At 42.1% G+C, this 72089-nt stretch overlaps 5 protein-coding genes across 6 annotated transcripts in view; 2 read left to right on the plus strand and 3 right to left on the minus strand.

Moving 5' to 3' along the window:
• Positions 1 to 10350: 10350 nt before the first annotated feature.
• mpzl2b (myelin protein zero-like 2b) lies at positions 10351 to 22168 on the minus strand. 2 transcript variants are annotated; one of them, XM_083783090.1, is made up of 5 exons: positions 21942 to 22168; positions 14259 to 14428; positions 13915 to 14125; positions 13235 to 13406; positions 10351 to 10688 (listed from the first exon to the last, which is right to left on the minus strand). In XM_083783090.1, the coding sequence occupies exons 1-5, from the start codon at positions 22000 to 22002 to the stop codon at positions 10574 to 10576; spliced, it is 729 nt and encodes a 242-aa protein (XP_083639216.1). In that variant the 5' UTR covers positions 22003 to 22168; the 3' UTR covers positions 10351 to 10573. The 2 variants fall into 2 exon arrangements, with proteins under 2 accessions (XP_083639216.1, XP_083639217.1); XM_083783091.1 differs by having other exon boundaries at positions 10607 to 10688; positions 13197 to 13406.
• Positions 22169 to 22987: 819 nt separating this feature from the next.
• On the plus strand, positions 22988 to 30814 carry pafah1b2 (platelet-activating factor acetylhydrolase 1b, catalytic subunit 2). Its single transcript, XM_083783124.1, has 6 exons — positions 22988 to 23351; positions 23890 to 23971; positions 24769 to 24858; positions 26095 to 26211; positions 28052 to 28174; positions 29300 to 30814. Exons 2-6 carry the CDS (start codon positions 23891 to 23893, stop codon positions 29579 to 29581), a joined length of 693 nt encoding a protein of 230 aa, XP_083639250.1. The 5' UTR covers positions 22988 to 23351; position 23890; the 3' UTR covers positions 29582 to 30814.
• Positions 30815 to 36761: 5947 nt separating this feature from the next.
• Positions 36762 to 37782, plus strand: apoa1a (apolipoprotein A-Ia; the record flags this gene model as incomplete). Its single annotated transcript, XM_083760379.1, has 3 exons — positions 36762 to 36804; positions 36915 to 37059; positions 37194 to 37782. 3 exons carry the CDS (start codon positions 36762 to 36764, stop codon positions 37780 to 37782), a joined length of 777 nt encoding a protein of 258 aa, XP_083616505.1.
• Positions 37783 to 43107: 5325 nt separating this feature from the next.
• On the minus strand, positions 43108 to 50826 carry LOC310871571 (transgelin-like). Its single transcript, XM_083783168.1, has 5 exons — positions 50572 to 50826; positions 44326 to 44513; positions 44017 to 44188; positions 43708 to 43810; positions 43108 to 43579 (listed from the first exon to the last, which is right to left on the minus strand). The coding sequence occupies exons 2-5, from the start codon at positions 44503 to 44505 to the stop codon at positions 43426 to 43428; spliced, it is 609 nt and encodes a 202-aa protein (XP_083639294.1). The 5' UTR covers positions 44506 to 44513; positions 50572 to 50826; the 3' UTR covers positions 43108 to 43425.
• Positions 50827 to 67496: 16670 nt separating this feature from the next.
• LOC310871515 (gap junction delta-2 protein-like) overlaps positions 67497 to 72089 on the minus strand; it is a gene marked incomplete at both ends in the record, with an annotated part of 25274 nt that continues 20681 nt past the window's right edge. The window contains one exon of the mRNA XM_083783077.1: positions 67497 to 68343. Within this exon, the coding sequence (XP_083639203.1) occupies positions 67497 to 68343 (847 nt within the window). The remainder of the gene's footprint in view (positions 68344 to 72089) is intronic.

A 72089-nucleotide genomic window follows, 5' to 3' on the forward strand; every position in this document is an offset into this window, starting at 1 on the left:
CTCTGCATTTCTCTCCCTCTCTCTCCCTCTCTCTCTCTCTCTCTCTCTCTCTCTCTCTCTCTCTCTCTCTCTCTCTCTCTCTCTCTCTCATCCTCTCCCCTCTCCCCTCAGTTTTTACATTGCTATGGTAGACACAGGCAGACAAAGATTCTATCCCTGGCTTTTCCCTGAAAGGTGAGCTCTAGCCAGAGTCATATTCTCCTAGCTAAGGGAAAAAACAGCCACAAGCCATAGGCAATCTGTATGCGTGTTTGTGTGTCTAGGTATGTGCAATGCTGTAACATGTGAGACATTTGAGACAGAGGAAGGTCAAACCTCTTAGTATGGAATCAAATGTGATTTACTCCCTTGTGATAAGCGGCACAGCTCACCTTCCGGTCGTGTTATATCAAAGCATTAATCAACAAATGCTGACTGTTGCTATCTGTATTGTTTATTGAACACAAACAACAAAGGAATTGCTTAGCTCAGTGTTCCTGGAATTTAGGAAACTTTAAAGGAACACTTCACCTCAGTTCAACCTTATCTCCATTCATCAGCCTCGCTCCTCCTCACTAATGGTCAGGATGGTACCATACTATGTCAATTAGGGCAATGGGTCGAAGTGTCCCTGAGCAAGCAGACAAGCAACCAGAGAAGCCTAGAACCGATGCCTCCGCCTCAGGATTCAGAGAGTTCTGTGCGTCCACCTCAGGACTGTTTATAAAATGTTTGACTGTCGGAGTCCGTAATCATTATAGATCGACAATCATCATCATCATCATCATCATCATTTTTCGACCGCGGTCGAGATCATGGATTCCACAATGCTACGCCAGACTTCCCGGTCCTTCATTGCCACCCCCAGTTCCTGCCTGTACTGAAGCTTTCATTTTCGTCGGCGCAAAAAAAGAAAGCCTGGAGGAACGCATTGGCCGCTCTGGGCTAGAAGTGGGAGGAGTCAACCCTTCCGGGTGGGCGTCGCTCCAAATTATGTGATGTAGCACTGCACTGGGGGGGAGACCAGAAACCTAACACATTAGCTCAGGCTAGGTCCCCTATGACTTGCAACTTTAAGAAGCTGAGCCACCGGTTTAAGCTGACACTATAGCTGACACTAATAGTATAGGAGCCAGCTGCCAGCGCCAGCCAGATAAGCATATATTTCACTTCCTATGCAACTACAGTGCTTTTTGTTCAGTGATCTATTATTCATAATCATGTGGCAAGTTATTTCCTGCCTCTCGTGCAGGACCCTATGAGCTGGAAGCTGATACAATGGTTTTCTAATTTGGAGTACATAGTGTTTGTTAATAAGCACTGCATTAACCACTTTCAGCCTGGCGTCCAAAAAAGATGCCACAAACGAGAACCGATGACATAAGTGATGTCATTGGGACTGGGATACCGATGGCATGTAGTTGATTGATTTATTGGCCTGCATTGTCATTGCTGAAATTATAAATAGAAATGTGACAGAGAACCCAGAATTGGGCATTAAGTAGAATGTAAAAATCACACCTGTGTTAACTGAGTGGTGCAATTCCCCCCCCCCCTCTCTCTCTCTCTCATTAGCAGGCAGCAGGCACATCACTATCTCTCTCTCTGTTTCTGGCGCCCCCTACTGGTACTAATAAGTCACATACTCGTGCGCATGACGGCCACTGATACATAGATACATACTGTAGATACGCACAGACATTGCTGGTTGTAGGAGTGGTTGCACCACTCAAAAATCACACCTGTGTGAAGTGAGGGGAGCTAATATATTAAAGATGGAGTGCCACCATTTTTTTCCACCCTAAAACATGATCATCAGGTATTATTACAATATAAGGGGGAAGAAGTTTTTCCAAAAAGTGTACAGTATTTGTTAAAATCATGCTTTTATGTGGACACGCCCACCAGTTCATTAAGTATGCCTGGTTTGCCTGGTGGGTGGTGATGGGTGGTGATCCACCTGAACTGAAGCCGCACCCACAGCTGTAGTTGTATGATAAAGGGGGAGGGGGTAGGGGAGGGGCTGATGGTGTGGTGTCACTATATTACTGTTTACTTCATTGGCCCGTTTGACTGTCAAGGGTTCAGCCTCCAGGAAGAAACCCTAAATACAAAGTCAATACACAATTGCACATAAAAACAACTCCAGTCTGTCTAATTAAGTACTGTCACCTCATAGACACATGAAATAACTCTATATGCTAACCACTGACCCTGCCAAAGCAAGTTCCGCTGGGAAAAAAAGGGCCTCTGATTGGCCTACCGAACTTCCCCTTCTGTGATGTAGCTTGGCAAGCATGGCAACTTGGCAAGCTTCCGCTCACGCTGCCGCTACGCTTCGCAAGGAATCTGGGGAAAGCTTGCCTCCATGTTGTCTTCAAGAGAGACACACGCCCCAGAGCCGAAGGAGGCCTTTTTATGTCTATGCTTGGGCTCAAGGCTGGACTGGGACAAAAATTCGACCCGGTCATTTTCGCATGAATTTGGCCCAGACCAGCCCACCACAACCAGCGCACAGATAGCAGAAACTCTACCGCCCGCTCCGTCGAGGCACACACAAACAAACAAGCCCTAATACCACCACTTTTACAGAACAACATAAATGATACAAACCAACAGACAACTACACAACCCTTTGTAGAGGGTTTATTTGTCACTGAAATTATCATGATGGCACTGGCAGAATGGCAGCACGCCCGGACCTTTTTTTTGTTTTAATCATGGAGTAATAAATGGAGTAAGGGAGGTCAACAGCAACAGATGATTAATTTGAGACAGTTGCCGAACATGCACATTAATATTTACAATGGCGTGTTCAATAGAAATCAACTGGAAATAAAACTTCTCTTATACAGTATGTACGTATTTCCGTCCGTCTGTGGTGTGGTTCATGTATCTCGAGAACCGTCCAACCAACCGACTTCAGAACAGACATGTGCGTCGCCGACGATCCAAGGAATGACGGGCCCAGCGTTGAGTCATTCAGATTGGCGGTGATCCGGAAACACTGATCTGACCGATATCCACATATATGGGAATGCCCATGTGAGGCCTGTCTATTTGGAGGCAGTCCAACATTTTAAACATGTTGCACAAAATCATAACTTGCATTTTTGGGCCATTATACAGGTATATTGAATTATTTATCAAAAAAGCTCAAAAGCTCATGCTCAAAAAAACCTTTTATTTTTTTATACATCTAAAATGTCTCTGTCTGTGTGTGTATTCTGTTGTAATCCACTTAACCCGACACACACGTTCCACCCCACCACAGCGAGTGCAGTGCCCGGTGTTGAGTCAGTCGGACGCACGGTTGTCCAGAAGCGCCCCAAAAAAGGCCTCTGCTCTGGACAGGGCCCCTGCCCAGTGTCCATATAAGGAGCTGGCCTGTTCTGACATCATTCTGACGTCTGCATAGACTCCATATTTGGGTATGCCTGAACTCCATATATGGGCATAAAAGGGACACAGACATAATATCTGGGTGCGGCATGCATTACCAACTTGCATCGTATCAACTAGGCCATTGCCCAACGGGCACCGCTGTAGAGGCTCCAACGGGCAGTTTTTCAAATGTTAAAAAAGCTTATGTTAGAAGTATGAAGGGGGTTCTACAGAAAAACTACTGCGGTATACAGGCTACATATGGTGCGTGGTGGCTGCTGGTGACAGCAGGATGAGTAATTCAAAGTCGTACGACGAAGTATAAATCAGGCTTACGGAGGTAGAGGGTGTGCATGTGGAGCTCTAAGTCAGAGATAATGTGTGGAGCCTGCCAGCACTTGAGTAAAAGTATTAATGCCGCAATGAAGAATACACTACACCTATACATAAAGTACCAAAAGTAAAAGTACTCATTACACAGAATGTCCCATTTCACAAGTTTCTCAAAGAATGTATATAGAAATCTTTTGTTTTAGCAATAATAATCAAAGTAACTAGTAACTAAAAGTAACTATTAAAAGTAACTTTTAAAAGTACAGATTTGGATCTGAGATGTAGTGTAGTATTGGGAGTATACTGCTGAAGCAGACACTCCGCAGCACTCCCAGGGTAGAGGAGCAATGCTTCTGGGTGCAAGGCTCCATGATGACATGATAAAATGAAGAAATGCCCAGCACTCAATTATGTCCTTTTTTCCACATGATTTATTTACCTCTTATACCTCTGACTAGGTCAGAGGTAAATAAATCATGTGAAAAGGACATAATATTGAGTACTGGGCATTTCTTCATTTTATCAACTAAAAGTATTGACAATTGGTAATACGTTGCATTATGTAATGCTTTAGCTATTGAAAAATAGCAGATCTACAAGCTCATAGCGCGCGCTACGAGCTTGTAGGGTCTGCTATTTTTGAAGAATCGTGAAAAGTGACATGAAAGTGTTTGAGAACGACTTGACATAGAAAAACATAGCTTTTTCAAGAAAGGTCAAAATGGGTTAAAGTCAAAGAAAATAGCTCACAATTGTACAGTAGACAGTACATGAGTACATTATGCACACAGTTACTTACTGTACACCAGTGGAGGCTGCAGGCAGGCAGGCTCACTGCTCTGCTGTCCATGCCCCTCCACTGGAGTCTCATTGCAGCAGTGAGTGGTGGGAAGTGGGAACTCTTCCAGAACTGCAGGAGAGGGAAAAAAAAGAAAGTGTTTTGCTGCAGAAAGCGGGGGTGCTGCCTGCAGACCTCTGCAATATTGGAACCACAGGAGGAAAGCAAGCTGCCCATGGATCATCATTACGCCACATTCACATGCAGACACTATGGCCATTACACATGTAGTCCTATGTTTTTGTTGATGTTGTCGTTGTTCACAGACGCCATTTAGCCACACCTTCAGTTTTTATAATATGCACACGCGCGCACACGCACACGCACACGCACACGCGCACACACACACACACACACACACACACACACACACACACACACACACACACACACACACACACACACACACACACACATGCACGTTTGTATTACTATACTTGTGAGGACATCAACATTTTAGGAAAGGGATTTTACGAATGCCAGTTATTTTACATTGCAATGTTTAACACTAACATAAATAGCTCTAGATCTGATATTTTCGGTGCACAAAGTACAAGTCAGGCATAACGTTAACCCCAATTAACCCCTAAATCCTATAGTCTGAATCTTTTCTTAATAATTGCAAGCATTTTTTTAACCATAGTACATCCATTTCTCTTGTGAGGACCAGGAACATTGTCCTCACGATGTCTAGTGACTCTAGTTCTGAAATTCAACTATAACTATATATACTCATGGGGACATTTTGTCCTCACAAGTATGGTAACACAAGTCCACATGCACACACAGAGGTGTCATCTACTATTACTGCAGCAAAACATCTACTGCTGGGGGGGGGGGCATAGACAGCACATGATTTAATCCAGCATAAATTCAAAATCTCTCTCTCACACACACACACACACACACACACACACACATTCACACACACACACACACACACACACACACACACACACACACACACACACACACACACACACACACACACACACACACACACACACACACACACACACACACACACATTCACACACACCAGCCCATAACATCTAAAATTGAAATGTGGCTTTTTGTGGAAAATCTATATAATATTGTTTACCAGGTGGCCTATTCACTCAAATGTCAGCAGCATGCACAGTAAACATGCACAGTGAACGCACGCATGCACGCGCACACACACACACACACACACACACACACACACACACACACACACACACACACACACACACACACACACACACACACACACACACACACACACACACACACACACACACACACACACACACACCCTTGAACTCTGGCACAAATCCCACTCAAGTGACTCAGTTATATCAAACAAGATAAAACAAGGCAGGGACATGCATTAACAGTAGGCTAACTAGACTGAACAAACCTGAATAAATACAACAAATACATTGCCGGGGGCACGGTGGCACAGTTGGTAGTGCTGTCGCCTCACAGCTAGAAGGTCCTGGGTTCGATTCCCGCTCGGGGCGCTGTGGGTGCTGGCGGCGTGTTTCCTCCTCCGCGTCATCAGTGCCCATACCCGAAGGCGGGGTTGGCGAAAGGCCCTTTCTGTGTGGAGTTTGCATGTTCTCCCCGTGTCCCCTAGGGTAGGTACCCTCACAAAAACATGCAGTAATCCTGGTCTCTAAACTGCCTCCCCCTGGCCAGCCGGGACGCCTGATGGAGGGGAAAGGAACTGGTTGGAATAACGTGCTCCTTCCACGCGCTACGTCCAACCAGGGAAACTCCCCCCTGTCAGGTGTAAAGGAGCAACTTGGACACTCAAGCATGAAGGAAGCATGAGTTAAGTCCGTTGCTCTCCCTAGGTTGGCGGAGGGTGTGTAGAGCCCAGGATGATTGACACAGGGGTGAAAAATGGGTTACAAAATCGTGGGACAAAAAAAATAAAATAATACATTGCCTATATTATTAAAAGACCCATTATTTACTTATCATGCTCTATTTGGCTATTTACTTTTAGAGGTGTGCGCTCTGCTCTGTGCACAATGTAGTCCCAGGAACCGACACCGATAGGTCCGATATACCGATCTTGTGAAATGAATTTTAATATTTCCAAAATTATTATATGTTAAAACCCATGTCAAAACTGTTCCTGTGTGTGGGGAGGAAGGGGAGAATGTTTAGGCCTGTCACAAAAATGATACTGTATATCTGATTGACATTTATACCACTTAAATGGTGTAAAAGATCAGTTTCTCCAGACAGGGTCAATTGCCGATCACAGATAGGGTAAATGCTGATTACCGATCAGAGTGAATACCGATATGGCCGATCACCGATCGCTGGCCGATTATCGGAGCCTCTCTACTAGGTATGCCCCCTTCTGGACTGCAGTTATACACAGAGCCTATTCAGACCAGTGGTGGAAAAAGTACTCAATTGTTTTACTTAAGTAAAAGTACCAATACTGCAATTTAGAACTACTTTGTTACAAGTAAAAGTACGGAAATTGAAAATGTACTTGAGTAAAAGTACAAAAGTATCGGCATCAAAATGTACTTAAAGTACTAAAAGTAAAAGTACTCATTGTGCAGAATGTTCAAAATGTGTACAAAATCTATTGAAAATGGCAGATCTACAAGTGATCGGCTATTTTCAAATGGCCGAAATGTATAGGGTTTTAAAGTATTAATGTTTTCTAAAATCGTAGAAGTAAAAGTACTGGAAATTGGAAATACTCAAGCAAAGTACAAATACCTCAAAATTGAACTTAAGTACAGTACTTAAGTAAAAGTACTTAGTTACTTTCCACCACTGCTATTCAGACTGCGTATAATCTGTGCTGAAATCTGTTACAAAACCCATCTATAAAGAAGAGACAATACCTATAATGCATTCCATGCCACTGTAATACAGAAATACATATTTTTACTTGTAATGGTTACAGATGCTAGTCTAGTCCATTTTGGGCGGGAACCCCTTTTGGTGTTAGCATTATGTTGTGCTTTAGCTATTGAAAAAGTAGCAGACCTACAAGCTCGTAGCGCGCCACTCGTTGTAGGTCTGCTATTTTAGAAAAATCGAAGAACGACTGACGTAGAAACATAGCTTTTTCAGAAAACTGTCAGGATGAAGAAGACATTTTTTAGAATCTGATCTCAGGTCAGAATGAGCTATAGAGATGCTTTTTATTACACGAAAGGATCATCTTTGTGTCCCTGAATGATTCTAGACAGAGAGTTAATAGAAGGCAGTCAAGGCACTAGCTAGCAGCTTGTGTTTCACCTGGACAAAGTCCTGTTGTGCCTGGCCTGCAGGCAGGCCTCCACACGTCACAGGGCAGGACGCCTCATGTCACACAGAGCACAGGCGTCATCACTTCTCCACGGTGGGTGCTACAGCAAGCACGTACTGCTTCAATATGTGGCTTATTTAAAAAGAGGGCGGCAGTGTCAAACACGTACAGTACATATAAATAGGAACTGTTATAGGCATTAGGCAATGTGTGAAATTGAAGGCAGGTTGTTATAGGGATAGACAGTGACACTTAAGGGACACTTATATATATACAGTATTAAATATATTAAAATATATATGGTAATGACGTTTAGAAGATTTAGAACACTTTCCTGTGGGTCTTTATGTGTGTAATATGTGTGGTTTTAGATATTTTAGAATTTAGCAGTGAGCCCAGAGTGACGTAGAGGGTGCGCTGTGACTGGCCAGTTGCTGTGATTGACAGCCTACACCTAAACCTAACCCTAACCTTAACCTCAGTAAAACTATACCTAAACCTAACCCTAACCTTAACCTCAGTAAAACTATACCTAAACCTAACCTTAACCTCAGTAAAACTATACCTAAACCTAACCCTAACCTCAGTAAAACTATACCTAAACCTAACCTTAACCTCAGTAAAACTATACCTAAACCTAACCCTAACCTTAACCTCAGTAAAACTATACCTAAACCTAACCCTAACCTCAGTAAAACTATACCTAAACCTAACCCTAACCTTAACCTCAGTAAAACTATACCTAAACCTAACCCTAACCTTAACCTCAGTAAAACTATACCTAAACGTAACCCTAACCTTAACCTCAGTAAAACTATACCTAAACCTAACCCTAACCTTAACCTCAGTAAAACTATACCTAAACCTAACCCTAACCCTAACCTTAACCTCAGTAAAACTATACCTAAACCTAACCTCAGTAATGTTGTAGTTTCTGAGGTACTTTTCTGTTTTAGCTCTTCAGCAATATCTTTGCAGAAAATAGCCGATCCACACATTTCTGCAATATTTCTCCCAGAATACGGATGCTGGGGTTTAAGTGGTTAACCCCTAACCACACCCCTGAGGCGCTGACCCTGTAGCTCCCACTGCTCCTGATAATTAGGATTGGTTTTTAAATGCAAATACCACATTTCACTCTGTTGAGTCAAAACTCAGGAATGGACCAAAATCTGGTCAGCATGACATCTCAGACCTCAGAAACTACATCTCCCAGAATGCAGCAGCAAGATGGCTGCTCGTTACCTGATTAGGAGCACCTTAAAAGTAATAGAGCTTCAGTCATTCTCTCAAACAAACACCAGATGCAAACAGCAAAGACTACTCTTGGGCTCTACCTCCAAAGACGCCAATGGTTTTCAACTGTAAAGTTCAACTCTGTTCCACTCCAAAGGCTAACATGATTAACGAACCAACCCGTTCAAAAGAAACAAAGTTGGAAAATAAAAAGTTGAATAAGTTGTAAATCTTGTTGTTTCCTCAATGTCCTTTGGAGTGGAACAGAGTTGAACTTAACACTTCTCACTCTATAAGCAAACATAGTAACAAATACAGCAACTATAAGGGCGGACCAAATATTATTATAGCATATCATATAATGTGGTTAATCTGTTTATTAAAACAATGTCATGAATACTGTTGCCATAGAATTACAACCAGACAATTCCACTGATTATCCGCATGTTATGTTCAGGCCTTATGCCCATCACATATAGACTGTGGTGGTCACTCACAGTAGCTTAGGCCAACATTTCCACATCTGTTCATTCATTAACAGGGTTAACAGACTTTCTAATGCATAATTGGGCACGACGCAGTCACTCTCTCACAGAGATACCGATAGAGTCCAACGTTGTTGCCACAACTTTCCCATCAAATAAAGTATTTTGACGCACGCCGTTCGCAGACAGTGTGAAATGACCTTGAGAGTGTACAGATGTATCCAACTGTTCCATCCATTTGTACACTCCCGAGTTACAATGGGATACATTAACAGGAAAGGATTTGTATTGTCTAGGAGTGGCTTATAACATGTATATTTCACAACACTGGACAAAAACATATTAAACGAAATTTAAGACAATTTATTAAAAAAATGCAAAAAAATCTAAGAATAAAATGTATTTTATAATACACAATGTATTAGTTTTCTGGTTAATACTACACTGGTGGACCATTGATGACAGTGGATATACTGTAGGTTCATGGAGGGCATTAGGCAATAACATTTAAAGGGCTGCAATACATTCAATTTCTAACAAGCCCCCGCCACATGTGTGTATGTGTGTGTAGTGCAAGTTGTATAATGTGGAAAAATGGGAATGTGCATTAAAATCTAACAGTATTTCCCACTGTGAGCAACTGTTTGAAATTATCTGAATGCAATGTTATACATACAAAAATATATATAAAATAAACTGTGTTCCACCAGCCCAGAATGTACTGGGAAATTCACATTTCCAAGTTTGGATCTGTTGCTTAATGCTGCTATAGGCCGGTGCGTCACAGGAGCAGAAGAAGGGATAGATAGATAGACATGGGATCAGCTCGGACACTTTAAGCCTTTTTTATTCAGGTTCTAGTACAAGAAATGACTGACGATTCCACCTTGCAATCTTCATGTCTCTGGCTTAAACTGTCCGAGCTGATCCAGTGTCGATCCCTTCTCCTTCGGCATTTTATAGTTATAATGAATAGTGATATGACAGGAAAGGTTTTACCCCATCAAGAGTGAACCTGAAATCAATCAATCAATCGCAACTAATGAATCAGCCATCGTCGTCGTCATCCTCCTTTTCTCCACCGTCTCCCTCCTCTTCATCATCTCCACTGCTTGCTTCTGACTTCTCCACTGTTTTCAGATGAATTGCCTCCTCGAGGTTACTGATAAACCCCACAAACACATAACATGCATGAACCCCCACACGTAGAGATGTTGACGGCTATTAGGGCTTCTCCTCACAATTATTCTATAGATTCATTTTTCAATTAATAGAATAATCGAGATGCATATTTATAAAAAATAATTACAAAACAAATCGATGAACAACTTAAGCATTATTTGTCGCACAATGGGATCGTGCAAAATTAAGTTAAAATAGCTAAAAACATTGGCTACACTTTTTTTCTTTTTAACTATTCGCCTATAACATGCCCAAATAGGGATACTAATGGATTATTTAATTAAATTATTGATTATCGCTTGTATGTCTTACAATTGGTTGAAAGGATTAGTTCGATTAACTCTTGTATCCCTAGATGCAAAAAACCTCTGCTTCCCATCATGCACCTGTAACCCAGTGTCAATGTGCGTGTCACGTGATCGGCCGTAGCCAATCGGAAGAAGGAAACACAGGAGAGTCCAGTTCATGTTTCTGGGCGGTTTTAAAAGGGATGACCTTTTTCGCAGAGCCTGGGAGTCGATGGTCGCTGAGGGGGCACTTGTTTTACAGGTTATGGTTAGGTTTAGGCATAGTTTTACTGAGGTTAGGGTTAGGTTTAGGCATAGTTTTTGTGAGGTTATATAACACCGCCCTACTAGTAGTATCCGGCGCTGTAAAACAAGGGTCCCATCAGTGCCAATCGAAACCGAGGCTCTGCGTAAAAGGTAGTCCCATTTAAAAGGCTGTTTTCTCTGAATCTAGTCTAGGCAGCATCTGCGGTGATTGAACAGAAACAGCCTTTTAAAACAGCCCTGCAGAAAAACACCAACTGACCCCTGTGTTTCCTTCTTGCACCCCTAGATGGATATTCCATCCAAGATCTAATAAATGAACAAGGCTGTGTTAGTTTACCTCACCAAACGTCCAAAAGCAGAACAGAAAGAGAGAAGAGTAGAAACCACGGAGAATCCAATATCCAGACTTCTTGACTTGGAATGAACCCAGACATAGTATCTTACCTCCAGACCACCACAAAGAACTGATGCAAGGGGTCAATCAGTGACAGACACATGATTACTATATTAGTTAATTTATCATCATCATAAAAAAGATAGTCAATCATAAAGTAAAAAACCTTTAATACCAGGCTACTTCATAATAGAGTATTCTGAGAGTGTCTTGGGCTCATCTTCTTTTTGAGTATGGATGTTGTTCCACTTTGTTGAACCAACAAGACCATTCTAACAATGCCCTGGTATAGCTCTCCTGTTTTTCTATTTTATCATCAAAAACATCATAGTCACTGGCCTTGAGGCACTAATTTCTTCTTATACTGTATAGTATGTTCACAGTTGAAGGTAGGTAGGTTGTCTGTTATGTTGAAAGAAATCTTATTTTGGCTGTATTTGTGTTTTGTTTTTGTAAGGAAAACCTTCATCTGCACCTGCTTTTGTCCTCTGCACTTAAACCCACAGACACAGGCACATAAGGCAGACACAATTAAGCACAGGGTAAAAATAACTGACCATCCTCAATTCACAGAAGTTAGACTAAGAGAGTATTTGCAGTCAAATTTGCACCAATTACATACTGTACTGTAGATAGATACTATGTCATCCCATGAATGTGAGTAGATTTGCAAACAGATGACAAATTGTGTGGTTAAACATATTGCTTTAATAATAACCCTTTGTAGCATTCTTTATTTGTTGAAATTGTTGCTACGAGACTAATTCAGTCATTTATAATAAAGGGCTGTCTAAAGCAGTGGTTTCCAAACCTTTTAGCTCAAGACCCAAAAGAATGACATGAAGATATGTCTCCTGGGACCCAAAGTAGTGAAAATCGCAAGAACTGTGCTTGTAGAACAGCTATTTTCACTGTTTCTTAAACATTTGTTTTCCAATTAATGGGTTTTCTTGATTCTGATAATTTTTTACTTGTATTTATCAGATGATGATGTTTTTTTTTAATGAGTTTTGTGCATTTTTTAAATGATAATACAAAATAATGGCAGTCACTTTAAACGCGTTCGCGATCCACAAATGTTCCCCACCCAGTGTTTGGGAACCAGTCTAAGAGCCTCTTTAGTACTTGTAGCTCTACTGCTGTGAATTGAGGTCAGTAGCTTCAAGAACGGCACTTTTGTTAGAAAACTCCTCCCACCATATCCATGTCTGTACACTGTGACTTAAAAACAAATTATAAAAACCATGAAAATCAGTAGTAAGAAGAACAGTAACTCTGTCTACAATCATTAAAAGGTTAAAAAAAAGTCCAGTGTGCTTAAAAGACCTGCCGTGTGATTAAAGTAAACAGTAAGAGTAAGAGCACATACTGGTGTAAACTACAAGACTTCTGGCAGGTTCACAATAGGGCGGGGGGGGGGGGGTGCATAGAAAAAAGGCCATTCCAAACACCCAACCAGTCTTTCCACAAAGTCAACCCCTTGCAGACTCCGCACAACCCACCGGTAGAAGGAGGGAGGAAGAGGAGCAGGGTCTCTCACCGGTAGAAGGAGGGAGGAAGAGGAGCAGGGTCTCTCACCACACTGTGGGTTCTTTCCAGTCCTGCTCCCGTGCATGCAGCTCCACATCCGTGTCGGAGGACTGTCTCTTCCGGTAGTACTTCACCCACACAAATATGCCCAAAAGGATTAGGATTAACCCACAGGCTCCTCCCACCGCTGCGGCCAGGATTCCCAAATCAGAAAGGGCCACTGCAAAGAAGCATACATACAGGCATGACATCATCATCATCATACCCTGAAGATACGCAGGAACGCCTACTGAGTGACGAAAGAAAAAACTACTTTCTGGCTTGACAGCCCATCCATCCAAACAGAAAAGTCCTATCTGATTGTGATTGCATTAAACAACGTTAAATGACGTTAAACTCACTTTTCCACTCCCTTTGCCAGTGAATTGCCATTCACTTTATGCATGCGCATACCCTCTATTATGGCTGGGCAAATGTTTGCCTTGGTTATACGATTAATGATTATTTATTTTTTTAAACATAGTGAGGTAGCAAATCTATAAGCTCACAGTGTGTTGGGATATGACACGTGAGCTTGTAGATCGGTTATTTTTCGCCCTTTTTTTCCCTCCATGCCAACATTGTACAATAGAATGAAGTATAAAACAGGCCATAAATTATGATATTTGCCTACAGTTGGGTAAAGTAAAGATACAATTGTTGTCCATCAGCCGGACTTGCGAACTGACCTTTGCTGACGACCTTAAGCACGATCTCTCCATTTTTCCCGTGCACGTCTGGCTTGTTCTGCACTTGGCAGATGTAGGTGCCATTGAAGGTAGGCGCAACGTGATGCAGCGTGATGGAGGCGTCTCGCTTCGCAATGTCCCCCGACCACACGGCATGGTCTTTAAAACGCCCGCCTGTGGGAGGATATGATGTCTCCTGATAGTAGTACACCTAGCACACGCACACGCACACACACACACACACACACACACACATTAACAACGTGCAGATGCGACACAGGCAAAATAGTGTGGAATATTAAAATGTGTGCGTGGATTTCATAAAGATCACTCTTGTCACACACAGACTCCTCCGGTCCTGGGGTCAGGGGATGAAAGGTCCAGGATACAGTCACAGTGTTGGATGAAATCGGGAGTTTGGACTTGAAGGTGCATTTCAGTCTGACATTGGTCCCGTTCACTGCTTCCACCTCACTTGAAGTGAAGATCTCTATCCCGTTGACCTGCAGCAGCCCTGTGCAACAAGCCAGTGAGAGAGAACTTAACGGAACAGAAATGTACAAAAAAGCAGATATGCACTCCTGCAAAGCTCTCTCGCTCTCACACACACACACACACACGTTAGTGTGCAGCAAACAAAGCTACTATAAATGCGCCACGTCTCTGTCAGCGTGCGTGCGTGCATGTGTGTGTGTACAGTTGTAATGCACATAACTCGAGAACCGTTTGCCCCACCGACTTCATATTCGACCCACGCGTTCCACACCCCCGCAAGGAGTGCAGTGTCCGTTATCGAGTTCGGTCGGACGCACGGTTCTCCAGAACCACCACAGAAGGCACTGGTCAGGCTCTGCCAGTGGGCCTAATGAGCCAAAGTCCCCTCACCTGTGCCTTTGCCTCAGCCAATTGATTGCCATGGCAACCCCACACTTGCAAAATTATTACTTAACCACTCCACTTTACACAGTCAGTTTGCACTCTTCAGACACAGAGATCTCCATGTGGGACACAGACAGACAGATAGTTAAAACAGGTGCTATGACAAGTTGACAACGGGTATTGAGGTTCCCAAGTTGCATCGTTTTCAAGTAGGCCGATGGGCATGTACAGGTCTAGTTATAAAAATATGCGCGTGCACACACACACACACACACACACACACACACACACACACACACGTCACACACACACACACACACACTTTGCTAAATGAAACGCATTTTTATTCCAGATCACATACATTCATATTGTGTGCATTTCTGCTTAAAGGAAGCCCAGTATAAATGTCAGGGAAAGAACAGGATAGAGCTTGAAGCGTGAGGTTGCCCACACCCACGTGCCCAGCTGACTCCTACCTACATTGAGCACAGCAACCCCCTTGCTGTCGCAGCCTGAGGCCATCTAATCCAAAAGCAGTGGTTCTCAACCTTTTCAGGCTGTGCCCGTGACCCTCCAAATTAATCATATTTGAACTGGGGACCCACACCCTTAAGCACTTGGAATGCAGGAGTTGAGGCATTACATTTAGTTTGACTCGGTTCCACAGGTAAATATTGTATATCAGCAATTTAACACACACACACACACACACACACACACACACACACACACTCTCTATCAGGAGAACATGACCTTAATGTAAATTCTCACTCAAAACAACAGCTCACTCCTTCCTCTGTTTACTTAGCTAGTGAAGGCAAAAAGCCCACAAAAGTCCTTGACCGTTGGGGGAACTGCATTGCGATAACTTCCAGATAGCTATCCAGCCTTCACACTTCGTGACACACTGATGAAGGCTGGATAGCCGAAACGTCTGTCATTCCATCATGCAAAAATAAAAACAAGGTCTTGGTGTGTGCAACCCATTACCTTCATTTCTACAATGGGAGCTGCATTGCCTCATATCTCTGGTGTTCACTGACTTGTATTTCTAAAATATGTTGCCGACAGTAAAATGGTGCCTAAAACCTCTTGTGTTCATGACATTCATGAAGCTCTTTTTGCATCCAGTGATTGCAGTCCCCCTGAAAAAAATTAAGTGATGGCTCATGAAAACTTAATTGCTTTTAATGTACTATTACTTTACACCAGGACAATGCAATCAAATGGCAGAGGATAGATACAGTGATGCCTGTGCTGTGTTCATGGGGATATTGGTACTGTATGTATGCCATTGCACACAGCTTAATCATTAATGACAGTACTGAGCCCAGAGGGTGAAATGGGAGACTGCAGGAATGGAAATAGTTGTAATAGTTGTCCAAACAAAACTTCTTGTAATTTGTAGATTGACTACATTCAGTCAGAAGATCGTATGCCCTCTTTCTAAACAGAAAAGAAACATTTATCCTAATTCGTGTGTGTGGTTTATACAATAATAGATGGTTCGATATCGTTTATGGGTTCGTGAGACCATGGTGCTGGCAATTAATGGGTGTTGCGCCACTGGTCACACTCACTGACCCATTGTGAGACCCACGACACTCCTTTTATGAGACTGCAGCTCCTGAGGGGATTGGAAGACTGAAAAGACTGCAGTGAAGTCACATAAATGTATTTATATCATCTGCAGCTTGAGAGGCCAACCACTCTTAACAAGGTGAAATTAGATGAATCATAGCCGCAATTTGCAACTCTAGATTTTTTTTACAATGGGTTGAATCTAGCCCTCCAAGCAGAACCCAATGGTACTGAAGTTTCTGACATTTTGTTCGACCCAGTCCATGGGGTCCTGTTGCACCACTACCATGCCACCTGGTACACAGCCATTCTTAAACATAAACAACATGTTTAGCGCCTGGCCGCGCTCTGTGACGATATTTTTCCGTGTGAGCGTTTCTGAATATGTTTAGTATAAGTACCCATACATGCCGCTGCGAATATCTCCTGTGGCGCGGAAGCCGTTAAGTATTTTTAATATATGTTTGCCCGAATTGGAAGCTTGGATTCTTCTCTTCCTTCCTTGTTTATTGACACCTCATTGTACCGCCTATCTGGCTAGCTAGTGGCGCTATAGCTATGACAGAGCAGATCAGAGGCAGGGACGTAGCCGCACAAGCCAACCGCACACCGGGAGGCGGTACAATAAACGGTAAACAAACAAGAAGAAATAAAGCGACCAAATCGGTCAAACAAAGATTAAAAATACTTAACGGCTTCCGCGCCACAGGAGATATTCGCAACGGGATGTATAGGTACTTTGATTGATTGATTGAAATATTTATTAACAGTTTGCAGAATTTACAGTACATTTCAAGCACAAACTCAATACAAAGACTGTTAACTGTGAGTGGACGACCCAATTAAGCATTACACTTGTTTACAACAGGGTCCACATTGTTCAATTCATCAAAACATTTAGAGACATACAAATAGACATTTCTATGTAGCTAAAGAACAGAACAGGAATTCATCATATAGGAAGCAAAAAGGGAAAAGATACATATGGGTCAGTGACGTGACACCCCAAAAAAAGTGTTTTTTTAAAACCTTTAAATAACAGGAATAAAAATGATTTACTTTTGTTCTACTCACTCTCATCTTTATGGAAACATATTTTGTTTTTAGATATTTTATTGGAATCAGAATTTATTCAGCATTTTGTTGTACTTGTGCCTAAAATCGTCATATGGTGTGACATGACAATAATTGTTTATAAAATGAAAATGGAGTACAACTTTCTTAAGTTGCTCACTTTATCAAAGTCCTTTATCATAACTAACCTGTGATCCACTATAGTTTTGTGAAAATGTATTAAATCTGTATATTATTTTCGTAATCAACACTCAATGTGAGGCCCATGTTATCGGTCTTTCAATATATTTTGCATTTATTGTGACAAAACTTTCTCTAAAATTACACAAATATTTGTGACTCTTCCTTAGACTATTTGCTATGTAATCCATAAACATTAATGGTTTCATCATTAATAAAGGTATGATTTTTTCACTATTTGGAACGTCACACCAAATTATTTAGTGTCACACCGTATGATCATATCTTCATTTTTCAAAGCAAACTGTGTTTTAACCTACTTATTAGTGAGTACTGAACTTTACAGATGGATTAAACAATTACTCAGGAAAAACAGCAACAGGAAATTTGCTTTAACATTGAATAACATGGCAATGACTGAATAAAACGAAATTAAACACAATTTATTGTGGATAGTTGCAGATTTTAGGTGAAAATGTTTAAAACAAATGTTTAAATGGACAAAAGAAACATGGGACTTTGTTATTTATTGCTATATCTGTAGGAAATTACAGGTTGTATCATATGGTGTGACAAAAAAGTCATATGGCGTGACAGAAAAACAGTCACACCATTATGATAGTGTCACACGATATTACGTTTTCTGCACTTAACATAACCTTGAGGCTACTAGCTACACATTAGCATGCTAACAACATGCTAGCTATAACAAAGCAACAGAGATTTACATGTAATTATGACCAAAAAATCTAATACCTTAAGCTTTTTTAATGAAAAAGGTGTCACACCCACAGACACTTGGAAGAGTCGCATTTGTCAGCGTTCCAACAAGATCGTATTTTATGAAAATGTTAAAATGATAATTCACCACAGACACCTGTCATGCTATTGTAATGCACGTGCTGAACAGCCTTACTGAAGAAGTACCTCTCTATCCCAATGGGTGTGTAAACAATTGCCTGTTGAAATTTCCCAAAATGGTGTCACACAATATGATTTTGGTTTGGGGGACAAAATATTTTTGATCAGAAATGACTGAAAACATTATGCTTGGACTTTGAAAAGATTAGGCTCACAAATAGACATCTATATTATATTTATGGATTTTTTAAAATAATTTTAGCATTTTTGTCCTTAGTTTTATTTAAGTTCCTACTTTGAGAAACAAGGCCAGGACAGTCGCACCATATGAGTTTTGCTGTGTTTGGTTGACAATTCTGAAGAAATGAGGAATGAAATGTTTTAATCTTGAGTATGTTCACATGGACCATAATGTCCTGCACAATATTCAGAAGGTTTTTGACAAATATATTTCTTATTTATACATGAGTGACACTAAGGACAGCCAGGGACACCATGTCACGTCACCCACCCATATACAGTGAGGGGAAAAGGGGGGGGGGTGGGGTGGGGGGGATTCAGATCTTACAGAGGCCAGTTTCGAATTGCAGCCATCCGTAGGTGCCCTTTGAGAGCGGTTTTGAAGGAGTCAAGGGATTCACATGTCTTAATGACTGTTGGTAGGGCGTTCCACATTTTGGTGGCATAGGAGCGAAAAGAATTTAGTCCCTTGTTTGTGCCGAATCTGGGTTGTACATGGTTTGTTGCACTCCCTCTGGTGTTGTGGGTGTGGACTTCGTTTACATTAAGGAAGTATTTAGACAGGTACATGGGTATCTTGGTGGTGTAACGAATCTTGTGGACCAGACCCATTGCAAGATGCTGTACTCTGTCGTTGACCCTAAGCCATCCCAGCCTGTCAAAGTGGGCAGGGGTGAGGTGGGTTCGGGGGGTGAGGCCAAGTAGGAGCCTGACCAGTTTGTTTTGGGAGGTCTGGAGCCTTGTTTTAAGGGCCTTTGAGGTGCTGTGGTACCAAGAGGTGGATGCATAGTCAAAGAAACCTTGTACGAGGGCTCCTGTTAAGGTCTTCAAGGTGTTTTTGCTGACCAGTGAGGAGATCCTGTAAAGGAATCTTGTTCTTTGATTGACTTTTTTGATTACGTTGGTGGCCATTTTATCACCGGAAAGATTGGCCTCCAGGATGGAACCTAGGTAGGTAATTTGATCTTTTCGTGTGATAACATTGTCACCCACTCTAACCAAGAAGCCATCTGCCTTGCTGAGATTACTATTTGATCCGAAGAGAATGGATTCAGTTTTTCCCAGGTGTAAGGATAGTTTGTTATCAGCGAGCCAGGTGCATATTCTACCGAGTTCAGAGCTGAGGGTCTTTTCAACCTGCAGTTTGTTCCTGTCCGAGACCAGCAGTGCTGAGTCATCTGCGAACAGGAACAAGTTGCAGTCACAAGCTGAAGTCATGTCATTAACATATATTAGGAACAGTAAAGTCCCTAGTATGCTTCCTTGTGGGACGCCACAGCTCACTGGGAGGGGAGGGGACAGTGTTCCGTTCACCTCCACCATCTGTTCTCCATCTGTTCTCTCCCCTCCAGGTAGGATTGCATCCAGCTCACTGATGTGCTTAAAGTTCCCAAATTCAGAATAACTCAAGCAAAAAAAGACCGTCACACGGCGCAGATTCAATCTTAGAGAGAATTTCTACTTCCGCGTTCTGGAATTCCCATACGAAAATATAGTTCTGACCAGGGACCCAACATAAAACTCATCAAAATTTCAGAAAAGCTTTATGTAGGGTCCCGAAAGGGGCTAGGTTGAATCTAGAGTTGCAACAAGCTCCATCCACTTCCTATTCATCATTTTTGGTTTGTGATCTGCTTGTCTTAAACGACGTTAAACTCACCAACATTGCAGCTGCAGTCCAAGCTTGAATTATCCTCTTTCAATCTGCGGAGCTTGTTTTTCATAAAAATCCCCCGTAGAGATGTTATGAGCTACTTTCTGTCAAGACATCCTCTGCAAGTGATTATTTTTCTAAGTGCTGGAGTTTGGAAGCACTCGTCGTACGTCACTGAACGGCCCTGCGTTCAACCTGTTTCGAATTTGCACATAATACAGGAGGCAGCAGCGCGACCCGTTAACAGAAACGAGTGCTTCCAAACTGCAACACTTAAAAAAATAATCATTTGCAGAGGATGTCTTGACAGAAAGTAGCTCATAACATCTCTACGGTGGATTTTTATGGAAAACAAGCTCGGCAGATTGAAAGAGGATAATTCAAGCTTGGACTGCAGCTGCAATGTTGGTGAGTTTAACGTAATTTAAGACAAGCAGATCACAAACCAAAAATGATGAATAGGAAGTGGATGGAGCTTGTTGCAACTCTAGATTCAACCCATTGTAAAAAAATCTAGAGTTGCAAATTGCGGCTAGATGAATCATAGAGGGTCCCGAAAGGGGCTATGAATCAATGCTATAGCCTAGTCAGTTGCTTCTCATAAACTCAATAGTGCATACTGCATACACACATGGCATGTTCATATCAACTAAAATATCTGCAATGAAAACAAATTGTTAACCATTCCCAGTCCATCTTATATCTGACAACATCATGGCAACGAAGGCCTATTCATTTTGAACACTGTCTTCAACCAGAAAATCAAGACTCAAGACTCACAGTCCACACCCAGCCCACTGGAATTTGATTCAACAGTATCAAATAGTATGCATATAGAAACAGCTCCACTGAATAAGGCACATGCAGCAGTGTAGAAGTGTATATGTGTGTACAGTACGTCTCTATATGTTCTGATTAATTGAAAAAGGTGGACCCTGTTGTAAAACTGAACAAGTGTAATGAATAATGATTGATTGATTGAAGTATTTATTAACAATTTGCAGAATTACAGTACATTTCAAGCACAACGCAATGCAAAAACTGTTAACTGTGAGTGGACGACCCAATAAGCCTTACACTTGTTTACAAGAGGGCCCAACTTTGTTCAATTCATCATAACATTTAGAGACACTTCTATATAGCAAAAAAAAAGGAAATCATCATCATCATAAAGGAGGTAAAAAGGGAAAAGAAAACATATACAGTGAGGGGGGAAAGGGGTGTGTCGTCCACAGTAACAGTCTTTGTGCTGTCATGTGAAATGTACCGATTCTGCAAACTGTTAATAAATACTTCAATCAATCAAGAATCAATCAGCCTGATCTGATCAGATCAGTAGTCTCTTGAAGACTACTCAAGCAGAAGCGATCACAACTACGTAGCAATGGCAACATAGCAGGACAAGAAAACATCAGTGTAGTCTATAACGTCTAAATACGAATCGCACGTATTGAAAATCATTGGTGTCAAATAACATTATGTTTGCTAAACACTTGTTAAACATAAGCAAATCCCACTAGAAGCACAAACAAGCACAAGGAAGTTCCTCAGCTCTCACCTGGCAGCACCACGTATCCTCCCCCCAAAAGAACACACATCTGAATCCATATCCGATACATATAGGCCTGTTTATTTATTCTGCCCTTCTTACACCAGGCAGGTAAACCTTCTATTCAAGTCCCGGGCATGTAAATAAGTTTAGCGACTCGACAATCATGAACGTGTTTCCGTGCAGAATGGCGAACAATCGGAACTGACGGAAGTGTGTACTGTGTGTAGTGACTGTAGCAGATTACGCATTTGGAGAAACAGTCACCCACACACACCTTTCAGTCCTGCCTTCTGGGCGGACGTTTATGGCACCTGCATTCTGTAGAACCTGTTTCTGCAGCAGAGCCACTGCCACACCACGTTTGGTTTCATATTTTCTACACGTTGGCGACACCGTTTGGAATAATAGTAGTAATCCAGTAATCAACGATTGGGGGAAATTGCTGCTGTATTATTATTTCCCCATAATAAGACCAGATAAAGTGTAGCCTACAGTAAATAATTATGTCAAGCAATTTCTACCTATACTATTTGCTGCCATCTCGTGGCCACACTGCCGCATTACAAGAATAGCGGATTCTGATTTTAGAGTATATTCTGATCTAATGTTGAATCTAAATTAGTATATGCTGCAGACTAGCAGCAGAGCCTAGAGGCCCTCAGATTCTCTGAGATACCCAGTTAGAACAAAACGAAACCATGTTTTTCCCTTATCTTCGGGATCCTAACGGGGTCTCCCCCTTTATAACTCTATTGTTGCGATGGTTGTGGTAACTGATAACTTGTGACAATTGTCACCGTTTACGAAGAGAGAATAAAATATGAGACCCTTTGTTGTCACCGTCTAGTCTACACATAGCTGTCAAGCGTGGCAAATTAATATTCCCCGCAAAATGTACTACTGCATATTCTGTTCGTTTCTAGTATGAATTAAATAGAAGGTGGTAGCCTAGTAGGTGGTGGTAGTGATTTATTATGAACAACAAAGACTCTCCCGCGGGTCCCGCCCATGATCCAGTTCGCGCGAGTTGTGTCATGTCAGTTTCAGGGGGGGCGGCGTAGGACTGTAGGACAGGACTGGACATCTTTTCCCTTTGGGGCCGACGGCTCTTTCCTCTTTGATGTGTTAGCTCTGCATGCTCCTGACCGAGTCCTGGCCCTCTTTTTGTTGTCTCGTGTGCAGTGCACGACACACGGATCGGCTATCTGTCCACTGTGTGTGTCCTCGCTGTAGCGACCACCACCAGCAGCTAACATTAACGGTAAAGCATCACCGTTACATCATCATCATCATAGCAGCAGCACCGCTGGGACATCGACCGAGGCGAGGCGAGGACAGAAGTGCTGCTTTAGCTCCTCCTTGGGCGTAGTGTGTTTGTTCTGAAGCTGCAGAGGGACGACAACTATCAGCCTGCAGGTATCTAGACAACTTGAACCATGGAACTAACTAACTACTAGTTACACCGATGGTAGTTCGTGGTCAGCAGAATTGCACCATTTCTCTCTCTCTCTCTGGTCTGCAGTGATTAGCTATAGCATAGCAAGCTAAAAGTGTACATGGTACTGTTACTGCACAGTGTGCGACGCCACTGTCTATGGTCTGGTCCATAGCCCTAATGCCTTAATTCTACCTTGCATTAGGCAGAATTAAGCATTAGAGCTATGCTATGGATCAGAGCTACTTAAACACGTGCCATGTTGGAATTGGTGTATTAAACTGTCTGCATTTATGTAACGGTAATAACAACATGCTGCATTGTAAGTTATACCATGTCGTTTCCTGGTGCAACGTTCTGCAGTCGGTGCAAAATATGTGTAATTTGAACGTAACCCTACTAGAATTCCCTCATTCAGTAATGGTCAGCATCACCGTTATGCCATTGCACTGCAGTGTGTGTTGATGGGTGAGAAATAACAATACGGATATATAATATGTGATGTCCATATCCTTATAGGATGAGTGACCATGACATGAATCCAGCTGCAGTAGCCCAGGCAGTGGAGGACGTGCTAGGAGATGGACGCTGGATGTCACTGGTGGGTAGCTAGCTAAATAGTCTGTCAATATATAATCCGCTCACACAACAGCAATTCCCTGTTTCATAAAAAAAAGGTAAAAACAGGATTGATTTATTAACAGTTTGCAGAATTACAGTACATTTCAAGTACAACTCAATACAAAAACTGTTAACTGTGTGAGTGGACGACGCCATAAAGCATTACACTTGTTTACAATAGGGCCCACCATTTTCAATTCATCAAAACATTTAGAGATGTACGAATATACACTTCTATATAGAACAGGAAATCATCATAGAGGAGGTAAAAAGGGAAAAGAAACGTATACAGTGAGGGGGATATTAACAGGATATTAATTCACAAATAAATGAGCAGACACATCTTTAACTGGTTGGCAAAAACTGTGTCACCTCAGCTGCTTGAAAATTTATTTTCTGTTTATTAAAGAACTGGAGAGACAGGTCGAACCCTGTTACTGAACATACATACACTTAGTCTATAGCAATGATTACTATCAGACTATAGTGCTTTTACCTTTTAATTAAAAAATACATTTAGTTTTAACCAAAAATATCACTTATCCTACCTTTTTTATTTTACATTAGTAAATAAATATAAGTAATTACAGAGTGATAAAACATGTTGGGCTGTTTTTGCTAATATTTGCAAATATGAAATACAGTTAACATGGGATTTTGACTTTCCCTATGGTGTTTCTTGAGCCGAATGGGCACATATTGTTTGTAAACCTGCTGCATTAAAAACATAATTCCAAGTCCAACCCTGTTGTCGTGACCAAGTTGTCTCTTTTGCAGCATACACGATTTGTACAAGAGTGTAAAGATGCTGAACCAGATGTGCTTTTTGTCGGAGACTCTATGGTTCAGCTTATGCAGCAGTATGAGGTGAGAGAAGATGGGTCCATTTGTTTAGATTTGTACAAATGGATGAATTACCACTGATGTTTTTATTACTTGCCTTTGTATAACACATCATTGGTGTGTGTGTGTGTGTGTGTGTGTGTGTGTGTGTGTGTGTGTGTGTGTGTGTGTGTGTGTGTGTGTGTGTGTGTGTGTGTGTGTGTGTGTGTGTGTGTGTGTGTGTGTGTGTGTGTGTGTGTGTGTGTGTGTGTGTGTGTGTGTGTGTGTGTGTGTGTGTGTGTGTGTGAGAGAGAGAGAGAGAATCTGTCTGACTGCTTGTGTATTTTTGTGAGTGATTGCTTGTGTATTGTGTGAAATATTCAGGAAGACCAAATCGGTACCAAAATGAGGGAACTCTTATGAAATTCTCACTTGTCCAATGTCCAGTATCTCTCAAATAGATATGACTTACATTTGTGATTTCACAATGTACGGACATGAACATTATATTATTTAACTAAACCGAGGACATTATAGACAATCATATTGGAAGTTTGCTATTAATTATGTTCTGGCATTGGTTTTGAGCCATATCGGTGTGAATTGCTTCTCATTTCCACCTATGCATTTTAACGATTATTACCCAAAATGAAGATCATAGTGAGTGAATGTCTAAGCATTCCAGCATTGTGTGATAGTCTCATGTGGTCAGATGACCCACTGGAATCACAAGTCAGCATGTCTGGGTTTTGCCAGAGGAAAAAAAAAGCCTGCATGGGAAGCTTCTGATTGGCTTACAGGGCTCTCTAGAAGCCAAGGGACAGATGTATTTCCCTGAGGTTTGTTTTGACTCTGGGAAGTGGCCGCACAGTCCAGGGGTTCCATACATGGTGTAGAAGTCTAGAGTATAAGGTTATTAATAAGAAGTACTACAGTTAAGTAACGTTTCAACAAGTTATTTTTGCCTATTATTTTTTGCCTATTAAATCCTGCACTCCAGACAGAATAAAAATGTAAAAGTTACAAGATTGACACTGACATCGCTTAGTGGGTTCGAGTCCAGTTCCTGAATCCTGAAAAACTTTGCTGCATATTTCTCTCCCTGTTTCCTGTGTGTCTCTACTGTGCAACTATTCTTTTTTGTTTTGTTTTTAAAGCCCCAAAAAAAAGAAATATCGGGGAGGTTCAGCTAATATAATTTTAGAATCATGCAACAATATGGTATGTGTTGGTCTTAATAAAGCAGGCATTCCAATGCAACATGTTCTGCTGTCCATATAGGTCTGGAGAGAGTTATTCTCTCCTCTCCATGCTCTAAACTTTGGCATCGGGGGAGACACCACCTGTAATGTGCTGTGGAGGCTGCAGAATGGAGAGCTGGAGAACATTAGGCCCAAGGTGAGAAAGAACACACTGTTCAGAGCCAGAAGGGACAAACTTGTACCAAGGAGAGGTAGAAACTGAATTAATTCTTAATATTAATAGCCCATTGACTAACATCCATGCATGGTACAATGTACTCCGGTGACGTTCAGAACTAGGCCAGATCACAGCCCATACGGGGATGATCTTTACGTAATTTCCAGGACGCCTTCACCAGTTAAAATAGCTTATTCTGGGCCAGATCTGATCAGATCTTATGATATGACATAAGTTGATCTGGCCTCGATCGGACTCTCTCTGGACATCCGTCTTAGTGGGCCAGAATTTATGTTGGTTGAAATTGAGTGATGTTCTGGGCCAGATCTGACTAGTGTTGATTTGTTTTCTAATTTATGGAATTTCTTAGATTTATTTAATGAAAATAATAATAAAAAATAAAGAAATCATGAAATGTTTAGCTTTTTACATATATACTTTTTAAATAATAATTAAAAACTAAATATAGGAAACCAAAAATAAAGGGACCCATAAAAATGTGTCCACGACCCACAAATGTGTGCCGTGCATGTGACGTGAGGAAATATATATTTCCTTGGAAATATAGTAGACTGAAGACGGCACTTCATGCTGACCTGGTACGGTATGGCATACAATTTTATGAATCGCCACCATTCATAGCAATGTCATTTGGGTAACCAATTTTGTTATTTATATGTCAAGCACTGAGGTCTGAGCTGAGGTACAAGATACCAAGTAGATAGCCTTTGCACCGTCTATTGCTGCATGCCAGATTTTCATATCAAAAGTAGAATAAAGTTGTGACTGACATGACTGGTTTGGTTATTCATGCACGTTTGCTCTTGAAACTGCTGTCGTCAGCCCTGCATAAGGTGACGGCCCCCTTCACTCAACACATCCATTATTCAGTGCATTGCAGCCTAATTTATAGTATGTTGCCCACCAAAAAGAACGGACACATCACATCGAAGCCCTTTTTTAGCTTGTTATTTCTGTACTTTTTGGCAAGGGACACCCTTGTGCAATGGAGTATAAATTAAGCTTAACAGTCAACTTTTGAATGTAATATTTGAGACCATAGGTTGCATTTAATATGAAAACCTGCATCTCCCGTCCGTCCGTCCGTTAGTTAGTCCCACTGGTACCGTACACCCGGTAAAGAAATTACAGCTTGTGACTGTAACATAAGCTTTCGCTATCTTTGTGTATAAATATGGTCAGGTCTCATCCATCTGTCTCAGCAGTGAAGTGCTCGACCTCAGACCTGTATGCTTGATGTACTTCTCCCTTGATATCATGCAATACACGTATAACTTAGTATGTCAAATGTCTCTGACTACTTCAGCCTCAGCATCCTGATTGATCCAGAATTCCTCGACAGTAACGTTAATGTAACATTTGTTTGCATTTCAAATGCGTGTGAAAGGTCTAGACACAAAAGTTCCCTGCAAAAAGGAAGGAGTGATTTTCAAATTACATTCAAACGTCCATGACTAACTCCACAGTGATTTGTTACGCTCTGAAAAATAAAGCCACTAACGGAAAATGGTCTGTTTATGTAGGATGATTTATGGCCAAAGCTGTGACGGTGACATGGATTGATACCAATATGTTCAGTTTTAAACTGCATTCAGCAGGAATAAACTCTGAAGCCTACCTCAGCAGCCATTGGCTATACAAATAAACCTGAGTTTATTAGTTCTATCCTAAATAACAGTAAAGGGTCTTGGGACTGACTAAGAATAATTTCATGGCGAAGGCTGACCAGCCTGGTTGCTATCTATACCCTGGTGACCAGTGACCAACTGAATCTGTCTCCGTTTGTCATCCGGTGCAGGCCGTGGTGCTGTGGGTAGGAACCAACAATCATGAACACACAGCGGAGCAAGTTGCAGGGGGTGTTCTTTCCATTGCAGAGCTGCTCACCTCTCGCTTTCCCAAGGCAAAAGTAGTTGTACTGGTAAGTTGTTATTTACTTGATGTCATACATTTACATCTCTGTAGAGTTAAAGGGAACGCTTGACTGGGAAATTATATACAGTGGCTATAAAAGGGGAAAAAAGCATTCACACCAATGACTACTACTCACATTTTAATGTGCTACAAAGTCAATTGTAGGCACACCTGCATTTCAACAAATTTTGAGGCAAGACAAGGCAAGTGTATTTATATAGCACCTGTCAACACGGCAAATCAAAACGGTTTACAAGTGGGTGGATGTGTGTGTGCTTTGTTTTTTTCCGTTCCTAAAACATTAAGACATAGAAGATTAAGAGTGCAAAGGAAACGTATAAAAGGATATTTGAAAGTGGAAAAATAAAAATAAAACTACAATGCAGAAGAAAATATCAAAATATTATAAGGCAGTGGCAAACAGAAAGGTCTACATTACAAACTCACAAGCTTATACAGTATGCTATTTTTCTACTTGAAAATAAGTTAAATGTTTTATTTTAGGGATACCAGGGTTAACATTATCAGAGATCCGGTCTAGGTGTGTTTTAGACTGGATGATAATAAAAAGAAAACCCTCTTATTCCCGGCGTCGCTTTGTTTTGGTCCCCCCTGTTTGTTTTTCGTCTCGCCAATCGCTACGAGTTGGAATAAAAGATGGATATACCAAACAAACTATTCCAAGAAGTACTTGAAGAAACTTGTCGGATTCATCCGCCACATCAAGGCTTTTATTGGGTAGGCCATACAGGGAACAAAGTCTTATGCACACCTGATATGCTCTGAGACGGGTGCGTAGGCAGGGCTCAATGAATTCAGAAAACATGCACAAGTGCATAAAGACCCGCACACCGTCTGCACTTGCAATACAAACACTTTATTTAGGCAACGTTTCGGTCAAAGACCTTCAGGCATCTGAGTAGGCCATAAAATTATGATGACCTTGATCGCTCTGAATTATTTTGGGCAATTCTGATTCCGGTTTGGGGGTTCCGGCCTGATGACTACAAAACATGACGAAAGTTATCATCCGCTCCCAACCGGATCATGAACCCCAAATGGTATGCACCCCAGGCTTCATAAACCCCAAATGGTGTGCCTCCCAGGCTAAGTAATCCATAATTAATTTCAGGGTTTGCTGCCACGCGGGGAGCTGCCCAACCCACTGCGAGAAAAGAACGCTGCTGTGAACGGGTTTCTCCGTTCCTGGCTGCCACGGCTGCACCAGGCTCAGTTCTTGGACGTGGGAGCGTGGTTTGTGCACTCCGACGGAGCCATCACAACCCGGGACATGTTTGACTTCCTGCACCTGACGCAGGCGGGCTACCGCACCATATCCAAGCCTATCTGTGACCTTCTGCTGCAGATACTGGAGGAGACGCCAGAGGAGAGAAGGCCTTCGCTTGTTGTTTGAGGGACTGTAGCCGAGGAAGACACTCGGCCAGAGGCATGCCTCACCTACTGCTGTAGAGGAAGGTGCAGGGAGGCATGCCCCTGGCTTCTTGAGGGGGAAAGGGCTTACTCATAAGAGGGGGCCGTGATGAAGTTGGAGAGAAGAGAGGATAGGCCCCCTTGTATGGGTGAGCCCATACAAAGGAGAGTGGGAACAAATGCATGAATACAGAGTCGGAGTATGCCGTGAAGAGCTGCACAAAAGAAAGAGACTTACTGATTTCGAACCTGTGACTGCAGTAGTAGCACTATTGCAAGAGGACAGTCTGAAACACTGTCAAATATGCTGAGACAATGGAAGACGACAATGACACACATGCATATTATAAATAATACACAGTCCTTGGGACATAGGGTGAGCTATTCATAGACCCTATGTAGATGACGTACTTCTCATTTTCTTCACAAATGACAGGGGGCTATACACCTGAAGTTCTTTTCTCATGTACAGCATTGGCACAATGTAGCAAAAGAAAAGGCAAAAGGCCATCAACAAACATTTATTAAATGTGTGGACACATGACATGACCAGTGAAGGGAGTGCACTAAAGAAAATATGTGTGCAGAAAAACAGTGGGTATAGAGACTTGTGTACAATGTGGTTACAACAATGCATTACAAATGCACAATCATGCATTATAGTAATTGTAATTGTTAGGGAAAACTACATGAACAACTTTACCGTAATCACTGTATTTGTTTAGGTAGGCAGTCCAATACTGGCCACTCAAACCATTTTTTTTAACGTTTAAGGCTACTGTTTCAGAAGACAGGGTCACCTAGCTTTCATCTAGAAATGGATTTTGTGCTACAGATGTCTTGCATATTAGCCAAATCCTCATAATGAAAGAGTTGCATATATATTTTCTTTAGGTGTATACAGGATCAGTCGGAACAACCAGGTTTAATTAATTAATTAATTTGTTAACGGTAGTTAACATGGTAGTTAACGTAGTGGCCCTATTAGTGTACCAAAACTCTCTATCCACCATGTTTTTGTGAACCCTAAACACAAGAGCAACAGGGTATATCCTACATCAGGTAGCTAAAGATGATACCAGCTTTACAAGTTCTTCTCTTCCAACGTATCTGTTGACCGTGACTTCACACAATAATCAAAGACTCCCATTGTATATTGCTGCCTCCCATCATCAAGTTGGGTTCAGCTTCAGCACTGCACCAGTTTTGTTTCAACAACTAAAATACAAATGATAGACGAAGATATGATTTATTGTTGTCTGATAGCCAGTGACATATAATCCCCCGATACAATACATAATTGTGTGAAGGATGAATCAAAATGCATTCCATCCATCAGTTACTAATATGTCACAATATAGTATAAAAGAAAGAGAAAGCAGCTTAAGGAATTTCCATACAGGCAATTCCCCACTCCTTCATACATACAGTAGATATTTTAATACTATACTATTTATTGCATACCTAAGTATCAGCTCTTCCTGTCTCTTTCACATTTAATGACTCTCTGAGATACGTCATGCGTAATAGTTGATTCCCATGCAGCCCTGTCATCAAAGCACTTGCGTTTTGAGTACATAACGTTGGTGTATATATTTTAACGTGGAAGTAGCACAATGCTTCGCTACATACAGAGATATACCGTATATTGTCTATATCACAGTAAATGTTACCACAGGTCATAGTGAAAAAAATGTGTTTGTGAGCTTATACTCGTTTCATTTATGTTTTTCATTCCCCCCCCCCCCCCTATGGCAGTCTTACTTTGTGTTGAATAGCTGTTACAGTGTACAGTGTGTGTGTGTGTGTGTGTGTGCCTTAAGTGTTTCTGAAAAAGCTGTGTGTGTGCCACTTTTAAGGAAGTGACCATTTGTATAATACATGTGGAATAGATGACTGTGGGTTCTGAGTGATAGTATTTGTGTGGAAGTTCAGATAGTGGGAGTCTATGTGGTGCAATATTTGCACTATTTTTGTTCTTAAGTGCAAATATGGTAAAGCATTCCAATAAAACATGTAGTAATTTATTGGGGGCTAAAACCTTATTTTATTAATTTCACAGATGAAACTAGAAAAGTGCGATCCTCGGAGCCAGTAGCCAAATGGACAGACAGGCAAACAGACAGACTCACAAGAGTGAGGCCTTTTGGCCTTGTGCTGGGGATAATTCATCTCTAGGGGGGATTAAAAAATAGAATGTCAAAAAAGAAAGAAATTATTGAGCAGTGCATAATCTCTCACCATGAGAGGGAGCCATTTCATCATGAAAACTTAGCACCAATAAAGGCTCCCACCAGTTCCTTCTCCACATGGAGATGGCCACATTGGCCAGTAAAATGTATGCCATTTGTTAGTAGCATATTTTACCATTCCGAATGTAAGGGTAATGCTAACTCGCAAGAACAATTTAGCAATTTCTATATTTGTGCTGTTTATTTAGATTATTTAAGTCCTAAACTCAATATGCTGATCTTCTCCAATTATTGTTAACTATTATATAGTTTACTATGAAAACCTGCAAAATCTGTCAGTGACGCCTAACCTGTCAGTCTGTCCGTCCGTCAGTCACGCCTCGTGACATGCTCCATATATGGCCAATACAGAATTCATTCCATATGTTGAACTGACCTCATCAAATCCTGTACACTTAAGACAATGCCCTGCTGCCACCCTTAGATCTCCATATATGGAGCTGACCTGTTATGACATTCCATATGTTGATCTCACCTCATATCTGACCTCAAACCCTTGTACACTAGACACGCTCCATATATGGCAAGTGCAGAATTCATTCCATATGTCGATCGGACCCCCCCCCCCATGCCAAAGCGCCAGTGCTCGCCCAGCAGTTTGCTGTCACCCAGACGGATGCGTGCACGCAACCTCGAGGTCGCTTCTCTCCCTCAGGGCGTCTTACTGGTTTTAATATACTGATCCTTTACTACCTGGATAGAGTTGACTTCCCTATACTGTAACATTTACTAAATACATAGTAAGTTAGTAATCACAGCACATTATAACTCATAATAAATCTATCATCAACAGCCAAGGATGGTGGCCAAATGGTTAATTTATGTGTCTTTTATACTGTAAATGGAAAGTTACAGTATGTAAACATTAGGGCCGGGACTAAATGCGATTAATTACGATTAATTAACTACAGAAAAATTAATGCATTAAAAAAATTAACGCATTTTAATCGCACTATTTTTTTTCACCGCGGAACGTTGTCACTGGACAGTTTTCAGACGGACCTGCGCACCAAGTGTCCGTGTCCTCTTCAGACAATAACACCACCAGAAACCGCAGACAGTTCACCAGACTGGGGGAAGCCGCTGAGATCACTTTGCTTGTCCCCGTGGATTGGAAATAGGATTTAAAAGGCTATCCGATGGTAGCGTGGATTACAGCACAGTTGTGTGCAATTATTCAATAAAGAATTATTACCCCTATTACTACAAAAACAATGTTTTATTGCTTAAACTTATGTATTCACTATTCATTGATTCACTAGTATACCAAAATCCATTTGAAAAATTGCTTTCTCACTGTTCTCGGGTCAAATAATGATATGCGATTAAAATGCGATTAATCTAGATTAATTAATCGTAAAGCCTCTGATTAATTAGATAAAAATTTTTAATCGAGTCCCAGCTCTAGTAAACATGTATGGTAATCCAAATCAATCCTAACAAGTTTGCATTGTTCCAAATGTAGCCTGTGAACTCTCGGTACATGGACCAAGATACTGTAGAATGTTCTATCGTGTTCTAGAGCAGTGGTTCCCAAAGTGTGGTCCGGGGACCCCCAGGGGTCCTTGAGGGAGTTCCAGGGGGTGCCCAGCTAAATGATAGTTTGGAACCAAATGGACCCTTATGGGTCTGTAACTCTGAGAGTGTACCCCAACGGGTCCATTTGGTTCGATCCGCAGAGCGCATATCTCTACCAGGATATTATCATGAACCAATCAACCCCACATTGGAATCGTATGTCTACAGAGTGCACCTCCAAGTGCTTCTCCGATAGGATGTGCCACAAATGCAAAAGAAAAAAGTGAACCGTATGTCGCAGAAATGCTATTTTCCCCTGCAGCTGAGCTTCCTCGTGTCCTGCCAGCTGCAACCCACAAGCCCTGGGTAGGCCACCCAGCCTGGCAAGTGACCTTTTCTAGTTGAAAATGTTCTTCATTTATAAGTAAAGTAAACATTGAATTGTTGAAAATGATGGAGGAGAAAACACTTGTCTACATACTTGCCAACAGCTTTTATTAAAAAAGACTTTAGATTCTCACTCGGTTAACTTAAACTTAAATAGCGACTACAAGTTTCTTCACTGTCAGGGAGAATTAAAAATGAGGTTGAACCCCAGAAGCGAACATTCGCAAAATATAGCAGATCTACAAGCTCACAATGCGCTGCAGCATTTGCTGTGGATGGAAAAAAGTGGCCAAAGTACAGTTGTAACTCATGTTCATTTTGATAGAGACAGGTTTAAGTGGTTAAATGGAAGAGACAAATGGAAAGGATAATGAGAAGTTTTGAGAACATCTAGTTTCTGTTGGTTTCTAGCCCAGTCAAGTGTTACATCATCATGTTTATGATTCCACTTAAGTTTTAAAGAGATTCATGTTGCAACGTGCAACTGCTTTTTGTTTCGTGCTGTGTTTTTACAGCCCATGCTATACTGTATCATCAGCCCAGTTTGCCAGCTTGTAGACGTTTGGTAGTGCCAGGGTATGATCAGCAGCATGTGTGAAAAGATAGAAAACACTTGCATTCCACCTGGCTATCGATGTGCATGAACCTACCAAAGGTCACATTTTACATAAGCCTGGAGGGTCAGGGTTTGCAACACGTTGCCTAATTAGTATGTTGCTTGTGTTACAACATACAATGAAGTGTTGGCATCTATCTCATATCTTATCTCCGGCCTGAGGTTGCACAGTATCTAATAACACTACACAACATAAGAAAGGAGAACCTAAACCGGTCAAATACTATGCTCACTGACCTCCTTTTGTTGTAGGCTACGCACTCACTACCCTGTGTTTGACTGACTTATCAAAAGAAAATACACCACTGAGAAGCTGCGGATTTCCAGTTTTTACGTACCTTCTGTTTTTGCTCGTATGTTTGTTTTTTTATTCATTCGCTATTATTAGTAAAGACCTATAGTAATGTGTTAAGTGGTAAGTGGAAGTCACTTCCTTGGTTGTCTTTGGTCCCGTCTCCAATCTAAATAAAAACAAAACATACAGGTTATGGTTCAGAGTTAATATTTAGACGTTGGAGTGTTTCTTATGGTTGAAGCACTTTCCCCATGGTCTACATACAGTATATGAGGGCTTTGTTTTGGTATGCCAGTATCTTTGAGATGTTATCAATGCATTAGCAACATGACCCATAAATTCCTGTTGGTGCAAGTGATATTGAGATATTTATGGTTACGTTGACACTATCGGTTTCACTGAACTGTGTTAACCTGCCAAAAAGTCTCTACATTATGCTTGAAAGCTAGTTGGTGTTTTACACCAACAATGGCTAATTCCAAACTCCTGCTATGCTTCTACATCTGTGCAGCTGCAACAGTAGAATTCTACTCTATCCTTAACCTTTCACCTGAGCAGTATAGTAGCCTTTTTGGAGGAATCATAGATCTATAGATACATACAAGGCGGACCTATATATTCTAATTACAGTTTTTAAGTAATTTGGCGATCTCCTGCTAAAAGTGTTCTATCTTTGGTGAATTAATGCCACCTCCGGAGAAGATGGATTTAAAATGGATGAACATGTGATGACACATCTCTATTCTGAAATATTCAATGTGTTTTTAAGGCCATGTAGTAACTTACATATAAAGTCCTTGTGGTCAAAAGATATGTTGAGTCATTCTAATCATGCAACTCAATAACATTGATTAAATACCTTAGCTTAGCTGTTAACTTTGTCCAGCTAACTAAAACAAATATTTACAAGGAGTAAGGTTCCAGCCAGGTGCTCACAGGAGGTAAAATGATTACCGTAGTAAGAAATGTAAAAGGTGCTCACCCGAATCACACAGGATTATTTTTAATCCTGTGTGATTCGGGTGAGCACATTTACAACAGACGATTCGGGCACTAAGAAGTAAAAAGAATCGCCTTTATTTAATTAAAAGACAACTGCCACCCGGTCTGGGCACCTTGGCTGGTAATCCAGTCTGGCTGTGTGCCGTGGGTTCGACTCCCGATCCCAAAGGCCTTCACTGCGTGTCTCTCCCCATTTCCTGTCAGCCTATGAAAGGTCTTCATCAGGGCGAAAAGCAAGGCCTATTGCTCTTTTTACCCCCCCCCCCCCCCCCCCACACACACTTCATACGGGGTGTGATTTTTCTAAATATTCACACACATTGAGAATTTGGCACATACACCGTGTCCTAATATGCAACTGTTTTAGTTACTATATTATTATTAATGTACCACTGGTGCAAGGATGACACGTTTGGTGGTTGTGTCATCTGTTAAAACGGACTTTGGTACAGATTATTCAGGGTGTGTTGCAGTTGATATTTACAATACAAGATAAAGCAACACACATCATCAGTGTCGTAGCCTCTCTGGTCACGCTGATTCTGAAACCTGCCTGTTTCCTCAGTTTACTGACCCTTGATCTAGTCCTTGCAAAGGGCTGAGGTCCACCTCAGAGCAACACATCCACACTCGTGGACCTATAAAAAGACATCCAGCCGGTGTGGATCGTCCTCAATCTCACGGAGCAGCAACCCCCAGGTAAGAGAGAAGATTATTAACATGGCGATGACAGAAAGAGTCTAATCGATTGGAAAAAAATAGTCTGTTTAATCCATTTTGACCTGAGATCAGATTCTAAAAATGTCAGTCGTTCTTTGATTTTTCAAAAATAGCAGACAAGCTCGTAGCGTGCCACTCGGTGACGCGCTATGAGCTTGTAGATCTGCTATTTTTCAATAGCTAAAGCATAACATAATGCTAACACCAAAAGGGGTTCCCGCCCAAAATGTGTTAAAGCTGCAGTTGCATGAAAGACAGTTTAAGGAAATTAAAAAAATATGATTTTTTAATCTGATTGAGTTAATGTATGAATTCAGGTTCTGATGTCAGAATAGTTGTAATGCCTCTTCATTGTCATTCTCAGGGATTCATCATGAAACTTCTGGCTTGTGCGTTGACCCTCTTGTTGGCTGTTGGTGGGTATCCATTTAATCCACTTCTATTACCCCTACTTAAGTGTCAAAGCGTCTTGTGTGTTTTCTGCCTGTCCTTTATCTCAATTATCTTTAATATGATCTCCATGCAGGCTCCCAGGCCTTCGACTTCCAGAGCGATGCTCCCTCTCAGCTTGAGCACATCCAGGCTGCTGTCACGATGTACCTGAGCCAGGTGAAGGACAGCGCCCGGGCGGCCTTGGACCACCTCGATGGAACCGAGTACTCTGAGTACAAGTAAGAGACCAATATGCACCATTATGCACCATTTCCTTTTTTCATTATCTTATGTATTCGTTTGTCTTTGTAAGACCAATCTCATGTTTGTGACAGTGTTTTTTCTTCTTCCCTGTACCTACCTTTCCATCCAGGGTGAAGCTGTCTGAGAGCATGGACAAGCTTCAAGAGTATGCCCAGACCCTGACCCCTTACAGCGAGGCCTTCTCAACCCAGTTCTTGGAGGGCACCAAGCAGATGCGCGAGAGGGTGATGGCTGACATGGAAGACCTGCGCACTCAGCTCGAGCCCAAGCGTCAGGAGCTGCACGAGGTTCTGCAGAAGCACTCCGAAGAATACCGTGCTAAGCTGGAGCCCATCATCCAGGAGTACATGACCCAGAGCCAGAAAGAGGTCGATTCTCTGAGAGCTAAGCTGCAGCCGGTCGTGGACGAGATGCGCGCCAAGATGGAGGCCAACGTGGAGGAAACCAAGACCAAGCTCGTGCCTATGATCGAGGCCGTCCGCACCAAGCTGACCGATCGTCTGGAGGAGCTGAAGAACATCGCCACTCCCTACGTCGAGGAGTACAAGGAGCAGCTGACAAAGGCTGTGGGAGAGGTTAAGGACAAAATCACCCCACATACCCAGGACATGCAGACCAAGCTGGAGCCCTACATGGTGGACCTGAAGACCAGGTTCATGTCCCTCTACGACACCATCGCCCAGGCTGTCCAGGCCTAAGCTGACCGCTGCAAAAGCACTCCACTCCATTCAATGCACACAAACAAGCAGCCAGTTGAAACCCTACACACATAAGAACTGCTCCATTCAGTGTCTTCATGATGAGTATCAGAATGAAGTCACATGTCACCGGCTCCTGCCTGATAGACTGTATCTGTTGATGCTGATCTCTGTTTCACACATAACAAACGGCAAATAAAGGATTTCAGAAATACAGTGATGTTATCCAAAGTATTGCATTTTTAGAAGAAACCGACCTACATTATATTATACATAGTTTGTTCTTAAAATGTATAGAATGTGGAATATTCAAGTAATAGAACTGTGTGCTTGTTTCTTGTAAACATGGAGTTGGGACCATCCGAGTATGGCTTCAGATTGGCCAAAGCCAAGATCTGAGGTTTGAAATTCACACGTATTCTGATCAGTTTAGTGGTTTGTGAGATTAGCTGTGGACAGACACACACATTTGGGGAACATGCATACATACGGGGGATAAATGCAAGCACAATGGGCACTTTTGCGGGTTGTGCCTGTGGGAGAATCTGGGAACTTTTCCGAAGTTCTCAACCTAAGGTGTGATTTGAATGGTGGGGCACTGAACTGAAACAGACGCACAAAACCTTCGGGACATTCTGTACTGGCACCGGGCACTTTTGTGACGTTCACCCAACTGAACAGTCTTCACGGCCATTCAGAGGAAACGGGGAATGAGTGATTAGAAATGGGCTTTAAAATTAAAACAGGCAATGGGTCCAGTTACAAAAAATAGTACTAAAAATGAATAAAGAGACCAAACAGCTAATGATCTCTTCAAAGAAGCCTATACTGATCATTTGCACCCACTTTCTTGAAGCTCCACACATCCGTTGAATTATTTTGTTTACAGTCAGACACACAGACAGAAGCGATTACAGTGCATTGCCATGTGTTGCTGCAGTCTGGGTAATTAGCTTTGAAGGCCACGGAGGGTAGAAATCCAGATGAGCTCCATCTCCGTCTATCGCACATGTGTCTTTAGGTATGCACTGCCTGTAGTGCTCTTATTAGGCTCTGGATGGAGCCAACAGGGAACGTTGTTGACCGCAAATGACCATATTTAACTTCATCCGGACTGGGTGCCCCCTTCAAATGCCCTTTGTGATCTACCAGTTTTATGGATCCATAATAGTGATTATTATTTAAGTTAAGTTTAGCCATAACCATAACATAACATTTGTAGAATCAAACTCAGGTCTTAATGGGTTAAGTGGGGATACTAAAACAGCGATATTCAGTTACACTTCATACCAATTATACTGTGCGGGTGTACATAGGTATGTTAAGTGATAACCACTTTCAACATGGCATTATAGGCAAAAGCTTTCTAAATCTTTCAAATTTTCCAAACATCTACAAGCTTGTAGGTCAACAGTTTTCGCTATTTGTTGTACAACTAAGTATATAGTGCTTAAGTGGCATTCTGGACTAGACCTGTCTGGCTGGAAACATTGTGGTCGCAAGGACTGCACTTCTGACCGTTCAGCTACAGGACTGTGTCACAGTCATTACCAGGTGATCGAGAGATTATTTATTCTTTACTTACTCTGTATAAACATACTATTTTAACTAGTGATGCACCGAATATTCGGCCGCAGAAAATGGCTAGAAATGCATTTTCGGACTATTCGGTTTCGGCCCGAAGAGGAAGAAAATATATCACTGAATAGTGTATGCAATTAATGCATTCAAAAGGCTGAATAAATGTTTTATGGACCCATAATAGTGATTATTATTTAAGTTAAGTTTTGCCATAACCATTTATTTTGCCATAAATCAGGTTGCTTTAATATCGGATATTCGGTTTTCGGCCAACTGTTTCCTATATTCGGTATTCGGTTTCGGCCAAGAATTTCCCTTTCGGTGCATCCCTACTTTCTTTACTTTCTTGGGAAAATGACACGATGGGAACAAAAACAGATTTACACCCACTTTTTTACTAAAACTATAAAACTGTGATGTCACTGATGACATCACAGACAAAGCTGATTCTTATTATTACTGTGACATACAGTCAGCACATAGTATGTGTATAGTGTATTCAGTAATTACTGAACGTTGTTGACCGCAAATGACCATATTTAACTTCATCCGGACTGGGTGTCCCCTTCAAATGCCCTTTGTGATCTACCAGTAGATCACAAAGGCTGTGCAGGTAGACCACGTGACATGGCCCTGAAAATATACTATTTAAATAAATGAATAAAAAAGGCATCTGCCACTTGTATTAAGTGGCATCAAGTAAAAAAGTGTGTCTCCCTTCCAAAAACCGCTACCAGAGCATCACATCTCGTACCACCCGTCTCGGTAACAGTTTCTTCCGCCAGGCAGTCAGGCTTCTGAACAGCTGACCTTGAACTGTATTGTACTGTCACTTCACTTTGCACTTTTTTGTGTTTGTGTTCTTTCTTTATATACAAGAAAACCCTTCCAATTAAAAAGAAAGACCCCTGTATTTCCCATTCCAAGTGTGTTTGTCTTATATGTAACGCCATCGCCACAATTCCAAAGGCCCCTCAGGTACCCTTTGTGGTGGGTAGATATTGTTGAGCTTGTCATTTTTAAAGTAGCTCTCAAGTCAAAAAGTGTGGGCACCTCTGCTACAGTATATACTATTACTACAGTATGTGTACATGCATTTTGTGGAAAAGAGACCCATAAGCTAAGAGAGAACCTATGGTTGTGCCATCTGTGAAACAAGCTTGTAAATATCTGGAACCCTTTATTTGTACTTACACCTTTAGTTGATCCTCCCCCCATGTCTCTTCTTCCCTTTCTTTTAGTGCTGCACCGAATATTCGGCCGCAGAAAATATTCGGCAGAAAATGGCTAAAAAATGCATTTTCGGCCTATTCGGTTTCGGCCCAAATAGGCAGAAAATATATCACCGAATAGTGTATGCAATTAATGCATTCAAAACAGCTGAATAAATGTTTTATGGATCCATAATAGTGATTATTATTTAAGTTAAGTTTAGCCATAACCATAACATTTGTAGAATCAAACTCGGGTCTTAATGGGTTAAGTGGGGATACTAAAACAGCGACATTCAGTTACACTTCATACCAATGATACTGTGCGGGTGTACATAGGTATGTTAAGTGATAACCACTTTCAACATGGCATTATAGGCAAAAGCTTTCTAAATCTTTCAAATTTTCCAAACGTCTACAAGCTTGTAGGTCAACAATTTTCGCTATTTGTTGTACAACTAGGTATATAGTGCTTAAGTGGCATTCTGGACTAGACCTGTCTGGCTGGAAACATTGTGGTCGCAAGGACTCATGCACTTCTGACCGTTCAGCTACAGGACTGTGTCACAGTCATTACCAGGTGATCGAGAGATTATTTATTCTTTACTTACTCTGTATAAACATACTATTTTAACTAGTGATGCACCGAATATTCGGCCGCAGAAAATGGCTAGAAATGCATTTTCGGCCTATTCGGTTTCGGCCTGAAGAGGAAGAAAATATATCACTGAATAGTGTATGCAATTAATGCATTCAAAAGGCTGAATAAATGTTTTATGGACCCATAATAGTGATTATTATTTAAGTTAAGTTTTGCCATAACCATTTATTTTGCCATAAATCATGTTGCTTTAATATCGGATATTCGGTTTTCGGCCAACTGTTTCCTATATTCGGAATTCGGTTTCGGCCAAGAATTTCCCTTTCGGTGCATCCCTACTTTCTTTACTTTCTTGGGAAAATGACACGATGGGAACACCCACTTTTTTACTAAAACTATAAAACTGTGATGTCACTGATGACATCACAGACAAAGCTGATTCTTATTATTACTGTGACATACAGTCAGCACATAGTATGTGTATAGTATATTCAGTAATTACTAAATAAATGATATATGACCACAAAATATGTTAATAATATCCTTTAACTTAATCTACCCAAACATAATGTTCACATTGGGTTGTACTGGTTACATGTTGCATATCAATATCAAATAAAACAAAGTCAGCTGTCAATATCTTTTCATTACCGGTATATATCTCTTACTCATTAGTATAAATTGCATACAAAGTTTGCATCAAAAGCAACTCCCTCCTAAATGGACCCTTATTGGTTATACTCAGGGAGTGGGAATGCTTCTTTGATTTACTGTTTCTACAGTAGGTAACAGAAGGAAAGAGGGAGGGAGTCCTTATATACTATACATTATGCCCTCCCTCTGCCACGATCAGTCCTTTTTTGGAAATGTGCTCTGATTTCCCCAAGCTGTAGTACCATGTTTAACTTGTTAACCTACACTCCTTCCATCAGAAGTCAGAAGATATATTTGCACGGCTCCCTCGACTGCCTGTTCCCCTTTCTTTATAATCACATTCTGTCACCGTAACATAACCTTCCTTCCTCCTCCTGTTATTTTTGTTGCACACTTCTACGTCTCTTCCTGCCTTTTTTCTGTGTTCCCTGACCTGTTTCTACGTCACCTCGTGCTGAACAGCTTAGTCAGAGCTCAGGCACAAACACAAGAGTAAACAAAAAGCCTCCCAGATAAAGAGAGAGAGAAACTCCACTCCTCTGAACCCTGCTTGCTTCTGTTGTTCCATGCAACCAGCCAAACCCAGCCAGGGAAAATCCAGCCAGGCAGTTTCCCCACCCTTCCTCCTCCCCCGCCCCTCCTTTTTGTCTTCCCCTCCCTCCCCTTTTCTCTCTCTCTCTGTTGGGACATTTTCCAACCTTTCTCGCAGCAGTCCTTCTTTTATGTTACATATCCATAACCATAACTCCATTAATGTGGACTGCAGCAAGGCGCCTGGAAAGACCCCAAAACTTCAACTCTGTCTCCAACAGTCTCTTCAAAAGTACACGGGTGGTTTTCAGTGTGCATTGTGAACTCCACAAAAGTAATATCTGTAGATTCTTATTTGTTTTTTAAATATAAATAAATCTTAGTCACAATTCCAATGGTCTCGTTTTGATGCGAAGAACAAGAGGCTTCTTTAAAATTAATTGAACTTTATTTCAGAAACATTAATTTTCAATCAATTTAAGATGTTTATAAAAAATACTGAACTTTGAGAAAAATGCCAAACATATTGATTTGACAAGTGGTCCTAGCAACATTTCATGACAGCTTACCAAATATGCTAGTAGAAACTATTCTAAAACCCTCATCCGCATTGCATAACGCGTGTTATTGCCAGCAACATGGAATGTATTTAAATGGAATGTATTTTTTTTTGCTGAACTGAAATGAATTGTCTTTGTGTGTGTGTGTGTGTGTGTGTGTGTGTGTGTGTGTGTGTGTGTGTGTGTGTGTGTGTGTGTGTGTGTGTGTGTGTGTGTGTGTGTGTGTGTGTGTGTGTGTGTGTGTGTGTGTGTGTGTGTGTGTGTGTGTGTGTGTGTGTGTGTGTGATATGAAACGTGTGCAAAAGTGTATTTTGTTGCTTATTGTGTGGACATTTTCTATTCCTTGGTCCCCCAGTTTGGTCCAGTTTGTTCACATTTCTTGTCTTTGGTCGAGCTAAGAGATAGACAGTTCTCCATACATCATCAGTGACTGGTCTTTAGAGGGTGAGAACTATGAGTGTCACAGGTTTGGGACCAGACTCCAGAGGGTTGCAGGCTGCCTGGCTCAAGGGTTGTTGTTGATGATCTGCCTGGGTCTCCCGTACCCGGTCATGCCTGCCTGAGATGCCCCCTTATTTGTTCCCATCTGCAGGCCAATGACACACTTGCCCTCATTCAGCTGTTCGTCTGAGAAGTCCCTCTTGTTCTCTTGTGACTTCCTGCACACAAACGGGTCAAAAAACAAGTTCCTCAAGTGTAACTGACATATTCACGCACGGTGGGGCAGCTGAGATGGACAGACAGAGGGAATAGTTCAGTGCTATTATAGGTAGGAGGGAAAACTCACTTGTGGAACAAGTTGGGATCACCGCGGTAATTCCCGTCGTCCTTGGTGACAGCTATACTTCCCAGAGCCATCAGAGTCCTCTGGACCGCGGCCAGATCTTTCCCTGTCACATGGACATCGGTCTCGTATTAAACAGAGCATGCTTTGTTTTTTCTAATACTGACTGCAGTTCTATAATATGCCAGACAGTGTAATGAGCAAATAATTTCCTTCCTCATATGATGTGGCATAGTCTGTGCTGCGTGACACATGCTAATATTACAATTTGGCCACAGTGTATTGATGGGGCTCTTAATGTGTGTGTCTTACCCTCCCAGAGGTCAACCGTTTGGAACAAGTCAGCCTTGGTGACGCCGTACTTCTCCGAAGCGTTGAGGAACTGGGAGATTTGCTCCATCTGCTTGAATGCCATGGAGGAGCTCTGGACCTTCTTGATTGGCTTAATATCCCCATGTAGACTGTTTATCAGTTCAGACAGAAGCTGGAAACAGAGGGGCAGGGAGTAAACAAAGTTTAATTGCACAAGCAGTTGGAGAAACAGATTCCCGTAAACATATTATACACACATAGAGATCACAGACATGGAAACCTCCGACGGGACAGATGGTATATACTCACACAGCCATCCTTGAGCCAGTTCTGGAAGCCTGTCTTCCCAGCTTCGGGCCTGGCCGCTCCAGAGCCACACTGAGCTATGATCCAGTCAATTAGCCTCTCTTCCAGTTCCTGGTCGTACTTCTTATCGATCTTGCTTTGTACCTCACGGCTCAGACCATAGGATGGACCTTTGTTTGCCATGGCTGATCCTGTTGGAAGGGGGATAAGTTAGCCAACTTGAACTATAAGCCAACGTTGCAAACTCCCTATCTGTGTTTGCCATTATTCCGTGTAGATATTTAAAACAACATCATTCATTTTTAGGTTCCTGCCCATGCACACACCCACAGTACTGGCCTGCATTCAAGACAAATATGATTGTTCAGATTTATCTCTGTGCTGTGCTAAAGGGCCTGGTAATATAGTGCTGTGTGCCTCAGCACGTCCTTATCTCATTCTCTGTGGACGGCTGTGCATACATTCAGCCGATATGCCATGCACAGGCTTCTTCATGACTACCAGTAAACAAACAGTAAACAAAGTGCATCCGCATGCTCACATTAACCCTATAGTATGCAGGTCAAACCCGTGGACTGACGCGGTGAAATATCACATGGAAATGGCATCTGTCTCATTTCACGGATTTGTCATGGTGAAATGAAAGTGATTTCTCTGAGCCGTTCACCCCCGGCTGCTCAATCTCATCGTATTAATATACCACTGGAACTAACTTCCTGCCGGCCTCTACAGACCCACCCCACTCCTTGCATCCTGTTTGCACATTTTAACTGTCACCTCCTTCCTTCCTCCCTCACAAAGGTACGCTATGTGTATACACCACTATACTGAGCATGATAACCATATGGCACACTGCTGTGTGAGCCAACCTACCCTGCAGAAGCAACGTAGCGCTAGCATACGGTGTTGAATGACAAACATATGCTCAGACTGTATTTAGCCTTTCAAATCAAAGTGATTCAATGTCTCCATAGCAACATGTATGAAGATGTTTTCGTCAGTACAGTCAGGCCCGGCGCCAGGATGAAATGACAGAGGGGGCAATCGGGGGCAGGTATTGGACATGAAGACAATGCGCCACATTTGCATATCTATAGAGGGCAGAGGCGCACAATTTCGTTGGCTTCCTTTCGTAAATGTACCATTGTTTTGTCTGTAACTATTTGATCTAAGGGGGCAAAGAGGTTGATTTAGGGGGGAAAACACACCCTTTGCCCCACCGTGGCGCCGGGCCTGAGTACAGTCATTCATGAATTATGGCATATATCTATAACATAACTCACCACTTGGGCAACCTTTCAGCCTAATCTGACCCCAATTTGACTTCCATTATAAACGTAAATATTAAACATTTTACACAAACCTATGTGGAAAAAACATGCCTACAGTATACTGGCAGCATGTACAAGAAATGTGGCACTGATTGGTCCAGTGGTTTGCAAAATTAGCCCCGGATACGCACGCACGCACGCACGCACGTAATGGAGCCCCATGCACGCACGCACGCACTCACTCACTCACTCACTCACTCACTCACTCACTCACTCAAGCTCTCTCTCACGCTGTAAAAAGGCACTTCAGCGGTTATAGGGGTATGTAAATGAGCGGATTGTGCTCTCTGTCTGCCAAGATAATGCCACAGACAGACAGAGCAACCATAGTAAATACCGTTGCCAAAGCGCAAACTCTGCTCTCACCATTTCCAATGTCTCTTTCTCAATTAAAGAGTGCTTTCCCTTTGGGGGTGTCCCGCCTGGCACACCCAAGAAACAACAACACACAAAGGCTTCATGCTGGGACACATCGTCTCTGCATGGCTGCCTTTAAATCAGTGGTTTTTCCACCAGTGGCCCGGGCGGGGACCACCAGTGGTCCTTGAGGGGGTTCCAAGTGGTCCCCAGCTAGCTAGATGATGTAGAGTTGGTAACCACATGGAGACTTATAGATCTTTAACTCTTGAGAGCGTAAAATGATACCAAATGGACCCGTACGGGTCCATTTGGTATCATTTCACACTCTCAAGAGTTGCATTGTTGTTAAACGTCTGCATTACTTAATTTACAAGACGTCTACACAATTAGAGAATGTAGAAGAATTGTTATTTTGATCAACGTTTGCCAACAGCATGGAATTGTGTGTCAACTACAACAATAACATTCTTTAGTTTTGGTTCTGAGAGGCTAAACGTCGTCAAATGGTGGTCCGCGGCTCCGCGCGTGGCTCAAATGCTGACTAAATAACGGGTGTTGACGTGAAAAGGGTTGAAAACCACTGCTTTAAATGGATAATGAGGGATATGAGGTCTGAAGGGTTAGTCTATTAGATTACCTCTGTCCTTAACCTACAGTATATCCAGATCTGTGTATACTGTACACCGGCTCCACACGCAAACTGCTCATTTGGGAGTTACAAGATTAGACCATGCCTATCTGACTCTTTGATTAAGAATACCCTACAATTGCACTGTGTGTGTGTGTGTGTGTGTGTGTGTGTGTGTGTGTGTGTGTGTGTGTGTGTGTGTGTGTGTGTGTGTGTGTGTGTGTGTGTGTGTGTGTGTGTGTGTGTGTGTGTGTGTGTGTGTGTGTGTGTGTGTGTGTGTGTGTGCGTGCGTGTTTTGTGTGTACAGTTGCGGCTACAGGTCAGTACAAGTTGAGTTGGCACTAGTAAAACGGCCTTGTGTTTAGAAAGACCATGTCATTATCACAAGGTCAATGGTGTGAACCATAGAGTGTGATCCCCACAACAGCTTGTGTCTATCAAGTGCTAAGTGTATATGTCTATTGTTCAAGTGTCCTGGAATAAAACAACGAGGTGAAGCCACCGGGGAGAACAAGTTGCAGCTGGTAATCTTGGCAACAGCATGTTAAGCATCGTTTGACACTAGTATAAACTATCCACTAAACAATAATTTAAAAGGTGTTATATACAAGATATATGGGCTATAGTTCCAAACATTGGAACTATCCCTTTGAAATAGAATGAGCAGTTCCGCATTCCATTGTTACAATGGGAGTCAACGCTAGTGTCGCCACTCTCTTACTAGATTACTCTGGTAATCTGACGAGGTCAGTTGTTTTCCAATCAGTGGGCAGAACTCACACCATGATGCAGGATAAACAAGTCACAGTTGAAGTGATGAAACAAATATATGAGCAGATGTGGGGGTTCTCTCTTCTCATTGGATTGTATTGTATCCCACCTGAAAATGTATGTTCTCTTTTACAGAGTGGAATAGTAAGAGAGTGGCGACACGCTTTTATCTCGCCGCAAAGCGGGTGCCTATTGAGATAGAATGAATGAGTACTTCCGCATGCCATTGTTATCCATTGTTGTCCATTGTTAGTCAACGCTAGTGTGGCCACTCTCCTACTAGATTACTCTGCTCTTTACTAAAGAGCTTTAGAGATGGGGAGACCACAGCTGTTACTAAACAAACACTAGTCTATTACTATCAGAATATAGAAGCTTTAACTTTTTAACAAAACTAAAAGTTTTGTTTTACCAAAAGATCACTTACAGCACCATTAAATATGTGTCTCTTTAGTTACTTATATTTGTTTTCTTATTTGGTAAAGATAACCATTGCCGTTTTAACTACAATGGTGTATATGGCATTACCTGTATAGGTAATTATAGTTCATGTAGGTCTGTGTTGCTACATTTATCTACTACTATATTATCATGTGTATAGTTCTTCTAACCATGGAACACTGCTTACAAGCCAGGCTAGCATTCTAACAAAACAAAATAAAAGTTTTATTAGGCAACAATTAATCAACCAAGAATCACATTTCTTTATTTTATATAATTATTATTTCAAAAGCTCTTTTGACATGAATTCGTTAAAACTACAACATGATTATATATATATATATATATATATATATATAACGTATATACAGGCTGAGTAACATGCCCTAGGGAGGTGCCTTGTACCGCACAAATTACCTCTTCGTGGGAAGGTTGTTGATTCATCTCCTCCACCCAAAACTTCCCTGGCAATTATATCAACATATTAACCAATTAGAGTTGCCAAATTATTTTCTTTTTAATTGCAGTCTCCTACAAACAATATGGGACTCACAAAGACAGCCGTCATGTGTTGTTCTGAGAAAGCTTTTACTAATGTTCTTCCAATTAATAAAGCAATTGTAATGTTGACATTAGGGATAGTCAAAGATAACATATCTAAGCGGTTTAATTATTTTGTTATATCTCCCTATAACATGCGGTGGCAGCTAGGGACCAGCCCAACTCACTGTGTGTGTGTACAAATGGGTCCCTTCTCTCGGAGTTAAATGAACACAGGATTTTACAGTGTGTTCTTTGATATCACATATGAGAGCAAGAGCTGGTACCCTCACAAAAAACATGCAATAATCCTGGTCTCTAAACTACCTCCCCCTGGCCAGCCAGAGAGGAAAGGAACTGGTCGGAATAACGTGTTCCTTCCACGCGCTACGTCCGGCCGAGGAAATTCCCCCCTGTCAGCTTGGACTCCTCATGCATAGAAGGAAGCATGAGGTCAGTCCGCTGCCCCCCCAGGTTGGCAGAGGAAGTGTAGTGCCCAGGATTACATTAGATAATTGACACTGGGTGAAAAAATGGGTTGCAAATTCGTGGGCTAAAACTAAAGAAAAATAGCTGGAATACCTAGCTGTCAAGCAGCAGGCCTCACAAAAAGTAAACCTTCCAGTTGCCTTGATCTCATCTAGTGGGGCCAGTGGCTCAGGAGGTACTGCAAACACTTGGGAATTGGAAGGTTTCCGGTTTGATCCCCGCTGTCGAACAAGTGTCCTTGAGCAAGACACTTTAACTGCCATCTGCTCCCGATGAGGTGTGTGTGTGTGTGTGTGTGTGTGTGTGTGTGTGTGTGTGTGTGTGTGTGTGTGTGTGTGTGTGTGTGTGTGTGTGTGTGTGTGTGTGTGTGTGTGTGTGTGTGTGTGTGTGTGTGTGTGTGTGTGTGTGTGTGTGTGTGTGTGTGTGTGTGTGTGTGTGTGTGTGTGTGTGTGTGTGTGTGCGTGCGTGCGTGCGTGCGCATGCATGTAATGCACATGTAAAGTGCTTTGGATAAAGGTTCTAATCTGTATAAATGCACAATTTTCTGTTTTACAGAGACGCATGTTCTGACAAGTAGATATTGTACAGTACAGAGACAAACCGGTACAGTATATATACTGTAGGCTACCTACAGAGACAAAAACATATGTTCCAACTACAGAGTATACTTACGAACACATAAACCTATATTCTGACAAACCGGTATAGTATAAATACTGTAGGCTATACCTACAGAGACAAAAACATATGTTCCAACTATAGATATAGAGTATACTTACAAACACATAAACCTATGTTTTGACAAGCAGATATACTACCTACAGAGACATAAACCTTTGTTCTGACAAGTAGACAAGACCTACAGAGACATAAATCTGTGTTCTGACAAGCAGACACAGCGGTACACAGCTAGTGTTTTATTGAACTAGTGCAACATTGACTTGTATTACGCTCTCAAGAGTAAAAACTAACACTGGACTTCAGTGTACCAACATACATGTGCAGTAGGTCCCACAATCCCTAAAGCATGGACCAGTTTACTACTACAGTTATGCTTTACTGCAGCGTAGTGCATAGTGTAGGCTACAGTATATGTAATATTAGGAGTGGCCATATATTACACAACTACAACCCTTTTGACACGAAACAGTTTGTCTCCAATTCTGAGATTTATAATGGCCTGTTCGTGCCTGTTCAGACCCTGGAACTATAAAGTTAGCTGGGCCTTGGGCCTTTTTACTGTGTGTGTGCACAGTACACAAAGCAGAGCATAATGTTGAGATCAGCAGATAAGGAACAAGATTTGATAAGGCATGACCTGATTGACACATGGTTTCAGTCATGGGAGGACAGTCAGGAACACGATGAACGCAGATAAAATGGTATGTCCTGATGAAAAGGCTTAGGCCTATGATGAAGTGTATGCTTTGAGTAATTAGATTTATATCATTATAACATTTGAATAGAGCACTATACGCGAGAAGTGTGAGGGCATACATGACATAGGCTTCCACATCCTAAATATGTGCTAAAGTAGATACTTCCCAGTTCCCACATGATACAGAATAGAAAAATACAACATTCTGACAACCGCTTAGAAACCAGAAAACAGTTTGGCAATGGAGAAGCAAAGAGATGGCTCTTTTACAAGTTAATAGGGCGGAGCAAAGTAGAGGACTATGTACTTACAGTGGATGAATTTCGGTAGCTGCTGACTGAGGTGAATGCAGGTGGTTTCAGTCCTGTCTGTGTTGCTGTTTCCTCCTCAAAAAGCGTTCAATCTCCTCTCTGTTACAACTGCAGTATTGTGACGGAGTGTCTATGTTACAACACAGTTACAGACTGCACTGAGGGAGTGTCTGTTACGAAAAAGTATAAAATAGCAAACACTACTCACTACTCAGAAATGACTTCACCACATTCGAGAGAGAGAGAGTGAGTGAGTGAGAGAGAGATACGCCTTCTCATTCTCTGGTCCACCCCCTTTTATCTGCTTCTCTTTTTTTCCCCCAACACACACTCAAATTGTACCTCCTTATTTAGGAGAACGGCAGGGAGAAAAGAAGATCATGTGACCAAAGACTTTGGTGTGGTTCCTGAAAAGAATTCTCCACATTGCTCCCTCCACCACTGCTCAACAGACTGGACGAGGAAGTGAAGGAGGAGTAAGTTAGTCATAAACTACTAAAGCCTAGAGTACCACGGGGAGGAAATGACGGTAATTAGAGAGCATTGAATCACTTGTACAAGATGATTTATTGCTTCAATATGAATTTATGCTCGCTGTGGTTTTTGGGAATCTTCTCAAAAACTAAACCCCCAACCAGCCATGGAATGTCACTTCACCCAATCACAGACGACGAGCACTGTGAGGCAAACCCAAGCAGAAGAAACATGTCATAACACGTCATGACACTTTGCTTCAAGGTTGTCAGTGAAAATGTAAATACGAAGAGCATTCCTGAGTCATGTGTTTTGGTTTACTCTCCCTTTGCTTTGTTTTTACTTCACCCTCTTGAGAGAAAGACATACATACACCCCCCACATACTTATAGGACACGTATGACATCATTGAAGGACACACCCTTGCCTGGAGGCAAGTAAATGAAACGTGCAAATTTTGACATGGGAGGTCTCGGAGATTAAACGCTGACACGGGTTGTGACAACACTGTGAGGCACTGGCAACCTGTGAAGTCATCGCCCAAAAGACCATTGGCCACTTAAATCAACGTCTTGAGCTTGTTGGCTCATATTAGTCCATCTGTCAGTCTCCTTGTTCTTGGCACGTGTTTTATGTCAGTAGTCTTTGTTGCTCTTAAACACCAGGATACCCAACTGTGTCATGTTTTGAAACTCCCAGGTCAAGGGCGAGGTTAATCACACTCACGCTGTTGAGGTGATATTTCACCATGGTAAACCATTGTCACTTTTTGGCACGTACACCTCTAGTATGGCCTCCCTGAAATCAGAAGCAGTAATCCAACTCCTACACTGGGTCCATGGTCAACCGCCAATGAGGATTTCTCACAACAATTTGTCAACTGCAAGAGGTAAAAGAAATTGGTTGAAAAGGTTAAAACAAAACGTAGTATATATTCCGAGTCCGACCTATCAAATAATCATTGTTATAAAGTGTTTTCTCGCCTGATTGCATTAATCTTTACAATTGTCCCTGTAACATCATGCTGGTTGATCAGTGAAACATTGTCTGAAAGTGAGCCTCAGGAAGGCTGTTTTCAAAACAGTGGGCTGTTGCCCTGATGGGCTTCCCAAAGTCGCTTTACATAACAGAAGTACAGACATTTTTAGTTAGTCATACATATACATGTACTCTGGTCCCAGCAAATCAGGCACAATTTGCTGTTTTATTTGCATACGCATCAAAAGTGGCGGGTTGGCTGGGACGGTGCATATGGACCGGGCAAAAATATTACTTGCGCGCTCTGCTTGCGCAAGTAATGATAATATGACACATTTGGGAGACATAATCAGTAACAGGGGTCTCCTCCAGCCCTCCACCTTTAGTAATGTTTCAGGCGGTTCCAGAATTCCATCCAATCAGGAGAAAGAAACCCACACATTGTTTATTCAATTGGCTTGTGTTGCAGTTCTAATTTTGTCTGCCTATGTTTGTTTAATCACATCCAATTTCACTTGTTTATCCTGTAGGCCTATCCTGTGTGAGTTCTCTGTCCTGGTTGGACAACATTGGTATCCCTGCTATGTATTTATTTGCTAAAGAAATACATATCACTTACAGCACCCTTTAAAGCACAATTACTTTAATTAATAATAACACTGAATGTTCTACCACACAGTGAGTGAAATATTAATATAGGCTTTAAATTAAACATTTATAGATTAGTCCTAACACACGAATATACTTATAGCTGACTGTGTTTTTGATTGATTGATTGAAATATTTATTAACAGTTTGTAGAATTTACAGTACATTTTAAGCACAAACTCAATACAAAGACTGTCAACTGTGAGTGGACGACCCAATTAAGCATTACACTTGTTTACAACAGGGTCCACATTGTTCAATTCATCAAAATTGTGTTCCCATGCACAGCGGTCCATACTGTATACCCTCCTTTTTTGTTCCAGAATGTTGGCCCATTAAGACATGCCCAGAAAAGCGATGCTATGCCTCTTGTGGTTAAAGCATTGAGTGATGGAAGCAGAAGAATGTCCAGCTAGGTGAGAAAGAAGTGGACTGTTTGCATGGCAAACAGTCCACTTCCAGCCGACATGTATGCACTAAATGGTCAGAAATACACACTGTATGGTAAATTCCCCATAAGGAAGAACTTTAAGAATGTCTGTTGTTGTTGCACATTTCTACACTACTGGTAATAATTAATTACTGCTGATAGAGTATTGACTGATAACGTATTTAATCCATATAAAATAAATAAGTAATTGTGCGTAATACAGTAGCCTGTTTCTGATGTGATACAAAGAGCTCATAGAAGGTTCATATTTCTGTCATAGTGTATCAGAGTACAGAGGAACCTACCATCCAACCAAAGGAGTCATATAGCCTGAGGCTGAGCCTGTTATATTTCCTTTGTCTGAGACATAATTTCTGAAATTCCTCCGTATCCTCCAGGCCCTGTGAGTCACAATAAGAGCTAGTGACCGGCTACACTCTGGCTATCTATGGACTGAAGTGGTTAGTGGTAGCATATCAAGAGCAGATGGCATCCAACCATGCATTAGTGCAGGCTTGGAATTAACCAGTAGTCAGTAGTCCCTAGTCAGTCTGGAGGATAATATAATATTGTTAGCTGCATGATCCCCATCTATCAACACAGCGTGGCAGCAAGAAGAGATTCAGCAACCTCTGCAAACATCTGCAATAATCAATCATAAAAACTGCTCCCTCAAGCATGTCATGATGCAAAGCAGCTGATAACCTTTCTTTAGGTCGGGTAACAGTTCTATTGATTGTAGGCCTACTATGAACGGCCGTGTTAGCACTAGCACACCTACTGCAAATTACTTCCATTCATAAGTAAAGGTTTCATGACATTAATTTTCATTTATTTTTATTTTTCGTTTTTCTTTTAGGTTTAAAAAAGAATACACCCCAAAAACATTGAACATTCAGTGAGTTTTCTGTGGTCTGGAGTTTTCTCTGGGGTTTGGAAGCATTTTGAGCTGCAATGAAAACAGTGAAAACTGTGACATCTGCTGGCAAATCCCATTGACATATATTGGATTTGCAGGTTGTGACATCACAAACAGCAGGAAAATCAGAGCACTTGTTTGAGCAAGAAAACTCCAGACCACAGAAAATCTACTGAATGTTAAAGGTTCAGGTTTTTTTTGGTGCAGTTGAGCTCAGAAAACCTAAACGAATAAAGAGAATCACAGCCGTGTGAACCGAGTGGTGCAACTCCCCCCCCCTCTCTCTCTCTCTCTCTCTCTCTCTCTCTCTCTCATTAGCAGGCAACAGTGCAGCACTGTCTCTCTCTCTCTGTTTCTGGCACAACAGCGCCCCATACTGGTGCTCATTAACCAACACATAGGTGAACAACACATAGGTGGACACAGACATTGCTGTTCTTTGGAGTGGTTGCACCACTGAAAAATTACAAAAACTTTTTTTATGTCACAAATTTTATCGTACCTTTAAATGTGCTAAACGATTGATAGGCCTAATGATTTTCATAAAATGAGAAATGCTTTACAAAAGTTAGTGTTTGAGTCATGTAGGCTAACTATAGGATGATAGGCTATAACAAGGGAAAACAAGTTCAAACCAACCCTGTGTCTTGAATCGGCATAGGCCTGGGCTATTCCAAGACCTTACACTTTCAAATTGCGTGCAATGCATATATATGTTTACTTTTAAGTAGTCTACTTACCAAGATATTGGTAGCTCGTGGTGAAGTTGAGATGGAGGAACTGCATGCATAGGCTGCCAACTGTTAATTGCCAATTATTTCCAAACTCTTCAGAGAACATCTCACACAATCTTGAGTTTCAGTTAAAATTAATTAGAACATTTCATGATATACGTAATATAAGGTAGGCCTATATAAAATGATATATTTACGTATTGTAGTTGAGAATGGCTTCATAGAACACATACTGTAGCTCTACTAGGTGCCATCTTGGTTCATCGTCCTCCAGTCTCCAGAAAATGCATTGCTAACTTTGGATTTGAGGAGCAGGTTTGGAGGGCAGGAGCCACACAGCTGTGAACTCTTGTGTTGTTGATATAAATTGTCAAAGTCTTTCATAATGCTTCATGCTTTTATAGTAGCCGTTTAATCATCTGGCAAGTAAATTGCAGTAAAGTCTCTGTAAACCACCATGAAGACAGGACACATATTAGCTAATTAGCCTAGCATACATACAATATTACATAACGTGACATCTAGATGTGTCAACTAATTTCATGGCCCTATACCAGCAGCAGCAGGTGAGAGAGAGAGAGAGAGAGACAACGTGGCCACTTGTGGTACCAGCAGAAGATTGACTACAAGCCATGGTGAGTTTCTAAAAGTGTTTAGTTTGCCTGTTAATTGTTTGGAGCACATTGAGAGTCATTATTATTAGGCCTATTGACGACATTCAGACCGCGGCCTAGCTCTGGTCCATACCCCTCATGTTTAATTCTGCCTTGCATGAAGGCTATGGGACTGGCTTCTAGCTCTCTCATGAAACGCAGACCAGCCTCCTCTGTAGTGAAAATCTAAAGAACGTTTCACCTACTCAACAATACAAAGACGGGTTGCGTCATTAGAAAGCCTACTTTCCTTAGTGGACGCACTCTGAGCACGACAAATACGTGGCACTTTTTGGCCAGAAAGGGATTTTCTTTCACTAGACGAAAAAGAGGTTTTCTCTTGGCAATATCGGTAGAGGGCGCAGTGGAGTAACTAAAAGTATGTTTTTCCCCTTTGTATTGGTGAGTAGCCTACTGAGTAGGTAAAACATTCTTCAGATTTTCACTACAGAGGAGAGGCTGGTCTGCGTTTCATGAGAGAGCTAGAAGCTATCAGTCCCGTAGCCTTAATGCAAGGCAGAATTAAGCATTTTATTTTATTTTTGTATTTACCTTGGGGTGCAATCAGGAAATAAGATTAGCCAGGCGTTTAATTTATGCAGCCTCTGTGTATTGATCTGGTGAGGCAGATCATGTGTACTTGTTGTGTGGGGGATGGGCAGGGAGCTATAGTAGCTGGACTTTAAGAGGGGGGAAAGAACATTTCTACCAGCCAGCGGCCCGTGACAGGCCTGCAGTGACGTGTACTGAATACTTTATTGTGTGTCTTATATACCAAGGATGAGGCACAAGGAGTAGAGATTAACCTGAGTGCCCTTCGTAGCAGGTGTAGGGAGAGGGGAACAGACTGCTCAGCAGGGGGAGTCATGGTTTGGTTTCTCCATGTGCTGGAGGGTGCACAGTGTCTCTGTGTAGGATGTGCTGTGTGTGCTCTCTTCTATGGACCATATTCCCATAGCAGCCATTTTGCTCGTATGTCATACACTGATGTGAGAAACCCCACCGTGTCGGGTGGGTGGGGGCATGTACGTTAGGGCTGTGAATCTTTCTGTGTCCCACGATTCGATTCGATTCCAATTCTTGGGGTCACGATTCGATTCAAAATCGCAAAAAAACTTTTATTTTTTCTCCAGATTCTAAACTATTCTCTATTCAAAATGGATTTCATCACAATCTACTCCAACCAACTGAAGTGACTATACTATACAGTAACTTGAAAATGACTGAAGACATGATGTTTACTGTGATTAAGGTTACATTTCATATCACAAACACCATGTAGTGAAAACTCCTGTAACTGTAACCAGAGAAAAATAATAAAAGAATATTGATTTTTGGAAATTATGAATCGATTTTGAATCGTTCATAACGGGAATGTTTTGACACCCGTACAGTATAGCCTTCCTCTGTCCTCATTCCACTGTAACGTCAACCCATTGTTTTATCAGATGCTGTAGATGTGGTCAGATAAGGCTTTGCTTTATTTTGGAAGACAGTGGTCATCTTTACTGCAGTGATGGTGCAATGGCTTGTTTCGTACGAATTATCTTCGTATGAAAAGTGACAAATGGGAGAGGGGGGGGGGGGGGGTAATGGCGTTACGTATTAATGTCCTTTTCATAATTGTTTTAGTTTATGAGAGGTTTTGAGGCATGGTAGTATAATTTATCCACAGGTGTAATCTAGACTGAATCAGTCAAGAGAAATAATATCATTAGATGCCCCATATGGCCTCTGGACATCTTGGGAATGTCGTTGAGTCAGGACGATGGAGTCCAACTGAAAGGCTGCCAGTTCATGTTATCTCTGGCCGTGCAGGGAACTGGCCTATTAACAGAAGGCACTACACTTGCCAATGGCTCTTTCCTCTGGCTCCAAATGACAATCTGAGGAGATGGCGCCACCTGTGATGGAGGGCAGACACTAGCCTGGCTAATAAGCCAGACCCTAGCCAGGCTAGGCAGAGTGGCAGACACCTCCTGTGGTCCCAACACACGCAGGTAGAGGTGGAATAACAGATTAATGTCACCCGTACTCTGTATTTTAACAAGCCTTGTCATCAAATTCAATATAAATAAAAAGTAAAAAATATTTATTTTGTTACTTGCAGCTTACTATACTTTGTTATACGCGGAAGTATAGCTGATCGATCTACAATATCACAACGCCTCACATTCATGGTACGTGTACAATTACAGAGATGAGCAGAGATGAGGATGACCAGATGGATGTGTGTGGTGTGTCACTGAGGGACAGAAAGACCAGTGCAGAGCTGAGACAGAGGTTGGGAGTGGAGGCCATAGTGGATGTGCGGCGAGGAGAGGAGAGGCAGACTGCCATGGTACAGACACGTAACTAGTAAGGAAGGAAGAAAACAATGTTGATTAAAACCCATTTTGTGCGGGAACTCCTTTTGGTGTTAGCAATATGTTATGCTTTAGCTATTGAAAAATCAAAGAACGACTCACATGGAAACATAGCTTTTTCAGAAAACTGTCAGGATGTGGAAGACATTTTTAGAATCTGATCTCAGGTCAAAATGGGTTATCTTAGAGGGTGACAAGACCCAGTGGCCGGCCTAAGAAGACCTGTGTTGACCTGTGTTGTGACCTGTGTTGGCTGACATGATAGCACCCAGCATCGATCACGAGGTGGCCATATGGACCGTTCCCGGTGGAAGAAAGCCATATCGAGAGTCCAAAATCCAATCCAGCGGTGTCTGGATTAAGCAGACTTTAAACCGATGATGATGAATTACATTATTTACAATTTAACATGAATTTAGGTCTCGTTCACTGAAAAGCAATGCCGATTGGGGGATTGTGTGATGGCACAGGTTATCATCCTTCTCTAATACAATAAAGTTGATTAGAAGGAAAGCCAGAAACAGAAGCTGAATCAGGCTCACAGCAGCAGGAGCACACCGTTTTATGTGTATATAGCCTATGTGTCTCCATTTAAAATATTCAACTTCTCAGGAATATTTTAATGTTTGCATCATCTGTGGAGGGATTGCTCTCTAGTCTAATCTACTGTAGCATGCCAGGCTATAGTTCTTGCTCTGAAAAATAGATCACTGAAATAGTAACCACCACTGGGAGGCACACTGTGTGGAATCGTCAAGTGTGAAAGTTGCAAATGAACTCAGACACTCTCAGTGCTGTCCCTGTCCCTATAATAACCCTAACCGCACACGAAAGCCACGTACGTATAGACGGAATGGCGGTGTGTGGGAATTCCACTCTGTTCCCTTCCCGAGGAGATGATTTGATAAGATGTGAATGAATGCTGTGTGGGTAAAGAAACCGGGGTGTTTTTTTGTATTATTATATTTATTAAGCTTAAGCAGATACAGGCTATGGGAAAATACATTCAAAGAGCCTATCAATGATCTGCAGCTACTCAGTCAGGCGTACACTCGTACAGTATGTCTAAACTGAATGTTGGATGATTAAAAGTCCTTGAGCTTTATGGGATTACAGTCACATAATTAATAATGTAATAATTAAATGAGGAGGTGTTTATTCAGCCTCTTCTTGAAGGCGTGAACACTGTTTAGACTGAGGGTAGTAGTAGTAGCCCCCTCTGATGGACAAAATTGAGGTGCAGCATTGTGCCTGCATTAGTGTCAAAGGAGATGCACAATGTGCTGGAGGCTGAGCGCACACACGCTCGCGCACACACATGCACACACACACACACACAGTCACACACACACACACACACACAGTCACACACAGTCACACACACACACACACACACAGTCACACACACACACACGCACACACACATGAATCCCTGCATCTAAAATGATCACTGGCATTCACTTTAGCTTTTACACATGTGTAAAAGCTAAAGTGAATGCCAATGATCATTTTAGATATACTCTTTATTCATGAAATGAACTTGAACCCCTTGAACACTAGCATGATAGCATCCATATTGTGGTTGTATTAGTATTAATTTTAAGTATAGAGGGTTTAGCCTATATACAGTAAGTTGTTAAGGTTCCCGGTGGGGAGACTCACACCAGGGTTTGAAAGTGAAGTGTTTTATATACAAAGGGAGTCTACCGACGCGCCTAAAGCCTGAAACGGCTGATCCGGTGCTTCACAGGTGCAAGGACAATCATGAGTTGCATAAGGAGAAGAGACTGGAGCAGCACGGACATTTAGAGCCTTTTATTTAGGTGCTGAGTATACAAAAGGCTAACGTTTCGACCTTGCGGTCTTCATCTGAGTCATAGGGTGGTAGCATTTGGGCATGTGTTAAAGTGTTTTATACTTCTTTTCCTTTTGTATCTTTATACTATTACAGTATATATATATACTTTATTCTGCTGGCTTTTTGTTACAACTGAAATTCCTCTCAGGCATAAACAAAGAATATATTTAAAGTTTTATCTGTCAGTATGTTGCATTTCAGCAGCTTTACTTTAGCAGCTGAGACAACGTTACAGGAGCAGAGAGAGAGTAGAAAGGCAGCGGAGTTGGCTGCTGTTTGTATCAACATGTAAAAATAAGTACTGAAAGAATGAAATCATCCCGAGCATTTGTGTTTATAGAGCTTTGTCTTTGTGGTGAAATGTGATCACCACAGTGGTTTGAAGTTGAACTTCAAAAACAGGAAGTTGAATCCCCAAGTTACTGCTTTGATGTCCCGGCTTTTTGTTCCTGTCTCACATCATTATCCTTATACACACTCTCAGTAAAGAGGAATTGTGCATTTAAAGCGATTTTGCTGTTTTTTGGTGAAATGTTTTTTTTTTAAATATTCCTTGCCAATTCCCACTGGCGAACACACATTTTGTGCCCAAGACGTCCACAGACGTCCTGGGAATTACCGCTATCTGTGGTGCCCAGGACGTCTGTGGACGTCTTTGAAAAAAATAAAAATAAAAAATAACAATTTAGTTTTAATTTTTTTATGTCAAATGTTTTTTTAAATGTCAAATATAACATTGGGCACCCTAGGTCAGTATTTTTAAAAATGTTGAAAGGACACACAAAGCGTTGTTCTGTACCCCAAAGACATTCCTACCAATGAGGGTCAATGGATTCCTTAATCCACCCCAGTGGAAATGATTTGAGCTGAAGTCAACATATGGCCTATAGGCTGCCCATCTATACTGTATCTATCAGTCAACAGATATTATATTGCCTGTTTTAAAAATGGATAGCTTGGACAGCCAGAGTGCCACCTCATTGAATCTGCGTTGCTCCGCTCTTTTCTGTCGTGCCAGCTTCATAATTGTGTTGAATTAATCTCCCTTCATTTGAGATGAGCACACAGTTCCCCTGAAATTCTCTTGTGACTCTACACTGGGATACACAATTGATTTACATGCTTTACTGCATGAAGTTGCCATTACTCTATACTGGCTTTTGTTTTCTGTGCATGCATGTGCATTAATTGTTTCGTGTGCACACATAGTGGGAGAATGGGGCATTATATAATCCATAGCAGGGTTTGAAATCATTATCTGTACCTACGGAACGATTACCGTACTCCTATAGCGTGTCACAGCCCGCCGAGATAAAACATATATGTACAGCTCTGCAGAATTCTACTGGGGCAGAAAATATGTTTGAGAGACCCACTATAGCACAATACATGTTTTCACAATGCTTAGTTAAGGACCTTGCACGCAATAACATGTTAAGTCAATGAGAGGGAAGAGAAGGGGGGGGGAGAGGGGTGGGAGGGTTGAACTGCAATATTGATTTACTGCACCAATAAATCCACATACTGTAGTTTTGTAGAGTCTCTTGATCTTGTTTGCATGTATCACAACCGAGCTATATCCATGAGCAGTAAGTAGCTTGATTACTTAATATGGATATATAGATACAATGTGTAGAGTTGTAAAGTGTTGCTGATCAAGGACACATTCAGAAAAGCAATACAATGGTCATACAAGTCATTACTAGCAGTATTGTAAGATTGTTTATTACTGTATGTGAACTGCATGTGAGCTTGAAGAAAACAAGCACTGCTTTTTCAATCTGACTGGTTTTCCAACTGTGTAAAAGCAGTGGTTCCCAATGTGGGGTCCGGGGACCCCCAGGGGCCAGGGGTTCTTGAGAGAGTTCCAGGGGGTCCCCAGCTAAATGATGATTAGGAACCAAATGGACCCTTATGGGTCTGTAACAAATTGGACCCTAACGGGTCCATTTGGTTCCATTTGTAATATACACTCAGAGTTAAATTAACTTTGATTTTACAATATACATTGGGGGTCCCAGAGATAGAAAGGCCATTAAATGGGGGTCCATAGCCTAATTCAGGTCAAACCTGGGGGTCCTTGAAATGAAAATCGGTGAAAATCACAGCCAGAGCCGTAACAGTCTTCTCTTACGGGGGCTTCCTTGGCATATATTTTCTAATGGGGGGTCCGCGGGCTAATGAGTGTCAATTTGGGGGTCCTTGATGTGACAACGTTTGGGAACCACTGCTGTATGTGTGCCAGCTTGCATTACCGTTAACAATTCAATATTATTACAGATAGGATTAAATTATATTGCTATTACTTCAGGAACAACTATAACGGAAACTTTTTGGGGTTTCTTGCATCTAGACTATTATTTATTAGACAGTTATTGCACTGGCTGTATGTATGTTCATCCTGGTGAATCACGAGCATAAAACATTTGATTCTGTAGTAGAAGAAGAAAAAATGTATAAAACCGCAAAACAAATAAAATATTTTATTAAATATAGTATATCATATTCTTTATTTATTCATTTATGTTAGAAACAATTGATATATATATATATATATTTATATATATATATATATATATATATATATATATATATATATATAAACATGTTTTCTAATTTATGGCATTTTTTTGTATTTCTTCATGAAATTACTGGGGGGAAAAAAACATAATAATTAAAAACAAAATGTATAGGACCCATACAAATGTGTCCGCGACTCACAAACGTGTGTTCCCCGAGCCACTGTTTGGGAAACAGTGCCCTCCTATATAGTACTGCAGTCCTTAGCACAGAAATACTTTCCGATGGGTATAGTATAGCGTATATCCATCCTGCCAGATGCAAAGTTTGAGAAGCTCTGACTGTTGTGTAGACCTGATGGTTTGGAGAGTGGCAGCACTGGAAGTGCTGCAGTGCTGTATGTTTCTCTCTCTGCATGAGGCTCTAGGAGGCTGGAGGAGCTTATAACATCATTACCACCCTGCTGTCACCACAGCAGCCAGTGAGCCAGCCTCCTCAGCAATGCTTTTGTTTTACAGTAGTTATTTATTGATGATGATGATGATGATGATGCGTGTGTGTGTGTGTGTGTGTGTGTGTGTGTGTGTGTGTGTGTGTGTGTGTGTGTGTGTGTGTGTGTGTGTGTGTGTGTGTGTGTGTGTGTGTGTGTGTGTGTGTGTGCGTGTGCGTGTGCGTGTGCGCACATACAGTATACCTTTTAGGGCTGGGCAGTAAATAAATCTATATAATATTGATATCTGATATGAGACTATACTGTATACGTAGCCATATGTCACAACACATGTGCTCCTCCTGCAGGTTTCAATAACATAAGTCCCATTTTATCCTTTCAGAAATCTTCAAAGAAAATAGCGAAAATAGTCAATATACAGTACAATCTCACAACCCGTCCCATCATATTGTGACAATATCATTGTTACATTGGTATTAGCATCACAATATTGTGGTAGTTGGTCAAAAATATTGTGATATAGGATTTTGTTTATATCCAGCCCTACTCATGCAATTTACAATTTAGGCATTTAAGAGCCATGATGGATTTGCAGCAAGCAAGGTAAAACACGAGGTAATACATAGTAATCTACTGTAGCATCATAGGTAAACCAATAACCTATACTATTATCAGTCTAAACAGTATAATATTAAAAAAAAAAAATCTGTACATTGAAACATATACACACAATAGGATAGGAGGCATTTGTCTGCATAACAAGCTATCTACCGTATATGCACATGCACAAGATTGTGTTTGTTGTTAAAAAAAAAATGTATCACACTTGGGGCCTGACTCAATCACTGCAGCTATCCGCATGTCAATAAGTACGGAGCGTGGCCTTTACGTGAATGAATAACCCTAAATTCATTACTCTACATCCTATCAGGCATCAACTTTATTACACAAGCATCCCTCGGCCCACCTCCTCTATCCCCCCCTCTGCTTTCAGTGTCCCCCCAGGACTAAAGCCACACGCTGCGTCTCCTGTCTGAAGGTTTAATACCACTAAAAGGTTCACCACCCCCACACCACTCTCCTCTCCAGTAACCTCTCTCCTGTGGCTCCTTTGGGTTCTGTGATCATTGCTGTCTTCAACTCCTATACACACACACAGTACAGGAAACACAACCCAGGGCAGAGAAACCACAGTATTATCATTAGATCGTTCAAAGATATAATGAACTTCAAAAAGGGTTTGGTGTTTGATTTCATAAAAATGCAGGTAAACCCCATTGTTCTATTGTGAGGAGAAGGATTAGAGTTTGACGGAACATTTCCCAGTGTGTTACAACAACAGTATGAGCTCAGCCTATGTAAAATGAAACGCTTCAATGCATTGAATCTGGGCTGCCGTAGATTTCACAGCTCTCTGCACACAACATGCACTGGGAAGTGTTGTATCTGATTTGCACATGTCCTCCTCACAATAGATCCTGATATATAGTTCCCCGAAGTTGCCCTTTAAGCAAAACTGCAAAGGCTTTGCTCTCTAGTGATCAGATGATGTTCATGAAGACCGACAAGAAAGACCCAGTGGGGTGACATGCTGGTTGATCATCAGATGATGTGATCAGCGACACCACATTAAAAATGATCACAGAGAAAACTCTTAATTGTATATACTCCATCGCACAACACAGTTTCACCCACGGAAAATAAGTGCTTTTCATCGCCGCAGCACCGCATTAGTCATGGATCACCGCATTAGTCGTGGATTCTGTATGGTCAGCAGCTTTGCATTGTCATATTATACGGCTGAGCTAGTGAAATATTCAGAATATACCAACACATCCTAGTCTCCCGGAGATGCACTGCATGTATCACTGCACAGTGTTAAATAATTAACCTGTATCCATTTTTTGAAGCTGTGTCGCTAAAAGCCCTGGATTCTAGACTATATTCATGTACTGGCAGAGAAACGTTTTTTCTTTTCTTTTTTTTTTGGTGATGGACTCACACATGGTTGCGTAATGGATGCATTTCATGACATAAGTTTGAATGTGAGAATATCTAGTGGATGCCCCCACCCACCCCCACCCCTACCCTTGTCAAGTGAGGACACAGACATATTTCAGACACATGGAAAGCTATACTTGTTTTCATCCCTGTACAGCTGGCTGCCTTGGGGGTGTCTCCAGTCCAACAGACAGTGACAGATTAACATCTAGCATCCATTCTCGGCCTTGTCTCTGCCGGTAAAACCATGAATCCTTTGACCTGTTGCCAATTATTTATGTACATACCTTCCCAAGTATGTACATAAAGTTCGTACCTTCTTCTTCTTCTTTTTTTTCTTTTTTTCTTTTTTATCCCACGATTTTGCAACCCATTTTTCACCCAGTGTCAATTATCTAATGTAATCCTGGGCGCTACACTTCCTCTGCCAACCTGGGGGGTCAGCGGACTGACCTCATGCCTCCCTTCTATGCATGACGAGTCCAGGCTGCTTCTTTTCACCTGACAGGGGGGGGTTTCTAGTTTAGAGACCAGGATTACTGCATGTTTTTGTGGGGACACGGGGAGAATATGCAAACTCCACACAGAAACTCCGCACATCAGTGCCCATACCCGCTTCGGGTATGGGCACTGATGACCCACGCGGAGGAGAGAACACGTCCCCCAGTGGGAATCGAACCCAGAACCTTCTAAAACCTGTTGCCAATCCTTTACTGTATGTACAGTACATACCTTCCCAGGTAAGCACCATTGGTGGGCCGCATATAAGCCTCTGGCAAACCTTATGATATGAAAGGCAGAAGTACCTGGGTTGTGATTTGAGCCAAAACAGCGGCATGAAATATGTAAGAATTCTGGTTGTATTTTGTTATTTGTGCGTGTCACATAATAGACTGTGGCGCTATGCCAAGCAACACATTTTTATTATTTATATTATTAACCTTTGGATCAAAAAGGTCAAAGATCAAGGTTAAAGTCAAGGCTGTTTTGGATTTTTATGAAACTTGTTTAGAATGATCAGTACCGAAGACGATTCACTTTTGGGTTGAAAAGATAAAAAGGTCACAATCACGGATTCACGAACAAAAACAATGTCACAATTAAGAATGCATGCATAGATTTCCATAACGTTTGGACGGGAATGAGAAAAGACTGCCTCAAAGAGATGACTTTTTGGGTCAAAAAGTCAAATGTTGAGGCCACAACTGAGAGAGACTGGTGCATTTGTTTAATCATTATTATTACTTTGTTGGGGAAATCCAGCTCTGCCGAGGCGGTTTACGTTCATGTCTGGTACAGCAGAAACGATTCCACCATTTGCATAATAATTTATTCACATATTTTTTTTTTTTTATAACATAGTTATTATTATTATTGCTTCAATTCTAGAGCCTTTCAGGTATTCATATCCCCATGTTCCCACAACAGGGTGCTATGTTCATATCTCATATATCATTTTTCATCTTAAATGCATGCTGAGTATTACATTTCACAGGAGCAGGATGCAAATAAATAAAACTGTCTCTTTTTAAAAGTTACATGTCATGACATAATCTATCCATTCTATTAATTCTTCAGTAACATGCCTTTTTCAAAGTCCATAAGGGGAAAACACTTTTTGGAACATACAGTCTCCGTTAGAGGACAAAGGCTTAACAAAGAGCACATTAATAATATATATTGTTTAAAGCTGGCAATCTATGAGTAATGTCCATCACCAAATCCCCCACTCCTACTATAACCCAGGTAAAACTCACCTACACCTCATAGGGAAAAGGCTAAATGTAATTACTACATTATCTATTTACAGTAACTTGGAAATATGGCACCAGATTTGGTTGTGAAGAAAAACACTTGTGGTTACACTTGAGAATATCTTTGAGAATAATACTTCTGTTTCTCGTATAAATGGAAGAAGTTAAAACCTTTTCATTGTTCCATTCATTCCTTTGGATGGCGATCACACACTGACAAGCCAATGTAAAGACTTTAGTGTGTTCAATGGCTTCTAAGTTGTAAATGGCATGCCACCCAAGCTTTGGGAGTGCTGTGGTGCATGACACACAGTTGAACCCAGTTCAAATTCAATGTATGAAGTGTTCTGTCATAGCATAGGTTTTTTGTCATAGCACTGCTTGCTAGCAGATGCTTCAGGGCATTTCGTCCTCGGGCTGATCACCGCCTAATGCTTCAAAGAACACAGTGAGATGCAAATAATGTCAAGTGACAGTAAATCAGGATGACAGTAAATAGTTTTCGAATTGTCTCTTCGTTTTACCTACAGTATTCAAGTTTCATATAGGTTGATAAAAAGGCCCTTATGTTCTCTGAATGAACTTACCCGGCCCAGATTATGAACAGTCAGAAAGAACATTTTCATTCCCTCGGCAGCTCAAATCAGCATTCCTGACTTAAGTCAGACTTTTCTTATTTTCCCATCCACGCATGCGCATGCATGCACACGCTTAAGCACTTGCATATTATGCACACGTACTTGGAAAATGAAGGGATTATTTTTGACCTCCAGCAAAGGCAAATGATAAAAAGACGTAAATTACTTCTTCCTCCTATCCTGACAGTAGTTCAATATTCATAATCGCTTCACAACAGACCTCCATCTATTGTGAACTCCTTGAAGGCACCTAGTGTCACCTAGGCAGGTTAGAACTCTCCATGATCATTTTAAAGTTATGCTTTGTTACAGTAACATGGTTGCCCTTGACAAGGGTTATTTTTTTTATTTCTTGAAGAGTCAAGAGACTCCGAGAAGTGAATAATGTTGCAGTGTTGCAGTTTAAAGTCTTGTGCCTTTGTGAATGGGGGTTCTGGGCAAGGGAAGAGCTCTTCTCCAAAGGCTAAGAGGCCCAGGAGCCCCCAGGCAGAGGAGCCTCCGTCAGACGTAGGCAGACTCGCTCGACTGGGTCCTGCCCAGGTTGGGAGCCGCCGAGGGCAGGTGCGACACGTCCTTCTTGCGCACCTCACAGATGGACTTCCTGCGCGCCTGCACCCCCTGGACGGCTGTCTTTATTTTCCTCCAGCCGAGGTGGTTGAGCTCGGCGAGGTTGAGCAGCACACATATGCCGCTCACGGCGAACATGAAGACCAGGAAGACCGTCTTCTCCGTGGGCCGCGACACGTAGCACTCCACCTCCTTCACGCAGGGGTAGCGGTCGCACTCGTACATCCCCGGCACGTTGAAGCCGTACAGGAAGTACTGCCCAGCCAGGAAGCCGATCTCCAGCACGTTGCGGAACACCACCTGGATGACGTAGAAGCGCGAGATGCCCTCCTGCCGCCGCGTCTTGGCGCTCTTCTGCTGCGTGAGGCCCCGGGGCGCGTTGGGGATCTCCTTGACCTCCATGCAGTCGTGGTCCTCCTTGCCACTGTCGTTCTGAACCAGGATGCCGTTGATGTTGCGGAGTTTGCGGGCCTGGCTCAGAGACTGGTGGCCCTGGTTCTGCTCCATGTAAGGGTGCAGGAAGGAGTAGCTGCGATCCCGCTGCTTCGCCGACTGATGCACAGAATACGTAATGAAGCAAAGACTGGGCGTACACACCAAGATGATCTGGAACACCCAGTATCGTATGTGCGATATGGGGAAGGCCTTGTCATAGCACGCCTGGTTGCAGCCGGGCTGCATGGTGTTGCAGATGAACATGACCTGCTCGTCCTCGTACACCTTCTCACCCACGATGCCCACGATCAGGATGCGGAAGATCACCACCACTGTCAGCAGGATCCTGCAGGGAGATGGGAGGGCAGGGGGGGGGGGGGGGGGGGGGTGACACAGAGACAACAGTTCAGTGATATGTGGATGGCTATAAGTGTACAGTGCGAGTGCTGTTCTCAGCGGAACCACTTCAAATCAATAGAGACAAAAGCGTATTCACGTATTTCATCACGCACATGTACTCCATGTGTGTTTCTGGTGTTGTACTTGAAGCGTGTGTGTGTGTGTGAGTGTGTGTGAGTGTGTGTGTGTGTGTGTGTGTGTGTGTGTGTGTGTGAGAGTGTGTGTGTGTGTGTGTGTGTGTGTGTGTGTGTGTGTGTGTGTGTGTGTGTGTGTGTGTGTGTGTGTGTGTGTGTGTGTGTGTGGTGTGTGTGTGTGTGTGTGTGTGTGTGTGTGACTGTCTATGTGTGACTGTGTGTGTGACTGTGTATGTGTGACTGTGTTGTGTGACTGTGTGTGTGTGTGTGTGTGTGTGTGTGTGTGTGTGTGTGTGTGTGTGTGTGTGTGTGTGTGTGTGTGTGTGTGTGTGTGTGTGCGTGCGTGCGTGCTGTGCGTGCGCGTGCGCGCGCGCGTGCACGTGCGTGTCAGTTATCAGTTACTGCAGTGCTAAAGAAGGGTGGAGTTGCTGCATGTGCTCAACATAGCATGCTCACATGAATTAACAACTCGTGTCATGAGATAGAAGTGATTTATCACTGCTGAGCTTGAAAGGGAATATCAAGACACATTCACACGTGCATTGTGTGCGGTGCGTGTGTGCGTGTGCGCGCGTCGCTTTTATGCATGACTGTGCACACAATAAAACCAATTATCATTTTCAATTATTATTTTTGCTGTAGCTGTTGTTCCCTCGAGTCTTGAACACGTCTTGTAGTACCACTGAATGCACCTCTTATTTCACTCCATATCTTTCCTGCAGCTTGCTCTTTGGCACTTAAGCGGGGTATAGTAGGCAATGCACTGTTATATGTGTCAGTGGTTAGAGGGCACAGTTGTCACAGTTGCCAAGGGAGCTGTGTGTGTGTGTGTGTGTGTGTGTGTGTGTGTGTGTGTGTGGTGGTGTGGGGGGGGGGGGGGGGGGGGGGGGGGGGGGGGGGGGGGGGGGGGGGGGGGTGGATAAGTGCACCAGTGACTCTGAGAACGGTGTCCAAATGGGGAAACTGTACCCATTGGCATCAAGGTTGGCAAAATGGAGCTGTCTCTATCCCATGATTTATAGTACAGTACCTATAATGGGAGGCTGGCTAATAGCATTCCCAAGGATGCATTAGGCCACGGACGTCCATTTGATAGCAGTTTCTATCTCATGGGATTTGAATCTAGACTGAAATCTTTTGTGTTATCGGAGTTACGGACCGGTATACAAGTCCATTTGGAAACGGGGTGAACTGTAGCCACTGGCTGCAAGATTGGCAAAGGCGGCGGTATCTCTTTTTCCCATGAGTCCTATAGAGGAGGCACACTGAGTACCTGAAGGGAAGCTGGCCGATATAGCGTTCCCAAAATCCCCCACGTAGCCTTTTTGCAGGAATTACAGAGGAAAGTGGTGAGATTATTCGAGCAGAACTCCTGACGCTGCAGTGCTGCAGCATAGAAGCAAACAGAAAGGCTTGGTGGACTTATAGAGAGACTATAGAGAGCTGCTGCTTATACAGTGGAGACCGCTCGGAGGCTTGCTATACTGTACAATTGTTTCGTCATCTGGGGTCGATCCATGCAGCAGCAGCAGCAGCGGCAGCACTGGCAGAGGTAGGGCCCGGAGTTTTGGTGGGCCTGGGACTGTCAGCATTTTCTGATGACTCAGGGAAAGCCTTGAACACAGTGGGACTCCCTCTGCTTTTTTTATGCTTCATTGCGGGGAGGGAAAGGGAGAGAGAGAGAGGGGGGGAGGCTAGAGCATGGAGAAGCCTTTTTTCCTTTTCTTTTTTTTTTACAACCCACTCACTGTCCATGTGGGAGTTACATTGAGTGGCTTGTTATCACACTACTAGGCCACCTGAGGCAACTGGAGGCCAGTGGAGGGACATGGATGGATGGAATGCCCCCGGGGGAACCATGCAGAGCAGCAGACTGCCCTGACCTCGCTGACTTGGCTGGAGACGAGGCTGATGATGGGAGACGTGTATACTGAGGTCACTGTATGGGCCGCCGCTCTATGAGTCATTCTCAATATGTGTAATAATTATAATATTCCCCATTTTGATAATTAGGCCACGCCCCCCCCCCCCCCCCCCCCCCCCCCCATTTGATACAGCTTCGCCCCAAACTACAGATCTACAGATACAGATACATATCTACTCTGAAATCCTCAGCGTTCATTTAACTATTTACAAATGTGTGCATTCTGTAAGTTACAGACCCGTAGGCGTCCATTTGGTTCCTAACTATCAATCATTTATCATATATCTTATATATATATATATATATCTTATATATATTTAAAAGCGCTTTTTACGATGTATTGCAAAGATAAGGGAGACATGACTGTATGATGCGAAAGGATGCAGATCGAGGATCCCTGCGTGTCATGTGCATTCTCAATTTAACGCTGGAAAAAAGTAGTTTAACTTTTTCTACGTCACTGTGTGGCTTTACAGGCGACATTTCTCCAGAAGCTATAGATCAAGCTATACTGCCATGGTGAACTACTGGTAGCTTCCCCGACACTGTGTCAACACCTGATTGATAAATAAGCCCCATGCATGCACTGCTCTCTACCTATACTCCTCATGACCAGTTTCCACAGTAACCATCACCATGATGAACCAGTGAGAGGTGAGGCTCGGGGAGAAAGAATTCAGTGTGCATATGATATTTATATTTATTTATATATTTATCTTGGCATTCGGCTCTGCTGCATTTACTCCCTACTCGGCACGATTAACCATCATAAACATTAAGAACAGTGAGATAGATATACTGTACAATGAACCCCTAATGGGGAACATAAATAACAAGAGCTCACCGGTGGTGCTGGGGTGGCGGTGGGAGCAAACATCACATAACAACCGGGAACCATAAGCAGAAGGAAGGCAGGAAGAGCATGCCTTCAGCATGTTAACCCCTTTGAGCACGGCATGAATTCCCTCGAGTGTGACTGACTGAACTAACTCTGCAAGCTATGTGTCATGTATATGGAAATTTAAACTCTATTTAAACTCTAAAGAGTGTTGCGAAATGCTGCTGGGGAAATACATTAAAATAGTTAAGACAGAGGAGACGGTACGTACCTAAAGTCAGAATAGGAAATACATCAAATAAAATATAAATAATAAAATAACAGGATAGGAACTTGGAAGTGATGGAATAAATTCTTACAAGGGCAAAAGTGTCAGACAGACAGGGCAGAACGTGTTACCCGGGAACTGACTTAAAATAGAGCAGCATGCTGCTGCAGGACTGTTCCTGCACCACCTGCGAGTGTGTGTATCTGTGTGAGGGCGGGAGGGAATGAACAGCACATACTGGAAGGTGTACTTCTGTGAGAGAGGGAGGAAGGGAGGCAGGGACGTGCACACGTAGACATCAAAGGTGGCTTCAGCCCCTTTTACCCGTCTGTAAAACAACTGCCCTCTCCAGGCCACGAAATGTAGCATTTACTTGTATGGTGGAAGAAATGCAAATGCCACTCTTTTTCCATGCCATGCCGGAAGGCAGCATTCAGGAGAATTCATTTTTTCCCCCCGAAAGTCTCCTGAACTTATGAACGCAGCATTTCGCGTTGAACAAATTACCGGTAGTTTAGAAATCCATGTC

The sequence above is a fragment of the Protomyctophum parallelum genome (genome assembly GCF_964188405.1).
Source record: "Protomyctophum parallelum genome assembly, chromosome: 1".
In the NCBI taxonomy this organism is placed as follows: Eukaryota; Metazoa; Chordata; class Actinopteri; order Myctophiformes; family Myctophidae; genus Protomyctophum; species Protomyctophum parallelum.

Bases quoted from the DNA above. Each gene is read 5' to 3' on its own strand.
- LOC310871571 (XM_083783168.1), bottom strand. From the start codon at position 44,505: ATGGCAAACAAAGGTCCATCCTATGGTCTGAGCCGTGAGGTACAAAGC. The intron at 44,189-44,325 runs GTGAGTATATAC...CTCTGTTTCCAG, and splicing joins ACTGGCTCAAGGATGGCTGT to CTTCTGTCTGAACTGATAAA. The intron at 43,811-44,016 runs GTAAGACACACA...TCCATGTGACAG, and splicing joins AACGGTTGACCTCTGGGAGG to GGAAAGATCTGGCCGCGGTC.
- mpzl2b (XM_083783090.1), bottom strand. From the start codon at position 22,002: ATGTATCGGATATGGATTCAGATGTGTGTTCTTTTGGGGGGAGGATAC. The intron at 14,126-14,258 runs GTGTGTGACAAG...TGCGTGTGCTAG, and splicing joins CCCCAGGACCGGAGGAGTCT to GTGTACTACTATCAGGAGAC. The intron at 13,407-13,914 runs GTCAGTTCGCAA...GCTTCTTTGCAG, and splicing joins GCTTAAGGTCGTCAGCAAAG to TGGCCCTTTCTGATTTGGGA.
- pafah1b2 (XM_083783124.1), top strand. From the start codon at position 23,891: ATGAGTGACCATGACATGAATCCAGCTGCAGTAGCCCAGGCAGTGGAG. The intron at 24,859-26,094 runs GTGAGAGAAGAT...CTGTCCATATAG, and splicing joins AGCTTATGCAGCAGTATGAG to GTCTGGAGAGAGTTATTCTC. The intron at 28,175-29,299 runs GTAAGTTGTTAT...AATTAATTTCAG, and splicing joins AGGCAAAAGTAGTTGTACTG to GGTTTGCTGCCACGCGGGGA.